Raw genomic sequence first — 72,089 nt, forward strand, 5'->3', positions numbered from 1 at the left:
TCAAAATGAAATCATAATATTATGTAAAGTTTAAAAATAAAATAAAATTGATGAACAAAAAAAAAAAATTGAGATTCCAAAAAATAAATAAATAAATAAAGCACGGTCACTAATCTTTGAGTCTAATTATTCACCTCATATGACCTATTAACAATAAAAATAATCTCTATCCCACAAATCAGGTGCCTGAACATGATTTAAGATCACTTTGTGGAACCTACAGAGATAGCCCACTGAGGGACAGAAAACCATTAGATAAAGAGAGAAAATTGAACAAGCAAACATTTACTTTTCCCTTTAAATGTTAGAAACTATAAGGTTACTACATTGTACTCCCAATTCAAAACCCACCTGAATTATCTAATACTACAAATATAAAGGGATAAATAGGTTTCTCCAAATAAACAAATTTACATAAATATTTATAGATAGACCTAGTCCTGTATTGATTATTATAGATAAAGACTCTTTAAATCACCTTAAAACTTTAAATAAAATTTCATCCTACAACATGTGAGCCAAAAAAGAGGGAAACTGATATCAAGTGAAGATCTGCAGTGACTAAAAATGAAATCTCGCAGTCACTCACAACAAGGACTCTAGCTTTACATTTTTGAGAGCATGTAAAAATGTTTAGATTTCAGGATTGATGTATATTGTATTACATCTTAAGTTCAGATCTGATGTGCTTGATGCCTGCATCTGTGAACCTCAAGAACGCTTTTTTGTATGTTCACATGGTGCTCAGAGTATTTTACTATTAATTCAACTTACTACTAAATGATTAATTCACATTAATTCAATTTGAAATGTGTTCAACAGTGAATATTGTCTAAAACTTTTATCCATATATTTGAAAGTGTTTAGAAGCAAACCATGTCAAACTACTGTCCTGATGTCAACTTTGCAAAGTTGTCTCTGAAAATAACTCTGATTCCACTCATAGAAGAATTTAAAACAGTCTACTTAACATACAGAGATGATGTTAATCTGGAATGTGAAGGTGTTTTTGTTTTCTGTCACAACTGCTAAGAATTTTGATGATTGTATTTAGATTTTTTTGCCAACTAATAAATACTGCACAAAGCAATCTGTTTTCATTGTATGTGGATTTGGAAGCCTTTTGTTTCTCTTAGATTCCAAGATGGGTGAAATTTTAGGTCTAAATGAAGATTTTCATTGTGGTCAGCTCTGCCACTAATTACCTAGTGATTTGGGTCCAGAGCTCTATTTCTCTGAACATCAGTTTTTTCATCCTTCAAATAAAGTAGCTCATTTACTCAGGTTAACTTAATCTTTATTTAATCATATTTATTAATGTGCTAGTTGTTCAGTCGTGTTCAACTCTATGTGGCTCAGTCAGTTCAGTTCAGTCGCTCAGTCATGTCAGACTCTTCGCGACCCCATGAATCGCAGCACGCCAGGCCTCCCTGTCCATCACCAACTCCCGGAGTTCACTCAGACTCACGACCATAGAGTCAGTGATGCCATCCAGCCATCTCATCCTCTGTCATCCCCTTCTCCTCCTGCCCCCAATCCCTCCCAGCATCAGAGTCTTTTCCAATGAGTCAACTCTTTGCATGAGGTGGAAAAAGTACTGGAGTTTCACTTTTAGCATCATTCCTTCCAAAGAAATCTCAGGGCTGATCTCCTTAAGAATGGACTGGTTGGATCTCCTAGCAGTCCAAGGGACTCTCAAGAGTCTTCTCCAACACCACAGTTCAAAAGCATCAATTCTTTGGCTCTCAGCTTTCTTTGCAGTCCAACTCTCGCATCCATACATGACCACTGGAAAAATCATAGCCTTGACTAGACGGACCTTTGTCGGCAAAGTAATGTCTCTGCTTTTCAACATGCTATCTAGGTTGGTCATAAATTTTCTTCCAAGGAGTAAGCGTAGCCTGCTAGGTATGACCTAAATCAAATCCCTTATGATTATACAGTGGAAGTGAAAAATAGATTTAAAGAACTAGATCTGATAGACAGAGTGCCTGATGAACTATGGACGGAGGTTCGTGACATTTACAGGAGACAGGGATCAAGACCATCCCCATGGAAAAGAAATGCAAAAAAGCAAAATGGCTGTCTGAGGAGGCCTTACAAATAGCTGTGAAAAGAAGAGAAGTGAAAAGTAAAGGAGAAAAGGAAAGATATAAGCATCTGAATGCAGAGTTCCAAAGAATAGCAAGGAGAGATAAGAAAGCCTTCTTCAGGGATCAATGCAAAAAAATAGAGGAAAACACAGAATGGGAAAGACTAGAGGTCTCTTCAAGAAAATTAGAGATATTAAGGGAAAATTTCATGCAAAGATGGGCTTGATAAAGGACAGAAATGGTATGGACCTAACAGAAGCAGAAGATATTCAGAAGAGGTGGCAAGAATACACAGAAGAACTATGCAAAAAAGAGCTTCACGACCCAGATAATCATGAGGGTGTGATCACTCACCTAGAGCCAGACATCCTTGAATGTGAAGTCAACTGGGCCTTAGAAAGCATCACTACGAACAAAGCTAGTGGAGGTGATGGAATTCCAGTTGAGCTATTCCAAATCCTGAAAGATGATGCTGTGAAAGTGCTGCACTCCATATGCCAGCAAATTTGGAAAACTCAGCAGTGGCCACAGGACTGGAAAAGGTCAGTTTTCATTCCAATCCCAAAGAAAGGCAATGCCTAAGAATGCTCAAACTACCACACAATTACTCGTATCTCACACACTAGTAAAGTAATGCTCAAAATTCTCCAAGCCAGGCTTCAGCAGTATGTGAACTGTGAACTTCCAGATGTTCAAGCTGGTTTTAGAAAAGGCAGAGGAACTAGAGATCAAATTGCCAACATCTGCTGGATCATGGAAAAAGCAAGAGAGTTCCAGAAAAACATCTATTTCTGCTTTCTTGACTATGCCAAAGCCTTTGACTGTGTGGATCACAATAAACTGTGGAAAATTCTTCAAGAGATGGGAATACCAGACCACCTGACCTGCCTCTTGAGAAACCTATATGCAGGTCAGGAAGTAAGAGATAGAACTGGACATGGAACAACAGACTGGTTCCAAATAGGAAAAGGAGAACATCAAGGCTGTATATTGTCACCCTGCTTATTTAACTTCTATGCAGAGTACATCATGAGAAATGCTGGGCTGGAAGAAGCACAAGCTGGAATCAAGATTGCCAGGAGAAATATCAATAACCTCAGATATGCAGATGACACCACCCTTATGGCAGAAAGTGAAGAGGAACTCAAAAGCCTCTTGATGAAAGTGAAAGAGGAGAGTGAAAAAGTTGGCTTAAAGCTCAACATTCAGAAAACGAAGATCATGGCATCTGTTCCCATCACTTCATGGGAAATAGATGGGGAAACAGTGGAAACAGTGTCAGACTTTATTTTTGGGGGCTCCAAAATCACTGCAGATGGTGACTGCAGCCATGAAATTAAAAGACGCTTACTCCTTGGAAGGAAAGTTATGACCAACCTAGATAGCATATTCAAAAGCAGAGACATTGCTTTGCCAACAAAGGTCCATCTAGTCAAGGCTATGGTTTTTCCAGTGGTCATGTATGGATGCGAGAGTTGGACTGTGAAGAAGGCTGAGTGCCAAAGAATTGATGCTTTTGAAATGTGGTGTTGGAGAAGACTCTTGAGAGTCCCTTGGACTGCAAGGAGATCCAACCAGTCCATTCTGAAGGAGATTAGTCCTGGGTGTTCATTGGAAGGACTGATGCTGAAGCTGAAACTCCAATATTTTGGCTACCTCATGCAAAGAGTTGACTCATTGGAAAAGACCCTGATGCTGGGAGGGATTGGGGGTGGGAGGAGAAGGGGACAACAGAGGATGAGATGGCTGGATGGCATCACCAACTCAATGGACATGAGTTTGAGTGAACTCCAGGCGTTGGTGACAGACAGGGAGGCCTGGCATGCTGTGATTCGTGGGATCACAAAGAGTCGGACATGACTGAGCAAGTGAACTGAACTGAACTGAACTGATATATATATAATTATCACATTGTACACCTCAAATACCTTACAATTTTATTTGACAACTATACCTCAATAAAACAAACAAAAAAAAATGAGCAAGGAAATCCTGTATGTTTCACATGAAGAGATTCAAGATATATCATTAAATTTAAAAAAAGCAAGTTGCAGAATAATATATATAGTACAGTTTATTTCATATAAGAGAGAGGAAAAAATAAATATATAAATTTTCTTTTATGGAAACTAGGCCTCAGTGTTTACACTTTTGTGAATAGTTTTGTATTTTGAACCATGCAAATGTTATTATTTGTTTTAAAATAAATTTTCATTGGAAAAACTGAAAGTAAATAATAAAATAAACATATTAATCATATGGTATGTTATATAACATATTTTAATAGTTCTCTATTTCCTGTATAAAAATTTATCACAAACATAGTGGCTAAAGTCATGCAAATTTGTTCTTTAGGTTAGAAGTCAGACATGGGTCTCACTGGGCTAAAGTCAAGGTGTTGGCAGGACTGAGGTCCTTTCTGGAGGCCCCAGGGAAGAATCATTTCCTCGCCCCATCTGTCCTCACGAGGCCCCCTTTCTCCATCTTCAAAGCCAGCAATGGTGCACTTTCTATCCTTGCCTTTTTACCACTCGTAACTCTCTCTGATTCTTTCCTGTCTTCCTCTTCCATCTTCCTTTTTTACAGTTTTATTCTCATTTTAAGGACCTTTGTGATTACATTGGACCTACCAGGTAACCGAGGATAATATCCCTATTTGAAAATAACCTAAATTGTCTGCAACTTTAATTCCGTTTCTGCTATTTAACATAGCACTTATGGGTTCCAGAGTTCAGAATAAGAACCATTGTTCTGCCTACCTGCCATGTTTGTCAAAGGGGGTGAGTGTATACAAAAAAAGAGCAAGGAGAACTGAATAAATACTAGAGAGAGATGTTGCAATTTTAAATAGAGTGTGAAGACAAGCCTCATTGAGAAAAATGACATTTGAACAAAGACAGGAAGGAAGGTTTCCAGAAATAGAGTCACAGATGTAGAAAATAAACTTATGATTACCAAGGAGGAAAGGCAGGGAGAGAGGGATAAATTGGGAGACTTGGGCTGACACATACATACTACTATATATAAAATAGATGACCAGTAAGAACTTACTGTACAGCACAGGGAACTGCACTCAATACTGTGTACTCAATGCTCCCATAATGGCCCATATGGGAAAAGAATCTAAAAAAGAGTGGATACATGGATATGTGTAACTGATTCACTTTGTTGTACAGCAGAAAGTAACATAACATTATAAGTCAACTATACTCCAAGAAAAATTAATTAAAACAAAAAGAAACATCTACAAGGAGGAAACATCTACCACAGTGGTCTCCTTGTTGTTCTCTAACTTCAGAGTGTATGCACAACTGTTCTCTTTGCCTGGAACTCCCCTACCCAGTAGTTGAATCCTTCCCTTCCTTCATATTTTATGCAAAGACAATGAAAAAGAAATTATGGCATATTTTAGTGTTCAAGCTTAGAAGTGACATACATTTCTTCTGCTTGTGTTCCACTGACCAGAACTATACACAAGGCCCCTAGATACATGTATGATGAGAAACTACATGTAGTTGTGTTTCCAAAAATGAAAATTGAATTCCCTGGAGATTAAGGAGTTAGGATTCAGCATTTTCACTGCAGGGGCCCAGGTTCAATCCCTGGTCTGGGACCCTAAGATTCCATAAGTCATGTGGCAAAAAAATAAAGAATATTAAAATTAAAAAATAAAAATGAGTTTGATAACCTTCTAGCCTATGTCTTTCATGCCTTTTCTGTACAATAGGACAGCACATGGGACAATTCTGTGTTCTTTCAAAAGCTTTCGTAAATATTTGCCAGAGTCCCTGATTGTCTGGAAGGTAAACTAAATTTCATGGGTACAAAGCTACCATAAACAATTGAGTATTTAGTACTAATGGCAATGAAAATACAATGACTCAAAACATTTACAAAGCTTAATCCCAGGATACAAAATTTACTGCAGAATGTGACTCAAAGAAAAATAGTGCTTCCCAGTAATGAATAGACTTATGAAAAGATCTGTTGCCAAACATCACAACCACCATTTCTCTATGTGAAAAAAATTTATCAATCAAGAAGTAACTTTCCCTTTCAACCAAAGTTTCTCCTGTCTCCAATAAATACCGAAGGCTATGAAAAGTAGTATATCCGTGAAAAAGCTCTCTCACTTGATTCAGCTGCCATCCTGAGAGAGCTGTAAGACAGTAATTGGCTACCATAAAATTTCAAATATTTTGACCCATCACTGAGAAGCATCTGGCTAGGTTATGAGCATCAAGTAGGTACTGAGAACTCTGGATTTGTATCTTTTGAGTTCTACTTATACCCAGATCATTTGCATACAAATCCTGAAGCATTATAGTGTGTCATTTATTTTTTTAAAAAAAAGTGGAAGCTTTACCCTCAAGAAAAAGATTTGAAACAGAAACCTAGTTTTCAATTTTTGTAAAGAGCATTGACAATAAAGTGCTTTTTCTTTGCAGGGATACAAAGAATTCTGAGAAGGAGACCTGAAAACTGAAGGGGTTAAGGAAGGACCTAGTCCCTTAGCAGGGTTACATGAACAGGAAAGCCTCAGTCGATGGAAAGAATCTGAGGCTGCCCTAAGACAGGACAGTGATAAACATACCTCTGTTACACCTCCGTGATAAGCATATTTCCTTCTGTTTTCACCATAGACAATCTTACACTTGACTCCTATTTTAGACATGGAGCGTCTCACCACAGAAAACTTGCCTTAGATATTTCTGCATCCCCAACTGTGCCTAGCACAGAGACTGGCATAGAGGAGTCACATAACAAAAGTCTCTAAAATAATCTAAGAAACTGAGTATTTGGGACTTGAGCTATCTGCAGTGATCATAATCATATAAGGACCATACAAATTTACATCACTTACACCTCTCAAAATGTTTCCACATTACTAGATCCTTGACTTCCGTGCTAAGACCATGAGAAAGGTGTCATTTTTCCCTCCTACAAATAAGGAAACATTTTGATTCTCATGTGACTCCCACCCTGGGGAATAGATTGTCCTCCAGTGCTTCCATGAGAAACCACACTCTACCGACTCAAGTAACAGATCCTCTCAGAATGTCCACTTGAGTTAGAAGGACCTGCTACAGCTACAGCACAGGGAACTACAGTCATTATCTTGTAATGACCTATAATGGAAAAGAATCTGAAAGACTATACATTGCATAATTGTGTCACTTTGCTACACACCTGAAACTAACACAACATTGCGAATTAACTATACTTTAATAAAAAGATGGTTAAAAATTATGCTTCAATACAAAACGGCTATAAAAAATATTGTATATGACTATGACTCCACCAGCCTCGGGTCTTGGAACCATAGTCTGTGTCATGGTAAAGATGCATATCATAAGTTTGTTTTTGATATCTGTGAATCTCTTTCAGTTTTGTAAATTCATTTGTATCATTTTGGGAAGATCATATACACACTGCTAGATTCAAAATGAATAACCAACAAGGACCTACTGTATAGCACATGGAACTCTATTCAATGCTATGTGCCAGCCTGGATGAGAGGAGGATTTGAGAATGAATACGTGTATGTGTATGGCTGAGTTCCTTCACTGTTGACCTGAAACTATCACAACATTGTTAATCAGTTATCAGTCAGTTCAGTTCAGTCGCTCAGTTGTGTCCGACTCTTTGTGACCCCACGAATGGCAGCACACCAGGCCTCCCTGTCTATCACCAACTCCCAGAGTTCACTCAAATTCATGTCCATTGAGTTGGTGATGCCATCCAGCCATCTCATCCTCTGTCATCCCCTTCTCCTCCTGCCCCAATCCCTCCCAGCATCAGGGTCTTTTCCAATGAGTCAACTCTTTGCATGAGGTGGCCAAAGTACTGGAGTTTCAGCTTCAGCATCAGTCCTTCCAAAGAAATCCCAGGGCTGATCTGCTTTTGGATGGACTGGTTGGATCTCCTTGCAGGCCAAGGGACTCTCAAGAGTCTTCTCCAACACCACAGTTCAAAAGCATCAATTCTTTGGCACTCAGCTTTCTTCACAGTCCATCCATGACCACTTCTCACATCCATACACGACCACTGGAAAAACCATAGCCTTGACTAGACAGACCTTTGTTGACAAAGTAATATCTCTGCTTTTCAATATACTATCTAGGTTGGTCATAACTTTCCTTCCAAGGAGTAAGCGTCTTTTAATTTCATGGCTGCAATCACCATCTGCAGTGATTTTTTTTTCTTTTTCTTTTTCTTTTCTTTTCTTTTTTTTTTTTTAACTTTACAATATTGTATTGGTTTTGCCATATGGAGCCCAAAAAAATAAAGTCTGACACTGTTTCCCCTGTTTCCCCATCTATTTTGCCATGAAGTGATGGGACCAGATGCCATGATCTTTGTTTTCTGAATGTTGAGCTTTAAGCCAACTTTTTCACTCTCCTCTTTCACTTTCATCAAGAGGCTCTTTAGTTCTTCTTCAGTTTCTGCATAAGGGTGGTGTCATCTGCATATCTGATCAGCTATACCTCAATACAAAATTAAAAGTTTAAAGTTTGAAACAAAAGCCTCATCTCAAAGGAATACTTTCAATGAGCCTAATCTTTTCTACATGAAAAAGCACTAAAATCATTAACTCGTGATGTCTGTTTTTTGTGGTTAGCAGTGATCATTTGATGTTTGACTACATTTTCTTCTCAACAAAACCTCCTATACATCCTGGCTTCTCCCTTACTTCTTTGGAACTGTTCCTCAAAGACGAGGCTGTCTTTTGTACTATAATCTTCAGTAAGGTTACCTAATAAATCATAACTCTCAACTTTTAGGTTGTTTTTTTCTTTCCAGTTCAATATCTCCTTAAAAATTACTTTTTTTATTGAAACATGTTTTCCCTTTCACATCTACTTTTCTTATGTATTTCTTTGCTCATGTGTTCATTACACATGGTCTTTAATTTCCAATTTTCTTCTGAATTCCAAGAGCTCTTTTTTCAAACTTTGGTTCTGTCCTATGATTTTTTCTGAGTTTTCTATTGATTAATGTAATTCTTTCATAGCTTCTTTTTTCCTCCAAATTTTAAATTTGTTTTGATGTATGGGAACAAATATTCCATTTATTTTGGGGCATGAATTTCTGACATGGCTTCCTTACCCATAGGATCATTATTCTGATCATTGCTGTTTTTTTCTCTATTAAAATTATTTTGAGTGGGTTCTGCCATAATTGTTTTTTATAACTAACTTTGGGGCAGGATAGACTCTCTTGTTCTATAAAGAAGAATGTAAAAAATTATTCATTTCCCATTGGTTCTAGGATTTCCCTGTCTACTGTTATCATGAAATGTTAACAAATTATGGCCTTAAAATTTTTGAACTCTACCTTCTTTGCTCTCCTCCCCTCTTTTCATCAGAACATTCACTGCTTGTCTCCTTCCTGCTTAATTTTGATACTACTCCCAACAATTTCTCTTAAGCATAGGGCTTCTTTGTTCTAGAAGAGAGCTTTGGTTGGTTAATTTACAGAATTCACAAGCCTAGATTTCTCTATTTAAAATAGTTGGAACTTTTCCTAATCCTCTTGGCCTTATCAGAAGATTGGAGACTTTTTATGTCATCAAGATGAAGAGGTCAATTATTTTGTTTTAGTTCCTTCCTTCCTTAAACTCTAAAAATGTTATTTTTTATGAAACTGGATAACATTTATTAATATGTTAGTGCAATATACTAGTGACAGCTTAACTAAAACACTAAAACATGAGCCCCTTGCAGATATGGAAAGCTGACTTCTCAGGTGGTTGTTTGGTAGAAAAAGAAAGCTTTCCAAAATCAAATGATACAACATAACTTTATGAATTTATGGCAACACACCCACCACGAGGACTAGATGTTGAGATGTCTGGTGCAAAGGACATGATGTCACTAACCCATTCAGTATTATAAATGGTGGAGATGTTTTTCAGGTTCAATACAAATCAACACAAATTGTTCATGAATCTACAAAGAGGTCTTTTCAGACTTGAAAACCAGAAAAAAAAAAAAAGCTTATATTCAAATTATTGAATCAAATACTTAAGCAAAGAGGGCAAAGAAAATAAAACTATTATTATTTTATTTCAAAGAAGATTCAGACTGTGGGTTAGCAGTTCTTTGCTAGTGGCACTTTGGCATAATATAAACATTCCAGAGAACTATGAACAACCTGACATTTTTGTTACACTATATCATATAGAACTGGATGCAGTTTGATTCCAGTAAGAGAGGAGACACGGCATAGTGTCAAACTGGCATCAAAACAAGATGACATTTTTTCTTGAATATTAATATCCTTGCTTCTTGTAGAAAGAGAGTGGTCAGGTATATAGAAATTTTACCCAAACAACAACACTGAGGAGTGACAAGTGAATGGTCCAATGTATGGATATAATTCAATTTTGTTAAGTGTGCTACCAAAAATTCTAGCATTTGGAAAACTAAGAGAATATAAACAAGGTTCAGAATTATCACCATGGATTTGCAAAGATGGTCTGTATAAAATAAAACAGATGAAGATTTCAATTGATGGGACTTACCAAGAAGCTAGCAGTCAGAACCCAAAGCCCCAAAATCAGGGATAGTGTTTTCATCCTTTTCTGCTATGCCCTGAAAATGACCAGATGGTCACCCTCTTAGCCACATTTATGGGTACATTGACTAGGCTCAAGTTATTTAATTGAATAACGTGTTGTTTACATTTTTATGTGTAATATTCAAGACACAAGGCCTTCTGAATAGTGATGATAAGAAAATGTTCAGGAATATTACATAGAGAAATGAACTATTTTTTAAAACAGAAAGTAACAAAGCCACTGTACAAATAGTTACTGGCATTATTTCTTTGAAAAGCATAATAAGAATTTTAGTAAATTTGTGGTTAGAAATGTTTTATTTCTTAAATAATGCACTTAAATCACAATCTTTCCTAGGAACTTATACATGAATAGAAGAAAATCATTACCCCCCTTTTTAGGGTAGTATAAGAACTTTTTAAAAAATTTGTTTAGTTTTTCTTAAAAATTTTTTTTAGTCCAAAAGAACTTTACTAATTAAGAATTTTAAAGCATTTTTATATTCTCCATACCTCCCATAACTCAGAAGAGAATATCCGTGAAATCCCCTCATCAACAAATCAAACTCCTCACACAAGAATCTATTCCATTGCTTCTATATATTTTTTGTAAAATAATTAGATTGTCTTTCGAGGTTGATATAGGAAAAGAGGAAACTTGAAAAAGACACAGCTCATTAAAAATCATTTTTTGAATTGTGATTTTCAACAGTTTTTAAGTACATATTAAATTCATATCGGGTCTCTGCTAAGTACGATCACAGATGACTCTGTTTATATGATATAAACAAGAGAAAATATATCATCATAAAAAATACAAAGTGGACAATTCTAGGTTCACTTTGGTCACGATAAGTTTCTTTTCTATGTCTGTGAATCTATTTCTGTCTTGTAAATAAATTCATTTGCATCATTTTTTTTTTAGATTCCACATGTAAGTGACATCATATGATATTTGTCTCTCTCTGACTTACTTCGCTTAATACAATAATCACTAGATTCATCCATGTTGCTGCAAATGGTATTATTTCGTTCTTTTCATGGCTCAGTAACACTCAGTTGTGTACATATACCACATTTTCTTTATCTGTTCATCTGTTGATGGGCTTTAGGTTGCTTTCAAGTCTTGGCTGTTGTAAATAGTGCTACTAAGAACATTGGAATGCATGTATCTTTTCAAAATATAATTTTCTATGAAAACTCTATTTTTAGTTTTTTTAAGAACCGCCATACTATTTTCCATTGTGGCTGTACCAATTCACATTCCCACCAATGTGTAGGAGGGCTCCTTTTTCTTCACACCCTTTCTAGCATTTACTATTTGTGGACTTTTTAATGCTGGCTATTCTGACCAATGTGAAATGATATCTCATTGCAGGTTTAATTGTCATTTCTCTATTAACAATATTGATCATCTTTTCATGTGCCTCAGCCTACACTGTATTTTTAATTGGATTTTCAATTGGTAGTCAACATTTAAACAGTATAAACATCATTATATTTCATTCATAATAATATCTAAACATTCAGATTTCTGGCTTCATGATAAGATCTGACAACACTGGAGCAGCATTCCTACAGGACAGCCTTTAGTTGGCTATCAATAGTATCTCATCTCCTTAAACAAACTGTACCCTCTCTCACCTGCCACAATCACCACCTAGCTCATCATATGAACATGCAATCCATATTCACCTATATCCATGTTCTTAACAATATCACCAACAGTAGAGAGGAGCACAGATCCTCTCCTATCTCTTTTGCTGATCCAATTATACTAACCCCCTTAGAACTGAACAGAGCTAATATTCACAGGTGAAAATTTCTTTACTATCTATTAATACAATGATTAAACCCAGTGATTTTGTTAAAATAAATTTTTTGGGGGGAGGTCATTCAGCAAATTTCCTGATTCTCAGACAAAATTGGTAACTTTAAGATTGCTTTCAGTAAAATACATACACATACACACAATTTTTGAAAGTACTTCTTAAAAAGATTAGGTGAAATGGAATGGGATAGAGGAAGTGAGGTATAATGAAAGGGAACCATAGGTCAAAACTATTGATACAATGAGGTCCCACCTAGGGTACACTAAATCAAAGATGGCAGAGGAATAGGACAGGGAGACCAATTTCTCCCCCACAAATTCATCAAAAGATCATTTGAATGCTGAGCAACTTCCACAAAACAACTTCTGAATGCTGGTGGAGGACACTAGGCACCCAGAAAGGCATCTTATTCTCTTCAAAAGGAGGTAGGGTGAAATATAAAAGACAAAAGAGAGACAAAGAGTTAGGGACGAAGACTCATCCCAGGGAGGGAGTCGTGAAGGAGCAGAAGTTTCCAAACACCAGGAAACCCTCTCGCCAGCAGGTCTGTGGGAGTTTTGGAATCTCAGAGGGCAACATAACTGGGAGGGAAAAAAGAAAAAACCCACAGAATATGCGCCTAACCGCAACTCCCAGCAGAGAGGTAGCCCAGACACTCTCATCAGCCACTGGGAGCAGGGCGGGGGGGGGGGGGGCGGGGGGGGGGGGGGGTCGGGGAGGGGGTGGCAGTGCAGGGCAGCTGAGGAGGGAGGCAGGGTTGCCTGCTTAGGGTAAGGACAAGGCCTAAATGCCCTGAGGACAATCTGAGGGAACTAACATGAGATAGCAACCCAAACAGTGAGATAGCCAGAGAGAGAAAAAAAAGAGACAGAGAGAGAACTTTCCAATGAAAAACTCTAACCTACCTGGCCCACTCACAGAACAAAGGATTAAGCAAATGCCAAATGGCAACCCACTCCAGTACTCTTGCCTGGAAAATCCTATGGACAGAGGAGCCTAGTAGGCTGCAGTCCATGGGTCGCTAAGAGTCGGACACGACTGAGCGACTTCACTTTTACTTTTCACTTTCATGCATTGGAGAAGGAAATGGCAACCCACTCCAGTGTTCTTGCCTGGAGAATCCCAGGGATGGGGGAGCCTGGTGGGCTGCCGTCCATGGGGTCGCACAGAGTCGGACACGACTGAAGTGACTTAGCATCAAAGGAGAGCTAGCCAGCTGCCGACTGGCCCCTCCCCCCAACAGAGGCAGAGAGGCAGGCGGAAGACAGCCAGAGCCGGAAGGCAAGGGGCAATTTTGGCCCCAGAGATGGCATCCTCCACCAAACTGTGAGCAGGCTTCCAGTTGTTAACCAAGTCTTGCTGGGATCCTGAATGGTCGACATCTACCAGGAGGGTCACAGCCAGAGATCAGCTCCCTAGAGGAGACACACGGCACACCAGAGATGGTGCTCTCATGGCGCACCTGGAAACCAAAGAGCTGGGACCAGGGAGGAGATTAACACGCACAGCCCACCTGGGACAGTGCGCTGGAAAAGCACCTGGTTGCCTGAGCTGCTTGGACTTGGGAAGGGCACAAAATGCACACCCAACTGAGTCTGTGCCTTTGTATAGTACCCAAGAACCTGAACCTGAGCAGCTTAGACCTAGAAAGTGCACGAAATCCAGGGCCCGCTTTGGACAGTTCCCCTGCAGAGCAACCTGGAGCCTGAGCAGTGTAGACCAGGAAAGCATATGCGCCCTGAGCTGGGGCAAACCCAATGTGGTCCATACACTGCGAGCACTCCCAACACATGCCAGTGATATTTATTTTCAGTGTTCATCCTTCCCCACAGCACAACTGAACAAATGAGCCTAAAGAAGTGTGACCACCTTCGCCCCCTTGTGTCAAGGCAGAAATTAGACACTGAGGAGATCTGCAAACAGAGGAAGCCAAAATAAACAAAGAAGACGGAATGGCTCTGGAAGCGACAGGTACAACAGATTAAAACCCTGTAGTTATCATTGACGAAGCATTGGACAGGCCCTACAGAACTTGAGAAGAAGTATAAGCTGGAAAAAGGAACCATCTGAAACTGAACTGACCCCACACTGCCCTCAATAGCTCAGGAGAAAATCCTAGATATATTTTTACTATTATAATTTTTTAATTATTTTTATTTTTAAGTTCTTTATTACTCCTTTAATTTTCACTTTTATAACCTACTATTGCCCAAAAAAAGACCCTATTTTTAAAGCAAATTTCACATATATATATTTTTATAATTTTTGTGATTGATTTTGTTTTGTAGTTTTAATACCATATTTTTGAGAGTCTAACCTCTAGTACATCAAGGCTGTATATTGTCACCGTGCTTATTTAACTTATATGCAGAGTACATCATGAGAAATGCTGGACTGGAATAAGCACAAGCTGGAATCAAGATTGCCAGGAGAAATATCAATAACCTCAGATACGCAGATGACACCACCCTTATGGCAGAAAGTGAAGAGGAACTCAAAAGCCTCTTGATGAAAGTGAAAGAGGAGAGTGAAAAAGTTGGCTTAAAGCTCAACATTCAGAAAACGAAGATCATGGCATCCGGTCCCATCACTTCATGGGAAATAGATGGGGAAACAGTGGAAACAGTGTTAGACTTTATCTTTTTGGGCTCCAAAATCACTGCAGATGGTGACTCAGCCATGAAATTAAAAGACGCTTACTCCTTGGAAGAAAAATTATGACCAACCTAGATAGCATGTTGAAAAGCAGAGACATTACTTTGCCAACAAAGATCCGTCTAGTCAAGGCTATGGTTTTTCCAGTGGTCATGTATGGATGCGAGAGTTGGACTGTGAAGAAAGCAGAGCGCCAAAGAATTGATGCTTTTGACCTGTAGTGTTGGAGAAGACTCTTGAGAGTCCCTTGGACTGCAAGGAGATCCAACCAGTCCATTTTGAAGGAGATCAGCCCTGGGTGTTCTTTGGAAGGAATGATGCTAAAGCTGAAACTCCAGTACTTTGGCCACCTCATGCAAAGAGTTGACTCATTGGAAAAGATTCTGATGCTGGGAGGGATTGGGGGCAGGAGTAAAACGGGATGACAGAGGATGAGATGGCTGGATGGCATCACTGACTCGATGGACATGAGTTTGAGTGAACTCCGGGAGCTGGTGATGAACAGGGAGGCCTGGCGTGCTGCGATTCATGGGGTTGCAAAGAGTTGGACGACTGAACGACTGAACTGAACTGAGACCTTGTATCTCATTATACACTTATTGTAATACATTAGCATGTTAAATAACTCACCCACAGGTGCCATGACAGTTCTAAGGCCAACCATAAAAGGGCAGTAAGTGGGCAATGGCCCAATTCCAAGCTTCACAACTTCTCTAAAACAGCTGGAATAATCCTCCTACTCATTAGCCTATGAAATTACCCAACCTATAAAATCTAACCACCCCATATTTCCGGGCTGCTCTCACTGTTGAGGTGGATCACATTCTGTCTATGGACTGTGTATCTCTCTAAATAAATCCACTACTTACCTATCACTTTGTCTCTCACTGAATTCTTTCTGTGAAGGTGAGACATAAAGAACCTGAGCTTAATTAAGTCCTGAGACCAGGTGTGTGATTTCAATTAAAAGACAGTGGGTTTGAGTCCCATGTTATGGGTTCAAGTCCCAGTATAAGTTTCCACTGTGTTTGAATCCCATCCGAGTTGTGCACTCTCACTGTCACCATCCAAATAGCTCCTTTATCACATAAGAGATTGTCACTCTATACGAAACTACTGGAGTTCCAATACAACTGTTACATTCACAGCTACAACTCTCTTCACCACATCTTCTGCCATTTCTGTGCACAATGCCACTTCTTCCACCAACACCTCATCTGTAACTGATGTAAAAGGGATCATAGCACTCAGGATGACCATCAAGTCAGAGTACAAAACCACAAAACTTCCCTACAGTAGCACTCACCCTGATGCTGAGAACATATTTGACACTACAGACTCTCCCTGTTACTATGATGAACAATTTTATACCATTAATCCTGAAACTACAGAACTCACCTACACTGCTCTGCAACCTGCCTCTACCACCATCTCCTACCACAATTTTCTGAACTGTATTGCTCTTTTTCACTCCACAATTATACCTTTCCTCTCTAAAATAATTCCCATAACATTTAAAAAGATACCAAAGAAGAGGCAAGTGAGATTATAAAGTATTTTATGATTTCATTGGAAGAGGACTCTCTAATTATCCATTCTAAACCATCACGCACCTTTTCCATCTCTGAAAGACTCTAGTGTTAAATGAGAGAAACAGATAAGTTAGATAAATAAAAGCACCTCTAGAGTCACCCCTGAGGCCCAAAGCTCAGTGTTGAGATTGGGAAGGAGGAAGAAATGAGTGGGTTTTTCAGAGACTTCATTGAAAATTGTAATTAAATTTTCTCTGGTAGAAAAGAATAAGAAGATACATGGTGAAGTGCTTAAATGTGAAAGCATGGGAGTTAGACAGATTGGGACTGAGTCATTACTGCCATATATGGCAAAATAACCTTGCGCAGCCTCTCCAGCCTTCAAGTTCCTCATTAAAATGGTAATCACTTCATCTTATAGAACAGTTATGAAGTTTAAAAGAAATGATGTATCGGACATGTAGTGGCTACTAAATAAAGGCTGTTGTCAGTAAATCATCTAGAGTGATTCCTTTACTGTCCTCCTACCCACGAATTAGAAAGCTCTCTGATTTTTCTTTGTTTCACATCAGCTTAGTACTTGACGGGCAGCATCTCTACAGTGGAACACGTTGTTGTTGTTTTAGGCTTCCCTAGACCTATTCATGGCATCCAGTCCCATCACTTCATGGCAAATAGATGGGGAAACAGTGGAAACAGTGTCAGACTTTATTTTGAGGGGCTCCAAAATCACTGCAGATGGTGACTGCAGCCATGAAATTAAAAGATGCTTACTCCTAGGAAGGAAAGTTATGACCAACCTAGACAGCATATTAAAAAGCAGAGACATTACTTTGTCAACGAATGTCCATCTAGTCAAGGCTACGGTTTTTCCAGTGGTCATGTATGGATGTGAGAGTTGGACTATAAAGAGGGCTGAGTGCAGAAGAATTGATGCTTTTGAACTGTGGTCTTGGAGAAGACTCTTGAGAGTCCCTTGGGCTGCAGGGAGATCCAACCAGTCCATCCTAAGGGAAATGGGTCCTGGATGTTCACTGGAAGGACTGATGTCAAAGCTGAAACTCCAGTATTTTGGCCACCTGATGCAAAAAGCTGACTTATTTGAACAGACCCTGATGTTGGGAAAGATTGAAGGTGGGAGGAGAAGGGGACGACAGAGGATGAGATGGTTGGATGGCATCACCGACTCAATGGACGTGAGTACTCCGGGAGTTGGTGATGGACAGGGATGCCCGGTGTGCTACGGTTCATGGGGTCACAAAGAGTCAGACACAACTGAGTGACTGAACTGAACAGAACCTTTCTCCCAGTCACTTTTCCAGTCACTGAACATTTTACTTCCTTGCTCACTGACATTTTCTCATCATCACTTGCCTATCATTACTTGTTGTGACTCCAACAATTACACAGGAGATTCATGCAAGACTCTGGCCTCTCATTTCTTTCACTGGATGTCCAATGATCCTTTCCTCCACACCAGATCTCCACTCTTTCCCGTGGTCAGGCCCTAGTAACCAATTATTGGGCCTCTGCCAAATTTCCAAGTTTAAGCTTTCTATCCTGTTAACTACCATCTTCTAGCTTTCTAGCTCTAGTTCTTCCAACTCCAGTTCTTTGCTATATCTGGCCTCTAATTAAATCACCTCCACCACCTCCCTCTTGCCCTCCCTTCCCTTATTACTCTTTTACCAAACTTATATCCCATGACCCATTAATATTACTATATATTTTCATACACTCTGAACTCCTTCTGTTATGTATACACATTTTTTCATAAAAACCCAATCTTTGCACCAACATATGATGAACTTCAATGTAACTGCATACACTCTTCTCTTTCAATTAATAAAATTCTGGGTACATATTCATTATAACCAGTTTGATGAAAAGCTAGCATAATTGAAACATGTAAAATATCATGTATGAAACGAGTTGCCAGTCCAGGTTTGATGCACGATACTGGATGCTTGGGGCTAGTGCACTGGGACGACCCAGAGGGATGGTATGGGGAGGGAGGAGGGAGGAGGGTTCAGGATGGGGAACACATGTATGCCTGCGGCGGATTCATTTTGATATTTGGCAAAACTAATACAATTATGTAAAGTTTAAAAATATAATAAAATTTTTAAAAAAAGCTAGCATAAAAGACCTGAAAATTAAAATCTATCAGATTATTCTAGTGTGTCTATAACTCAAAGCTAGTGTTTGCACCAGGGTTATTGCTTAATTTCCTTGAAGGCAACAGGTTCACAAATGTTGCTGTCCCATGGATATCAATCAAAAATAAGTAGATTTTTTAAAGGAGAATGAGGTGAAGAAAATAGAGCTTGGGATTAATAATTCTGCCTTCTGAGTACATTCTATACTTAGGATGCAAAGAGATTAAAATATTAACCAAACAAGATCAAAAGTGAAGCAAAATTCAGAAGGAGAATCAAAGCACAAAACATAGTTGAGAACAAGAGAAATATCAGAGGAAATGAGCAAATCTGAAGTCAAAATTAAGGATGGAGAGGAGGGAAAAAAGAAACCTACAACTTTGAGTTAACCAAATACATGGTATTTCCCTGACTGATACAAATGCTTACACATGGGAGAGTTTACAAAAATACTTTTAGTATTGACGGTATATCCAAAAGAAAGTGTTCACAGGAAGTTGGAGAGCTGAAGGTGGGAAAAGAGTGAAGATTTTAGAAATGAAAATGGAGATTTGATATGTAAAGTTCACCAAACCATGAGGATAAATTAACTTCTTGAACATTATTTACAGAGCAAAAAAGAAATTATATCTTTTTTCAAGTACTATCTCATAGTACTTGTTATTTCTCCACCAGTACTTGTCATTATTATAAACTTTCTTAATAGAATACAAATGTAGTTTTAAATTTTCTTGTTATCTTTATTTGTTCATGTCGTCTCCTCCACCTGTCTATGATTGCCAAGAGGACAGGAAACATGATTGCTTTGCTCTCTAGAAATACCCCCAGTGACTATATGAAGAGCCTGAATCAGATCAGAATTTCAACAAACTTCTGTGGATGGATGGAAGGGTCGGTGGATGACTTGATACACTGATAGGTAAATGAGCAAAATGAGCTCTGGGGGCAACCATTTCAAAAAAAAAAAAAAAAAAAACGCATTTAGGTTTAAATTTTGCAATGAAAAATCAGCTATCAAGCAAATAATACCTAATCCTGCCATCCCTTCCTCTCACGAGAATACACTGAAATAGGATGCCCTGGGGCCCAACTAGGAAACAATGATGTGCACAGTGACTCCTTTACTCCCCTACTCTCAGAGTCACCATCCTCTTTGATTATTTCCACAAATACTACATTTCCCTGCCAGAAGCCCAAACTCTCTCCTTCTCCAGCTGCTCTATCCTCTCCACAGTTATATCCTCAACCCAGATACCTGGAACCCTCTCCGGTTTGGATACAGTTCCAAAGTAACAGGCCCACCAGAAATAAGTAAGACAAAAAGCCCAAAGCCTCATATTAACGATCTTCCTATGCGACCTTAGATCAATGGATTTCATAGCATCACAGCATTCCAGGATAAAAGAACATTAATATACATATTTAAGATGACCCAGATTTGTTGTTAACTCTAATAGCCTATGTGATATTCGAATCCACTTTACAATTAAGACACTGTTGTAAAAGCAAGAAGGAAATGATGCACATAAAGGTTTAAATCAAGAACACTTTGTCTTTGACCTTCACCACCTTATCCCAAAGAAATCTGCCACAGGCAAATAAAACTTCTATCTCCTTCCTGACATTAAAGCAGACTAGTGTCAGTTGAAAGGTTAACAGACTGAAAAGATTGAAAATCATAAATGAGCCATTTACTATAAAGTATGGGGTGCTTGTCTAACCTTTTACTAACAATCTCACAAACTAAAAATGCTAGCATTGTTTAGTCACTCCACTAGCCCTGCTTTACTGAAGATAAGGATTGGTCTTGCTTTACACATCATGGAAACCAGTATCTGTATATATCTTTTTAGCTTTCAATTTCCATTACAATTTGGAAGGTTTTCTCTATCATATAGTTAAGATATTCTCTATCATATAGTTAAGATACACTAGTGAGTGAAGTCACTCAGTCATGTCCGACTCTTGCGATCCCATGGACTATAACTTACGAGGTTCCTCCATCCATGGGATTTTACAGGCAAGAGTACTGGAGTGGGTTTCCATTTCCTTCTCCAGCAGATCTTCCTGACCCAGGGATAGAACCTGGGTCTCCTGCATAGTAGTCTGACGCTTTACCATCTGAGCCACCAGGGAAGTCCAAGATACACTAAGGGGACATCAAATTACTGTGTCATCCTATCAGATTAGTCACCATAAACCTTACTTGCCTAGGGATTGCCAGCACACCTTCTTAAACTTCTTAATTAAGCTATTTAAAATATGTCTTTAAGTAGAAAAGTTCAAAAATTTTTAAAGGAGCTGTTAAATTAAAAAACTCCTATTTCTAGTAAGGAAGCTTTCCTTCAATCCCCAGTGCTTTAACTGGGTGGAAGAAGTGTGTTAGAAATGAAATCCATTTAATGAACATGTATGGTGGACCCTGGCCTCAGCTGTGTACCCCTCCCCACTGAAAGTCCATGTAAACCTGGGGAACAACATGATAGGATTTCACAAAACAATAGACTCTCTAACAGAGCTTTAAACACTTTGAGTAGATCATGATTATCATTAAGTGACTGTTTAAACAAACCACAATTAAAATAAGTTGCTTGTACTTTTGATGGTTACTTCTTTCTAGTACTTGTCTTTACATTTTAACCAGCCCAACATCTTTCAAACCACTTTGAAATATGTAACAGAAAATTAAGGTCTTTTTGATCCTATAGGTTGAAATTGCCACTAGTTGTTTAATTGCTCTGGACAAATTACTTAATTTCCCTGATCTGGAATTTTAATGGTAGGAAAAGCGGATAAAATGAATGTTTCTATCCTTGAACTGGGGCTTCTCACATGGCTCTAGTGGTAAACAACCCACCTGCCAGTTCAGGAGACCTAAGAGATGTGGGTTCAGTCTCTGGGTTGGAGAGATCCCCTGGAGGAGGGCATAGCAATGCACTCCAGTATTCGTGTCTGGAGAATCCCAACAACAGAGGAGCCTGGCGGGCTACAGCCAATAGGGTTGCAAATAGTCGGACACGACTGAAGCAACTCAGTGCACGCACACACATCCTTGAACCACAATCCAAGAAGCTCTAGGTTCTCTTATATTTTTTGTCTATCCTGTGCATGAAGCAAGTTTCTATGTGCTATGAATTGTCAGTATGTATATTGGATGGTAATAAGGAAAATGGTGGGGAAAATGATGATGATTAAAATCAGGAAATAGCTATAAATATTACCATTTTTACCATTTCACTCTTTTGCTGGGTAAGCTCCTTATTCAATGGACTTTTTATCTACAACTTCTGTATACATCTGGACATTAATCCTTGTTTTGGTTCAATAGCAAGCAACTTGAAAAATATACCTGGCCCAGGTTGTAGAGATATGAGGAGGAGGATGAATGAATGGATGAGAAGTTCCCTTATTACTGGGGACCTATGTATCATGTTTTAGCAGTCATACTGAGTACTATATAATGCAGAGTATGATGGTCTGTACTTGGTCTGGGTAAGATGGACCCCAACAGTTATCTATGCTGGCTACATGGAGGATGAGTTTAATATTATGAATATGGGCATAAATCCAGATCGAGAGAGATAGGATTAAGCTTCCAAAGGTTGATATGATTCTCCAATATACAATCTTCTGAACATTTTGCTCCAGTTATGAGGCTCCATATGGTATAAATACATGTAAAAGAGTTGTGAGCTTAAAATTTTTTTAATGTGATTCATTAAAAATATGAGACTTTCAAGCTTTCAAAGTAAAAAGTGATCTATAGTTGAAAATATCTAAAACCAAGAATCCTAAGATGTGTCTGAGTGTTAGTTGCCCAGTCCTTTCCAACTCTTTGCAACCCCATGGAAGCCCATCAGGCTTCTTTGTCCATGGAATTCCCCAAGCAAGAATACTGGAGTGGGTTGCCATTCGTTCTCCAGAGGATCTTCCTGACCCAGGGATCAAACCTAGGTCTCCTGCATTGCAGGCAGATTCTTCATAGTTGGAACCACCTGAGTAACCCATTCTCATAATTTTTAAGCAAGTTGTCTAGTTTAGGCTTTTAGGGATATGGCTGTCCACTACTGGGACTAAAAATAGTAGAATAATGCATTTAAAATAATAAAGTAAATTTCTAATCAAGGGATTCTAGAAATTTTAATTTGGAGTCAGAAATATTACAGAATATTGGTTTTTAAATGACCAAAGTATATCTTTAAAAGCTATTACTCTTCAGCATCATTTCTATTTATAAGTATGTTGTCCTTTCACTTTTTTAAATGAATTTTAATTCTGACTATTGACAGGAAGGGGACAGGTGTTCGTGTCTTTAGCAAAACTGTTCACATAAATCTCACAGCCTGGCCTTAACAGCTGCACCCTCTGGTGGCAGCTTTCCTCAAGTGCAGGTTCTGGTGTCAGTGTCGGGTTTTGTTTGCTTGCTTGTTTGCTCACTGACTTTGTTTACTTGTTTCTGTAGGGGATGACTAGGTCTATTTAAAAGGTATAGTCTAAAAATCTGGACGTTAAAAAGTGACAGTAAACGGCACACTGCATCATGTTTTAAGTAACTGTAATGCAGGATGTTAGTCATGTATGGATCTGAGAGTTGGACTATGAAGAAAGCTGAGTGCTGAAGAATTGATGCTTTTGAACCGTGGTGTTGGGAGAAGACTCTTGAGAGTCCTTTGGACTGCAAGGAGATCCAACCAGTCCATCCTAAAGGAAATCAGTCCTGGATGTTCACTGGAAGGACTGATTTTGAAGCTGAAACTCCAATACTTTGGCCACCTGATGCGAAGAACTGACTCATTTGAAAAGACCCCAATGCTGGGAAAGATTGAGGGCAGGAGGAGAAGGGGACGATAGAGGATGAGATGGTTGGGTGGCATCACCGACTCAATGGACATGAGTTTGAGTGAACTCCGGGAGTTGGTGATGGACAGGGAGGCCTGGTGTGCTGCGGTTCATGGGGTCGCAAAGAGTCGGACACGACTGAGCGACTGAACAGAACTGAACTGAATGCAGGATGTAATTTAATCTCAATCTTTAATTTGTTAACTATATTACTTATACTCAGCAGCATATACAAAGAATATAAGAATGTGGATATACTTATAAAAAGTGTGGAAATCGTCAGCAAGAGGTTTCAACAAAGACACATTATCCGGACTTGGTTTCTGAAGATCAACTACTTTATAAGCAAGGTTCTCTTCTCTAACGTGAAACCAGTGGGTTGCAGAACACTGTCTTCCAAAACGAGCAATCTGCCTAGAAGCCACCTAGAGGTATATGGTCCTTTACCTCACTGCACTGAGCAAGGACAGCAAGAAGCATTCTCACATAGTTCCCCTGAACAAACACCACAGCTCTGTCAGATAAAATAGTCCTCAAAGAACACTTGGATATTTTACTGGGTTCCTTCTTGTTTTCTCCACTCTATGTCAGTGTTGGGCATATTTTAGGAACAGTATTCATTAATGATCTATTAACTTTATTTCTCCACTGAGTTGCAAATGTAGAAGGGGAAAGATACATTACTTTTAGGACTGGCTGCAGTTTGAGTCTTAGAGGAAGTAGCATTCCTTTTAGAGATAAAACTGTTCCTCCTTTTAACTGTTTTTTAATTTGCAAAGATAGAATTGAGGGCTACAAGAGTGGAATGTGGGCTTTCCAGGTGGCTTGGTGGTAAAGAATCTGCCTACAGAAGCCGCAGGACATGGGTTCGATCCCTGGGTTGGAAAGATCCCCTGAAGGAGTAAATGGCAACCCATTCCAGTATTCTTGCTCCCATGGACAGAGGTGTCTAGTGGGCTACAGTCCATGGGGTCACAGAGTCAGACATGACTGAACATACACACAGCTGGATGTAAGCAAAGAGAGAACAAAATAGCTCTGAATATTAATATGTCAGAAGAATGGGAATATTCTGCTAGTAACCTGAAAGTGACAGAGGGTAAGATCTTAGAACCAGATTATCTAAACTGCTCCCTGTAACTCTTCTAATCGGTGGATGTTCTCTAGTGAACATCTGTGTGTGTGTTTGTTACTGAGTTGTGTCTGACTCTTTGCTACCCCCATGGATTATAGCCACCAGACTCCTCTGTCCATGGGATTCTCCAGACAAGAATATGGGAGTGGGTTTCCATTTCCTTCTGCATAGGATCTTCCCAACCCAAGGATCAAACCCTGTCTTTTAGGTCTCCTGCACTGGCAAAGTTCTTTACTGCTAGTGCCACCTAGGAAGTGAATATCTGAGCCTCAGGCAACAAGAGCATCCTCAGAAAAATTGATCCCCAGTGATACTAACAGTCCATATCCCACACGTGCTTAGAAAATACACACCTCTTATCAAGAAGAGAACCAGCAGTGATGGTGAATGGAGAGAGAGAAGCCCCTCACCTTTTATGACGAGGTCATCTGTTATTGCTTAAAGCCAGAAGCAAAGGGACTCAACAAACACGTCCTTCCCACCATCACCAATCTGCTGTCAATTTAAATCTTGGCTCTCAGATTCCAAATGAAAACAAATATAAGTATCTACTACCCAGCATACTGCTAGATGTTCATAGCCACACAAACCTTCAATTCTATAAGGCGAGGACAAAAACTCCTATTTTATAAATGAAGATTTAAAGATTAGCAATATTATTTAATTTGCCTAAGGATACCCAGCCAGACTTAAAGCCTAAGAATACCCAGGCTTCCCTGGTGGTTCAGTCAGTAAAGAATACGCCTGCAATGTGGGAGACCTGCGTTCGATCCCTGGGTTGGGAAGATCCCCTGGAGGAGAGCATGGCAACTCACTCCAGTATTCTTGCCTGGAGAATCCCCATGGACAGAGGAGCCTGGCAGGCTGCCGTCCATGCAGTCGCAAAGAGTCGGACACAACTGAGTGACTAAGCACACACCCAGCCAGTAAATAACAAAGACAGGAGGAGAACAAGATGGCAGTGGAGCAGGTGGACGTGGAGTACATCTCTCTCCATGGATACATCAGAAATACACCTTCACACACAGAAGTGTATGCAGAATACCAGCTGAGAGTGGACAGGAGTACCTGACCAGTGGAAAAGAATATATAGAACCATGCAAAACTCAGTAGGACAAAAGAACTAGGGGGAAAACAGGAGAGTTAGTAGGACTGGACCTGCGGGGGGAACTGAAGCAGGGGTCCGATCCCACATTGGGACAATTGTCTGAGTTAGAGGAGAAACATTTAAGGCTGAGAGTGAAACAGCTGATCTGAGGCAGCCTAAATGGAATGAGAATCAGACAGTCCTTATTGCAGCCATATATACCCTGGACAGGGACACAGGTCCCCCGGAAGGCACAGCAGATGGGAGCTGAAGTTTAGGGATTGTGGAGCAATCCCATGGCAAAGGCTGCTGTTGACTATGAGGAGATGGATTGAGGGGATGTGAGGGAGGATATAGTGGTGGGAAAAGCCTGTGGTGGAAAGTTGGGCAGCCATGGAAGCAAGGCAATACTGCTGAGTCACACGTAGGGGGTGGAGCCATCACCATAGCCTCTCTTTCCCCACACGTCAGCATGGGCAGCTAAACAGTAGATGTTTGATGTCTGGCCCATCAAACACCTGACTCACTGAACTACAGAGTAGGACTCCACCCAGGGTGCTCCTTTAAGTGCCTGATGTGTTGATCTACAGAGTAGGACCCCAGCCAGGGGGGCCCCCTCTATGTGCCTGACACATTGAAAAACAGAGAAGGACCCTAGGCAAGGGAGCCCTCTAAGTGCCTGAATAGGCAAAGCTACAGAGAAAGGCTAACCAAAGAGGCCTTCTGATCGCCACCTACAAGAGGCCCAAAAAAAGACTCTAATAGGGCCATAATTCCTGTAGTGGAGGCAGTCCATGTCTCTGTACACTTTGTGCCACCAGGGTCCCTGCAAACCAAGCAGCTGTGCCACCTTCACACTCAACTCTCACTGGGGCAGACCTGCCACAGGCAAAAAAAAATCTTGTGTGTATGCGCACAGGGTTGCTTTGGTCATGTCCAACTCTTTGCAACCCTGTAAACTATGGCCTGCCAGGCTTCTCTGCCAGGGCGGTTCTCCAGGCAAAAGTACTGGAGTGTATTGGTCAATGCTGGTTGCCATACCCTTCTAGAGCACTGTATTTCCTGCTGCCCCAGCCACCAACTCCCCTGAGTACCTGGTGCTGCCAGAACTCCTGCAACCCAAGCAGCCGCACCACCTGCACATCTGGCCCTCACAAGGGCAAACCCAAGTTCTCCAAGGCAGCCTAAGGAGCAAACACCAGTGGACGATCCACATGCAGAGGTAGAAATAAAACCACAGTTGAAACCTAGTGGCAGTGTGGCTAAGGAAGAAGACACAAAATCTTCCCACCAGCTGTACAAATTGCAGATTAAATCCACATGATCAAGCAGGCAGACTCTGTGTCTATGGACTATATAAAAGCACATTCAGAGCTCCCACAAAAGAAAATGCACTAGTTCTGATAGCAGGGGACATTGGAGGCAAGAACACACAGGAATAGGACCAGATTAGAATCTGAGCTGCCCCCACAACAGATCCAGAGATCAGCACAGTGCTGGGTGGTATCCTAGGGAAAGATCAACCCCTGAGCCTTTGGAGTAGGAGCACTGACTCCAAGACCCTAGACTACCAGAGAACTAGCTCCAGGAAGTATCATATATTGAGAACTCACACAAAGGAAACCATTTGAATACTAGCACAGCATCACCCAACCACCAGGAGCAACCTATGCAGGACAATTCGTGTAAACAACAAACAAAACAAAAATACAAACCCAATCATCAGCAGACAGGATTACCATCTCATTTAGCCTTGCTGATCAGAGGAAAAACAAACAAACAAACAAAAACTCAGGACAAATCTCACCCTATACAAAGCTTACACAAACAACTGGACCAACCTTAGGATGGCAGAAACCAAAAGGAAGAAAGAATTCAACCTTGAAGCCTGGAAAAAGGAGACTTCAAACACAATAAGTTAGAAAAGAAAAGTAAGAATGAAAAGCAGAGAAATACTACACAAATGAAGGAACAAATTAGAAACACAGAAGTCCAAATAAATGAAGAGGAAATAGGCAAACTACCTGAAAAAAATTTCAGAATAATGATAGTAAAGATGATCAAAAACCTTGAAAACAAAATGGAGAAAATGCAAGAATCAATTAACAAAGACCTAGAAGAATTAAAGAATAAACCTACAGAGACAAACAACACAATTACTGAAATTTAAATTATTCTGGAAGGAATCAATAGCAGAATATCTGAAGCAGAAGAACAAACCAGTGAGCTGGAAGGTAGAATGGTGGAAATAACTTCTGAAGAGCACAATAAAGTAAAAAGAATTAAAAGAACTGAGGATAGTCTCAGACACCTCTGGGACAATATCAAATGCACCAATTTAAATTATAGGGGTCCCAGAAGAAAAAGAAAAAAGAAAGGAAATGAGAAAATTTTTGAAACTGATTATAGTTGAAAATTTCCCCAACATGGAAAAGGAAATAATCAATCAAGTTCAAGAGACACAAAGAGTCCCATACAGGATAAATCCAAGGAGAAACATGCCAAGACACATGTTAATCAAACTGACAAAGACTAAACACAAAGAAAGAATATTAAAAGCACCAAGGGAGAAGCAACAAGTAACATACAAGGGAAACCCCATATTCTTCGCAGCTGATCTTTCAGCAGAAACTCTGCAAGATAGAAGGAAATGATAGGATATATTTAAAATACTGAATGCGAAAAATCTACAACCAAGATTACTGTACCAGGCAAGGATCTCATTCAAAATTGATGGAGAAATAAAAAGCTTTTCAGACAAGCAAAAGTTAAGAGAATTCAGCACCACCAAACCAGCTTTACAACAAATGTTAAAGGGATTTATATAGCCAAGAAATACAAAAGAAGGAAAAAGATCTACAAAATCAATCCCAAACAATTAAGAAAATGTCAATAGGAACATCAGTTGAGTTCAGTAGCTCAGTCATGTCCAACTTTTTGCAACCCCATGGACTGCAGCATGCCAGGATTCCCTGTCCATCACCAACTCCCAGAGCCTACTCAAACTCATGTCCATTGAGTCAGTTATGCCATCCAACCATTTCATTCTCTGTTGTCCCCTTCTCCTCACATCTTCAATCTTTCCCAGCATCAGGGTCTCTTCAAATGACTCAGTACTTCTCATCAGGTGGCCAAAGTACTGGAGTTTCAGCTTCACCATCAGTCCTTGTAATGAATAGTCAGGATTGATCTCCTTTAGGATGGACTGGTTGGATCTCCTTGCAGTCCAAGGGAATCTCAAGAGTCTTCTCCAACACCATAGTTGAAAAGCATCAATTTTTCGGTGCTCAGCTTTTTTTATAGTCCAACTCTCACACCCATACATGACTACTGGAAAAAACCATAACTTTAAGTAGATGGACTTTTGCTGGCAAAGTAATGTCTCTGCTTTTTAATATGCTGTCTAGGATGGTCATCACTTTTCTTCCAAGGAGTAAGTGTCTTTTAATTTCATGGCTGCAATCACCATCTGCAGTGATTTTGGAGCCCAGAAAATTAAAGTCCGACACTGTTTCCATTGTTTCCCCATCTATTTGCCATGAAATGATGGGACTGGATGCCACGATCTTAGTTTTCTGAATGTTGAGCTTTAAGCCAACTTTTTCACTCTCCTCTTTCACTTTCATCAAGAGGCTTTTGAGTTCTTCTTCACTTTCTGCCATAAGGGTGGTGTCATTTGCATATCTGAGATTATTGATATTTCTCCTAGCAATCTTGATTCCAGTTTGTGCTTCATCCAGCCCAGCGTTTCTCATGATGTACTCTTCATAGAAGTTAAATAAGCAGGGTGACAATATACAGCCTTGATGTACTCTTTTTCCTATTTGGAACCAGTCTGTTGTTCCATGTCCAGTTCTAACTGTTGCTTTCTGACCTGCATACAGGTTTCTTAAGAGGCAGGTCAGGTGGTCTGGTATTCCCATCTCTTTAAGAATTTTCCACAATTTGTTGGGATCCACACAGTCCAAGGCTTTGACATAGCCAAGAAAGCATAAGTAGATGTTTTTCTGGAACTGTCTTCCTTTTTCCATGATCCAATGGATGTTGGCAATTTGATCTCTGGTTCCTCTGCCTTTTCTAAATCCAGCTTGAATATCTGGAAGTTCATGGATCATGTACTGGTGAAGCCTAGCTTAGAGAATTTTAAGCATTGCTTTGCTAGTGTGAGAATTGAGTGCAATTGTGTGGGAGTTTGAGCATTCTTTGGCATTGCCTTACTTTGGGATTGGAATGAAAACTGACCTTTTCCAGCCCTGTGGACACTGCTGAGTTTTCCAAATTATCTGGCATATTGAGGGCAGCACTTTCACAGCATCATCTTTTAGGATTTGAAATAGCTCAACTGGAATTCTGTCACCTCCACTAGCTTTGTTCATAGAGATACTTCTTAAGGCCCACTTGACTTCACATTCCAGGGTGTCTGGCTCTAGGTGAGTGATCACAGCATCGTTGTTATCTGAGTCATGAAGATCTTTTTTATATAGTGCTTCTGTGTATTCTTGCCACCTCTTCTTAATAACTTCTGCTTCTGTTGGGTCCATACCATTTCTATCCTTTACTGTGCCCAACTTTGCATGAAATGTTCCCTTGGTATCTCTAATTTTCTTGAAGAGATCTCTAGTCTTTCCTATTCTACTGTTTTCCTCTATTTTGTGCAATGATCACTGAGGAAGACTTTCTTATCTCTCCTTGATATTCTTTGAAACTCTGCATTCAAATGTATATATCTTTCCTTTTCTCCTTTGCCTTTAGTTTCTCTTCTTTTCACAGCTATTTTTAAGGCCTCCAATTACTCTAAAATGTAAATGGATTAAATTCTTCAACCAAAAGACACAGACTGGCTGAATGGATACAAAAAGAAAGTGAAAGTGAAATCACTCAGTCGTGTCCAACTCTTAGCGACCCCATGGACTGCAGCCTACCAGGCTCCTCCGCCCATGGAATTTTCCAGGCAAGAGTACTGGAGTGGGGTGCCATTGCCTTCTCCAAGAAGAGGACTACACCAGCTCAAACTACCTGGATGCCCAAATTCACCTCAAGACTGCAGTGAATATAATACAGGAAACGTTTCAGATCTCTCTAGTTCTCTACCTGGTAGTTCCATGGCTTGTTACTGAGCATCTCAATACACTGGAAACCAGAAGTTTCACACTTTCCTGTAAATGTAGTTCCTTTTGGAAAAAGTTTCATGTATATACTCTGACCCAGGTCAATCAAGACCAAGCTGGCAGATAAGTCATCATCTTTGTTGTCTTGTTCCAAAAATCTGTTTCTGAGTATGAAATTGTCTGGCTTGATGTCTCCGTGGATGATTTCGCAGTCATGGACTTGCTGGATCATGCAGAGCATTCTGATAGCAAAAGCAAGGACTAGTGCCTAAGGCATCACTTTTTCAGGGATATTTTTATAGAGATTAATGGCATTTAATAATGTGCCATAACTGTAGAGGTCTCCTACTAACACGCTGCCATTCTGGAACAGGTGGGCCGAATAAAATTTGATAAACATGTGTCGCATACTTGGCTTCAGTCTTTCCGTCAGCTGGGTCCCAATGTAGAATTCCCAGAGGTTGGGAGGCTTCTGGACTTTCAAAGCAAATTTCTCCTTATTTTTGCTGTTGTTCACATCTCCATGGGTAACTTCATAGACTTGGGCGAAAGCCCCTTCTCCAATAAAGTGATCAATGTAGACCAGCAAAGAACCTAATTGGAATTCAGTCTTGGGCTTGATGTCTGGAAGCTTACATGCCCATTCATATGTATTTGGATAGGAGCTCACTGGTTTAGAAAGCCCAGACAAAAGTTTGAGAATCAACTCCTCATTCCAGGGGTTCTCAACAGTGAAGTTTGGAGCATCGACATTCCCAAGCAAGCCAGCCTGAATCAGTTCAGCCCGGAGCCCAGCGCTGGCTTCTCCCGGATCCTCTGCAGTGGCAAAGTCGGGGTCTGTGACTTTACAGGCCTTGAGACCCTGCTCTGCCTCGCTTGTCAGCACAGCTGCAGCAGGCTGGCCCAGACGAAGCAAAGATGGCCCAAAGGGCCATCTGCGGGGCACACTGGGTCTGGGCTTGTCTCTTCAACTAGACTGAACTTTCTCTCTTTCAAGGGTTCCACCTTGTTTCTTTCACAAGAATCCAAAGTCACATGGGTGTGCTGGTTTGCTACCATATTTTCTTGTACCCACTGGAAGATAAAGAAAATATGCACCCACTGGATACAAAAAGAAGACCCATATATATGCTGTCTACAGGAGACCCACTTCAGGCCTAAAGACACATACAGATGTAAGTGGATAGAAAAATATATCCCATACAAATGGGAAGCAAAAGAAATCTGGAGTAACAATCCTCATATTAGATAAAATAGACCTTAAATAAAGAAGATTACAAGAGGTAAGGAAGGATACTACATAATGATCAGGGATCAACCCAAGAGGAAGACATAGCAACTGTAAATATCTACGTACCCAACATAGAAGCACCTCAATACATAAGACAAACACTAACAGACATAAAAGGAGAAACTAACAGTAACACAATAGTAGTAGGAGACTTAAACAACCCACTCACACCAATGGACAGATCATCAAAACAGAAAATTAATAAGGAAACACAAGTCTTAAATAACACATTAGATAAGATGGATCTCATTGATATCTACAGGACATTCCATCCAGTTGCAGAAGAATACACCTTCTTCTCAAGTGCACATGGAACATTCTCCAGGATAGACCACATCTTGGGTCACAAATCACACCTCAGTAAATTTAAGAAAATTGAAAATTGTATCAAGCATCCTCTCTGAACACAGCACTATGAGACTAGATATCAATTATAAGAAAAAAAAAACTGTAAGAAATACAAACACATGGAGATTAAACAATAGGTTTCTAAGTAACCAATAGGTTACTGAAGAAATCAAAAGGGAAATCAAAAAATTTCTAGAAACAAATAACAATGAAAACACGACAATGCAAAACCTATGGGATGCAGCAAAAGCAGTTCTAAGAGGGAAGTTTATAGCAATACAGTCCTACCTCAAGAAACAAAGACAGTATTCAGATGCAAACAAGTCTGATTTTAACATGCCACTGCTCTCTCCACTATTACAAATTGCATCCTTCATTTGTTTAATAAATATTTATCAAGTGTTTATTATGTACCCGGCTGCAAGGTCTCTATAGAAAAGACAATGTCCTCACTTTCGTGAAATTCACTTTCTAGACAGGAGAACACACAACGTGCAAGTGAATAGTACATAAGCAAGGTCACTGATGTGGCAGTTAGAACTGTGAAGAAAGCATGCAGTGTGATGTGATGAAAAGTGATGGAAAGCACTTCCTTGGCACTAGAGCATTCCAGAAAAGTTCTCTCTGAAAATAAAACATTTAAGTCAAGTCTTGAAGATGGAAAAGAAACCACTGAGGCAAACATCTAGGGACCAAGGATTTCAGATGGATGGAGAAGCAAAAACAAAGCCTCTGACATGTTTGAGGAGAATAGGAAGGAATCCGAAGTGCAGGAACACAGTGCAGGAACTGGTACCAGATGAGATGAACAGAAACCAATTATTTTAAGGTTTTTTCAAATTTAAAATGTAACAAGTTTCTTAAAAGATTTTGTAGACCATGGTAATAAGTTTGTATTTTACTCAAGACTCAATGAAAAGTCAGTAAGGATGCTAAATAGACCAGGACATTATCTGAATAACATAGAAAATGATCTAGAAAATGAGCTGAAGGAGAATCAGCATGGAAGCAGGGGATTAATGAAAAAGCTATCACAGCCATCGATGTCATGGTACCCCGGACCAGGAAGCAGAGGGTAAGAGGCAAGAGATTAGTTTGGAGTTTACTGCAGCAATTCATGCTAGAGATCATCCTGTCTTAGACTAGGTCAGTGGTTCTTCACTGGGTATAAAATTGCATCCATCAGGAGACGTGGAGCACATCTGGAGACTTTTTTTTTTTTTTTGTCAAAACTGAAGAGACAATACTGACATCTAGTGGGCAGAGACCAAGGATGCTGCTAGACATGGCTACAATACAGAAGATTGTCTCACTGAAAAAAATAGACATCTGGTCCATAATGTCAATGGTACCAAGACTAAAAGACCCACAAAATTGGGGGGAAATAACAAAATTGGAGAAATGGAAGTTTGAGATATATTTTAGTAAGTATAGACAGGATGCACCAAAAAGGGTTAAATAAAGTATAAAATCTCAATGTTTGATCTGTATAACTGGGAGGGCAAAGGTGCCAATTACCAAGATAATGAAGACCTGAGGAAAAATGAGATTTAGAGGAGTTTAATCAAGTATTCAGTTTGAAGTACACTGTCTTCAAGATGACTATTATTCAGAGTGAGACCCCAAGTAGTTTAATAGATATAGAGGTTGAACTCTATAGGAAAACTCTGGACAAAAATATAAATATGAGAGTTATAAGCATTTGAAATTTTACTTAAAGACATGGAATTGAATGAGATCATATAGGGAGATAGGTGGGAAAGGAGCTGAAAAGGGAAGGGAAGAGAATGAATAAGAAGGCAAGGGAAGAAAGCTCAGGTTTACACCTGAGGCACTCTCACTTTTCTAAAGACAGTTCAGAAAACTAGAAGGAGCAATCAGGGAGGTAACAGCAAAACCAGGAGAGTGGTACCATGGAAGCTAGGAGGGGAAAGAAAAATATTTCAAGAAGGAGGCCATGGTTTATGGTACAAATGCCACCAAAAGACTGATTAGAATGGAAACCAAATAGTATCCCTTAGCTCTGGCATCTTGGAGATCATTGTTGTTCAGTTGCTAAGTCATGTCTGACTCTTTTGCAACCCCAAGGACTGTAGCCCTCTATCCATGGGATGTCCCAAGCAAGAATACTGAAATGAGCTGCCATTTCCTCCTCCAGGGGATCTTCCTGACCCAGGGATGGAACTCAAGTCTCTTGCATTGGCAAGTGGATTCTTTACCACTGGGCCACCAGAGCGTTTTTAATGGAGTTGTGGGAATGGAAGCTGCTGTGAAATGAGGGAGGTGAAAAAACAGAGAGAGAAAATGCAAACAATTTCTATTCTAAGAATTGGAGTCAAAAATAAGGCAGACGGTAGAGTCAAGAGAGTTTTGTATTTCTTAATGTGGAGGTTGCTGATAGAAATGATCCAAGGAAAATGAGATGGGAAGGGAACTGAAAAGGTGAAGTTCTTAAGAAAGTAGAAAAGAATGGGATCCAGAACAAAAGTAGAAAGTAAGTGAAAGTGTTAGTCGCTGAATCGTCTGACTCTTTGCAACCCCGTGGGCTGTAGCTCGTCAGGCTCCTCTGTCCATAGGATTCTCCAGACAATTTCCTTATGGAAAAGTTGCCATTTCCTTCTCCACGGGTTCTTCCTGACCCAGAGATCAAACCCAGGTCTCCTGCATTGCAGGTGGATTCTTTGCCATCTGAGCAGAGGAGTTGTCCATCAGTAGGAGTAAGGATACTTCTGCCACTGTATGCTATGCTAAGTCACTTCAGTCGTGTCCGACTCTGTGCGACCCCATAGACGGCAGCCCAACAGGCTCCCCCGTCCCTGGGATTCTCTAGGCAAGAACACTGGAGTGGGTTGCCATTTCCTTCTCCAATGCATGAAAGTGAAAAGTGAAAGTGAAGTCGCTCAGTCGTGTCCAACCCTCAGCGACCCCATGAACTGCAGCCCTCCAGGCTCCTCCATCCATGGGATTTTCCAGGCAAGAGTACTGGAGTGGGGTGCCATTGCCTTCTCTGTCTGCCACTGTAGTATGAAAGATAAGCCCACATGCAGGTAGGTTGAGAAGATAAGATCTTGAGTTTCCCTATAATGGCTTTTATTTTCTCCATGTTGTTTCAGTTAAAGAAGGAGAAGTGAATGGCTGGAAAGAGTAGGGAGGAGGAAGAGATTTGAAGAGGGATAATCCCAAGTGAGGATCCTTGGTTAGATCCATCCTTGCCCTAAAGTTTTGACTATCCTCAGCACCATGGCTAAGTGTCCATAATAATAAAGACTTCTTACTGAAAACACATCTATCTGAACCCACACCACTTAACCAAGTCGTTGAGGATTATTGGAAATGATCTCACAGCAGAACAACTGGAATTACTAGACACGCTTGCCCCAGACCACCAGTCTCTAGTCAGCATGTTCACTCACACTTCAAAGTATTGTCAAAGCCAAGTCCATGTGCTGGATGGACAGTGAATCCAAAGAAGCAAAAACTTCAAAGTCTGGAGCAAAGAAAGGTTAGTAGTCAAGGGGGCACCAACCCAGAAGATGGGAGATGTTGACTGTCTCAAAAGCACCCTGTTTCCTGGCCAGGTTGTAAGGTTTATAAAGGCAAAAATGATAAAGGGGAGTGGGCAGGACTCTTCATGATTTTAGCTTCCTGATAAGACGCAGATGCAGACTTCCTAGAACTGCTTTTTTTGCTTGATGTGTCACTGTGGTGATTGTGATTGAACTATGTGTTTCTGTAAAGCAAACTATTAAATCATCGTCTTGTGATCCCTTAACTTCTTTCCAGGAGAGAGAAAAAGGCGATGGTTGTGGCATTTTATAATTGACTTAGAGCCTTGGTGATGGTTCGGGAGTTTCAGTTCTTAATTGGCCCTCCCTGTGTCATCAATTTTAAGTCGGTTTGGGGCCAGCCGGTTGAAGCCACAGGACATTATCTCAACAGTGTCGGGTCATAAATCAAGGCATTGGTTTAAGCTACCAGTCATGGAAGAGATTACGTTGGGCTTGTTTTTCCCTTGTTTTTGCATTCTCTCACTTTCCCAGGTAGTAACTTTGAATCTGCTCTTTGGAACTCAGGGAAGGTCTAGAAGATTAAAGCCTTTTTCTGTAAACAAGAAATGGGAGACACAGAAAGGCTTCTGACCCTGGGGGAACTCCACAGGGCCCAGTTCAGTTTTAAAAGGATTATGTTATATATTCTTCAGCCTAAAATCTCAGTCTCTCGCTCTTCTCCCTCAGCTCTTAGTAAATGAACTTACCTAATATTTAACAATTCCCTCAATGTATTGCCACTACATCTACAAATCTGCCTGCAATTGTTTCCATCTTGCTGCTGCTGCTAAGTCGCTTCAGTCATGTCTGACTCTGTGCGACCCCAGAGACAGCAGCCCACCAGGCTCTGCCATCCCTGGGATTCTCCAGGCAAGAACACTGCAGTGGGTTATCATTTCCTTCTCCAATGCATAAAAGTGAAAAGTGAAAGGGAAGTCGCTCAGTCGTGTCCGACTCTTAGCAATCCCATGGACCGCAGCCCACCAGACTTCTCCATCCATGGGATTTTCCAGGCAAGAGTACTGGAGTGGGGTGCCATTGCCTTCTCCGGTTTCCATCTTACTTGTCTTTATTCCTGTTACAGTGGCCCAGCCAAAGATCAAACCCTCTATTTGTGCTCTAGATACAAAACACCCTGCCTTCCCAGCGCCTTTACTCCTTTATTTCTTCACCAAGTCACAGCTAAAGTCTTCAAAAGGCCGAGTTATCTACAGATATCCTATCATCTGGTGTTCACATCTTTACCTTTCACTCACCTCTCAATGTCCTCTGATTCAGCTTTCATCCCAGGATTCCAATTCCTCAGTTCACCAATGACTTCACTGCTGTTGTTCAGTCGCTCAGTCATGTTCGACTCTTTGTGAACCCCTGGACTGTAGCCCACCAGGCTCCTCTGTTCATGGGATTTCCCAGGCAAGAATACTGGAGTGGGTTGCCACTGCCTTCTCTAGGGGATCTTCTGCACCCAGGGACTAAACCTACATCTCCTGCACTGGCAGGTGGATTCTTTACCACTGAGGCACCAAAGAAGCCCTCACCAATGATTTACTTGCTGCTAATTTAAATGGACTTATTTCAGTAGCTATTACACTTTATCTCTTATCAACTCCCCACACTTTGATCACTTTGTCATTCTTCAAAAATTCTCTTACTTTGCCCTGTCTAAAACTGTCCCCTCCAAGTTTTACTCCTGTGGTGCTGCTGCTTTGCAATCTCTTGTACAGACTTCTCCACCTCCATCCAAACTTCAAGATGTTGGCCTTGGGTATATTTGGTGTTGTCTATTCTCATTTTCGGAGAAGGCAATGGCACCGCACTCTAGTACTCTTGCCTGGAAAATCCCATGGATGGAGGAGCCTGGTAGGCTAGGAGTTGGACACGACTGAGCGACTTCAGTTTCACTTTCACTTTTATGCACTGGAGAAGGAAATGATAACCCACTCCAGTGTTCTTGTCTGGAGAATCCCAGAGATGGGGGAGCCTGGTGGGCTGCTGTCTCTGGGTTCGCACAGAGTCGGACACGACTGAAGCGACTTAGCAGCAGCAGCAGCAGCATTCTCATTTTACATCATAGATAACAAATTGGCAACCTTCCAGCTCATCACCACTGTATGAAAAATAGTAAATATCTAACAGCTATGTGCTTGAATAATTAGTTATAAGACCAGAACTCAGTTGGGTTTAGGGGAAGGGGAAGAGGACACAATGTAAAACTAGCCACTAAAGTGAGCCCCAAGACAAGAAATTCCTCCCCACCCCACATCAACAGTTTCTCCTAATAGTTAACATAAATTACCTAGACTAATTGATAACAATTGTCCAACAATAGACACTTAAGGATATCCTTGACATCTGGTGATTTTAAAATACGATCAGGAGGTTGTCTGGAGTATTTAGCCTGGGGTCTACAATCGAGAAAATCATACAGCTTAACTATACAGCCAAATAAAAGCTATATTAGAACGCCCAGTAAAATGAGTGTCAAATAAAGACACTACCACTAATTTACTCTCTTACTTCTCTTCTAAGATACAGTGATAGTTTTTTTTGTTTACCTCTCTGATGCGAAGAGCTGACTCATTTGAAAGACCCTGATGCTGGGAAAGATTGAGGGCAGGAGGAGAAGGGGACGACAGAGGATGAGATGGTTGGATGGCATCACCGACTCAATGGACATGAGTTTGAATAAACTCCAGGAGTTGGTGATGGACAGGGAGGCCTGGCGTGCTGCAGTTCATGGGATCACAGAGTCGGACATGACTGAGCAACTGAACTGAACTGAACTGATCAATCTCGTAAGTCAGCAAAGGAAAAGTAGAACCAAGAAAAGAGCAGGCCAGCTTCATCTCAATAAAACTCTGATAAAATTCAACTTGTTCTAAAACCACCTGATGAGTTAAAAAAAAGAGTCCCAATTTAAAACTCATCCAGAAATAACTGGTCAGCCAAGAGTTGGCTCTAAACAAATTCACTGAAGACCAGCTAATCAACAAAGTTTACCATTCACAAACTCAACCCCAAATGTTTATTTGAGTTTATATGAAATCAACTTATCAGAAAAGAGCTTCCTCATCCAAAGCTCATCAAAAGGCAGCTTTTTAGCCAGGACCTGGTTCTACACAAATTCACCCAAGACAAGCTGATCTGCAGAGAATTCTTTTGTCCAAAGAAGTTGTTCAGCAAGGAGCTACCCCAAACAGACTCACTCAAAACAAGTCAATACTCATCCAAAACAGCTGCCTCTAAACAAACTCTCCAAAAACTATAAAAAAACATCAAAAAAGTGTTTCCCTTTCCACAGCTGGTTGGAAAACAGTGATCAGCTAAGACCTGTATGTACAAAAAACACTATTCAAGAATAACTAATAAGCAAAGAACCAACCCATCTAAAATGCACCCCAAAACAGCTGTTTAATTAGGTGTTGTCTTACCATACAGTTATCCAAGAGGGGTTTGTTAGGCAAAGAATTGTCCTGACCAAAGCACTTCCTAAAAATGCTCTTCAGTCAGGCACTTGCTCTCCAAAAATTTATATAAAACTCTATAGTCAATCAAACTCTGAACTCTCAAAGCATTTTCTAAAATCTGGTATTCATGAAACACTTTAAAACCTTAACCTAGCTGAAAGCCACCTCAAAACTGACTATACCAAAAAAAAAAAAAAAAAAAAGCTGATCACACCAAATTTTATCCAAGTGCACAAATCAACAAAAGACCTGGACAAACTCAGTCTCATCAAAATGAAATATCTCCTCACCTGCTCCTCTATCAAAACCCATATCCAGATCTAACATTTTCATTTTCAAGCTCTCACCCTCAAACACAAACCTGTACTACCCACAGAAAAGGATATATGCTCAAAAACCTTCTGTAGAGCCACTTTTCTATGGAGTGCTTTGATGAATGAATGCCAGAAGGACAGCCAGTGAATTAAGTGTGTCTAAAATTCTACTTCCCAGGTAGCACTAGTGGTAAAGAACATCTCCTGCCATTGCAGGAGATGCAAGAGAAGTGAGCTTGATCCCTGGGTTGGGAAGATCCCCTGGAGTAAGAAAAGGCAACCCACTCCAGTATTCTTGCCTAGAAAATTCCATGGGCAGAGGAGCCTGGTGGGCTACAATCCATGAGTGAGCGACTAAACACAAAAAATTCTATTAGATAGGAAAAAAACTATATAGGTTTATTACTAATCTCATGAAGTTTTTTTAGATTGGGTATTGGGAAAATATGTCCAGAATTCTTGGCAGAGTGGTTTGGCCATTGGTTACAGGTGATAAAGTTGACAAGAAAATCTTAACTTCTTTTTGGAAGTAAACTAATTACCACTTTGAACAGACATAATCTAAGGCATCTCTTTTTCTCTTAACTTCCACCCTGTTGCTCTGCCAAAAATAATCGAAATTCTACCACAGTAGAGTGGATGCTTCCCAGGTGGCTCAGTGGTGAAGAACCACCACCCTCCACCCCGGTCAACATAGGAGACGCAGATTTGATTCCTGGATTGGGAGGATCCCCTGGAGAAGGAAATGGCAACCCACTCCAGTTTTCTTGCCTAGGAAATCCCATGGACAGATGGGAGCTGGGTGGGCTACAGTCCATGGGGTCACAAAGAGTTGGACACAACTGAGCGACGGAACACAACAAAAGAGTGGTTGTGCACAGCGGGGCTCTCAGGAGAGATCCATGAAACCCCTGAAGTTGGTGGATACACATTGTGTTCATGGGCATATGTGCATTTTTCCTGAGGAGACAGTGTCCATAAATCAAAGAAACATAAACTAAAGCCAATAAGAAATACCAAGAAATGTCTAGACCTACAGGGCTAGGTGTTGCCTGTAGTTCACAAAATACTGTAATGAATCCTGATAGCCGAAGCCATTTAAGAAAAATAAATTACCTCTCTGTTTTTGCTGATGTCTCTCAGTTTTCAAAAGATTTAGGAATTTTCCCCTTTTATATTACCTATTTCTTGACTCCCACCTCCATAATTATATTATTGCAAGTATCAGCTTTCAAAGTTAAAATTCCTTGTCTAAGAAAGTACTTTGCTTTCTTTATTTCCCACATTTATTTTGGTCAAAACCTATGGACTGCTCAGTTTACCTCTCTGTTTTTACTGATGTCTCTCAGTTTTCGAAAGATTTAGTAATTTTCTCCTTTTATATTACATATTTCTTGACTCCCACCTCCATAATTATATTATTGCAAGTTATCAGCTTTCGAAGTTAAAATTCTTTATCTAAGAAAGTACTCCACTTTCTTTACTGCCCATGTTTATTTTGGCCAAAAACTATGAACTGCTCAGTTTCCAAGCTAGGGTATGTCCCATTATAGCCTGGGGTTGGAGACATGTCTACATCAGGCATTTGATGCACTGTCAGTTCCCTGAATCACCTGATGTCCAGACAGTCACACAGTGATTCAACTGAATCGGCTAACCACTGGCACCAAACTCTAGGCTGGCAACAGAACCCAAGTCTCCTCACCTAAACCCAGGAACAACAGTGGCATAAAATTCAACTCTACTTCTTCCAAAAAGAAAACAAAATTAAAGAAGTCCCTTCCCCTACACATTTGTTGAAAATAATGCTCAGGAAAAAGGATTCCCCAGTGTCATAGCCTCCCTCCCACTCAGTGAGGCTCAAATATTTAATGTCCCCCCCACAAAAGGTACGGAGAAGGCAATGGCACCCCACTCCAGTACTCTTGCTTGGAAAATCCCATGGACGGAGGAGCCTGTTAGGCTGCAGTCCATGGGATTGCTAAGAGTCGGACACGACTGAGCAACTTCACTTTCACTTTTCCCTTGCATGCATTGGAGAAGGAAATGGCAACCCACTCCAGTGTTCTTGCCTGGAGAATCCCAGGGACGGGGGAGACAGGTGGGCTGCCGTCTATGGGGTCGCACAGAGTCGGACACGACTGAAGTGACTTAGCATAGCATAGCACAAAAGGCAAGCTCCTTAAGGGCAGGGATTTTTGCCCCTGTTTTATTCCCAGAAACTGAAACAATTTGAGCAGAACATAGAGTGAATGTATGCTAGTTGACGGGTTAGAAGAACAAACTGACAGAATAAAAGAATGAATAAACGTGCCTATGAAAGCCTGTAAGAACATACTGTTTCTTCCCTTGTACATCCCTCCGCCCTTATGTGTCAGTGCCCCTCTTAATATTACCCCATTTACCATGCTCTTCACTGTCCCATCAATCATATCTATTCTTCAAATCCGCTTAAAGCCCCGTCTCTTCTCTGAACTCCACCTCACTCCAGCGCCCTACAGTATGAAAGTGAAAGTGAAAGTGAAGTCGCTGAGTCGTGTCCGACTCTTTGCGACCCCACGGACTGTAACCTACCAGGCTCTTCTGTCAAAGGGATTTTCCAGGCAGTAGTACTGGAGTAGATTGCCATTTCCGTCTCCAGGGGAATCTTCCCAACCCAGGGATCGAACCCAGGTCTCCCGCATTGTAGACAGACGCTTTACCGCCTGAGCCACCAGGGAAGTCCAATCAGACAGTATATACCTCTGCAATTTATCCATCAACATGCAGTGACCCATGTGGTGCTCTGCAAAGACATTAACATAGAAGACACTGAAGAATCACAAGACATGGCTCAGGAACTTTCCATCTAGTTCAAGAGAAACATACAATCAGGAAATAATGAAAGAGCTCTGTCTGATTGAGATGAAGGAGATAATGTCGATGGAGAGCCAAAAGAAGTAATATTAAGAGAAACAGAAAAACAAAAATACTACAGGTGATTAAAATTAGGTATCTCTCCAACCCTGTCTTTCACCACTGCCCTCACCTCATTTTGTTCCTGTGATAAGGAGCAATAACATTTGTCCTCCATCTATAAAAACTTGTTCTGCCTGGATGCTCTCCTTGCATTCACAATGAATGAATCCTTTTTATTCTCCAAAAACAGCTCAGAAGTCACCTCCTCTAGTAAGCCCTCTCTGCCCTCCTGCCCCCAACAAAATTAACCAAGCTCCCCTCCATACCTGTGAATACTCCTAGGAGTACACTTAACTGCTTCTCAGGTGATGCAGTGGTAAAGAATCCATCTGCCAATGCCCAGAGACCCAAGAAAAGCAAGTTTGATCCCTAGGTCGGGAAGATCCCTTGGAGTAAGAAATGACAACCCATTCTAGTATTCATACTTGAAAAAGTCCATGGACAGAGAAACCTGGCGGGCTACAGTCCATGGGGTCACAAAAAGTCTCAGATGCAAGTGAGCACACACACATACATTATTACACTTACCAAGGGTATACTGGTTAACCTTTGTGTGTCCCCTATTCTTACCTGACTGTAATGAAAGTTGACTGTGCAATGAATAGTTATAGAAAAGCTTTGGGAAACAACTCATTGTCTCAGACATTCTATAGTTTGTGAGCATGTGTGCTAAGTCGCTTCGGTCATATCCAACTCTGGGACCCGATGGTGTGAGGCCTGCCAGGCTCCTCTGTCCATGGGATTCTGCAGGCAAGAATATTGGAGTGGGTCGTTTTCATACCCTCCTCCAAGGGATCCTCCCAACCCAGCGATCGAACCCACATCTCTTACGTCTCCTGCACTGGCAAGCACTTTACCACTGTGCTTTACCACTTTGCCACTAGTGCCACCTGGGGAGCCCATTCTATACCCTAAAACTAGCCAACTCTAAGCTGGCCTTCCAAGTGAAACCCTAGCATGACACAGATTTACCTTTGATTTAGACTAAGAATTTGCATACCTCCCTCCTTACACATAAGGCTAAAGAAAACTCCCAGTAAAGCCCAGGGCCCTGAAAGCCTATGGTGAGCACTTCATTGTTCTGTTTGTGAAAGAAACCTCAGTGGACCCCTGCATTTTGCTTAGATTACTGTAGCTTTTCCCCCATTTGAAATAAAATACACCATTCAATGCTTCTGGAGGCAATCTGGCCATTTCCCCCATTATTGAAATTTTAAACATACATATCCTTTAGTACAGTACTTTTAAGAAAAATATTTACAAAAAAATACTCCCACTTGTGTGAAAAAACTTTATAAGGATGTTCACTGTGCCACTTTTATAATTACAAACTAAAATGAAAATGGATTAACTGTGCACCAAAAGGAAATGGAATATAATGCAGCCATTCAATAAATGAAATAAATCTATACCTATTGACAAATAGGTTGCTGATTATTTATAAAGTAAAACAAAGTAAATTGCAGAGAAATATACATAATAGTTCTCATTTTTTAACATAGGCAGCTATATTTTGATGTTTGATTTATGTGCCCATGTACACATGATAAAACAGGTACTCTGGGAAGTCATTTGGGAAGGAGATGGAAGTGAAGAAAGATTGTAACTTTTTATTGTCTGCACTTTTTTAATTATACAAGGCATGTCTTCCTTGAATACCCTCTATTCAAATGGCAGACATTGGGTAATATGATGTCTGCAGCTAATAACGCACCTAATGAAGTGTTGGGAAATGAAAGAAACCAAATGACTTCACTGGCAGCTAAGTCCTGATTGGCCCCTCAGTTGCCAGCCTCCTGGAGTCAAATTTAAATTCCTCCTACACACTCATAGCTCACCTAAGGGTAAAAATTTTCAGCATACAGACTAGAGAAATCACCTCACCTGTACATTTTCCATAGTGAAGAGAAAGGTAACAGAACTGACCACGTTTCAAAGAGACCACTCATTTTTTTCACGTACCACTTTGTCTCAAAAAAGAAAAAAACAGAGTGAAAGAATAACATTACTTTGTTGATTCAGGTAACAATTTGAACATGAAGGCTGCGATTCTACTGTTTTGTCTTCTAGGATCAACTCTGTCATTACCGGTAAGTACACCCTGTTTATTTTATGCACCACCCAGCCTTAACTGCATCTCTAACGGTAGACCTCTCTCTCCCTCTCTGCCAAAACTTCTCTGTTTGTGACCAATTCCCTTAGTTTCCTGTTTTTATTTCCCAAGCTGAAAGATGATAAGCTAATGAAGTATTAGTGTATATTCCAACGTACTTACATTGTATCCACTTTATCATGGTAGAATATTCTTTGATTATTTTTGACAGAGCAATAGGGCAGAAATTAAGAGAAAAAGGGATGCGGTGGGTTATGTCTGCTCAAAGTGGCTAATTATTTTACTTCCAAAAAGAAGTTAAGATTTTCTTGCCAACTAATTATTTTTTCATGATTAAAGATGTAAACTACATTTTCTGAGTTTTCTAATTGGAAACACAAAACATCTAAATTATAAAAACTCTAAAAAGTCTACCAAATTGTGCAATAACAAGAGGATATTAGAAGGCAGATAATATTTTTTACTTAGAACATTTCATCACAAAATAAGTTCACATATAACAGGTTTAACAAAAAGAGAACCTAGTATTCAAACGTGTATTCCAACTATCCTCCAATATTTTATAGACATAATATGAGTGGTTTGGATCGCTACGTAAATTTCCTTTTGTTTGCGATGCTTCAGTGTGGACAATGAGAAAAAAAATTAAGGATATTTACTATGAATTAGCAGAACAAAAATAACATTCTCAATTAGGCTTCAAGCTCACTTAATACTTGCTTACTCATCCATGCAATCAACAAATATTTATTGAAAACTCTCTATATACCAAATAATGTGCTAGTTGTTAAAAATAGAATGGTGAGAGAAAAAAAAAGACATAATCCTTCATAAGGACTATTTTTAATGATAAATTATAAATTGTAACCATGATTAGTTCTATGAAGGAGATGAACAGGGTGATCTTCATGGAGGGGATGGAACAAACATAAAAAACCAACCTCCTTCTTATTTCATTCCACACATTTATCATTCTTTAAAGAAGTCTCCTGCAAAAATTTAATCTTTAAACAAGGTAAATTAGGAAGTTAATTTTTTTAATGTGGATTTTTGCACTTCACTGAATAAATTTGCCAAAAGGTTGTTCTAAGTTGGGTATCTCTTGTGAATTTAAATTACTATATAATTTGTGAAAACTCAAGACAAAACTTTCTAGAAGCATAGCTATCATTCAAGGTGGACCAAGGAGTAGTGTACAGATTCATGCAGACTGGGAGAGCAGCAAGAATCAGTGGTGTAGGAAGTGTGAGAAGTAACATTAAAATGTCTATTAGGTATCATAGTAGGATTTATCTAATAAAAACTCGGGACACAGGGGCAAGGTTTTTTTTTCAATTACTTGTAAATGAATTTGTTGAATTATCATAAAGGTATATGAAAGAATAGATTTGAAAATATGAACACTTAATGTAGCCTAGCAATTGTTTCAATAGATCAAAAGTTTGGGAATATGGGCGTACATTGGAGCTGGGACACTTGGATGTTTGGGAGAGTGGTCAGGGTAAGCCTCAAAAGGAAGGTGAACTCAAGCAGGTGAGGGAGTGAGCCAATGTCTGGGGAAAGAGTGTTCCAGGCAGAGGGAACAGGTGGCAGTGAGGTTCTGAGGTAGCATGGGCCTCGGGTGTCCCAGAGACAGCAAAGAGCCTAAGTAGCAGTAATGGAGTGAATGAGAGGAAATGAGGTCGAGTGGGCGTTCAGAGAGGTGCTGGGGGGCCAGGGTTTGAGGGCCTTTTGGGCCATTGTAGTGTCCCTGACTTTTACTCTGAGTGAAAACAGAGGTTAAGGCAGCGGTTGAACAAAGACATGAACAGACAAGACTGCAGTTTTCAAAGGATCCCTCTGAATACCATGCTGACAATGAATCATAGGAGATGAAAACACCTTTGCAGAATTTGTACTTACATAATCTTAAGGCTTAAAGGGACTCCTAAGGGCAGATAGTGCCAATCCTCTCTCTTATGACTGAGGGAAAAGACCAAAGTGAAGTCAAGAGGCGTTGTCAGCTCCAGGATTTACCCAAGTGACCCAAGAGTCAGTGCAGTGCTGGGGGAGCCACAGGACACTATCCTTGGGGACATAGCCAGGAGCAAAGGCCAACTAGAGTCAGCCTGGACAGGAAGCTTCCACCTGAATGCAGCTGGAAGGCTAAGAGAAGCAAATAGAAGGACTCATTTCTTCAAGGACTAAAAGTCCTTGCAGGAATTCCTAGTACAGGCTCTACAACTCATAAAATCACTGTGGGCAGGTCATAGTGCTTCTCGGTTTCATGGATAAACTAGAATAATACAACTAGGTCATATGGACTCAAAAAGACTTTTACCCCTAAAATTCAGTTATTCTTAATACACTAAGAAAATACTCTGACCAAGCAGGGGACTGAATTTCTATTACACGAGTGACTTTTCAGGTTCAAGGCTGACAGCTTCATGAAAATGCAGTAGAAATCGAGGCAACTTATCTTCAAGCATTAGGAAAAAGCAAATGTGTACAGAGCTGAGGTGTGGACTATATATTTTATGTCCCAGAGGAGGAAAAGAAATGACTACCACCAGAAAACCACGTGCCCTACTCACCCTCTGTCCCTCCCCACAGCACCCTTCCTGGTCTGGCACTTTCCCTTTCTACAGCTGCCTCTCCTGTCATGCACAAAATGTTCCAGGGAGTTAAAACTGTTTCAAAACACACAGGGGCTAAAGGCAGATTTTTGCATTTTGGGTAAACTTATTACCTCCTGGAAATAAATGGATACAAGACCTCAAACCATTTTAAAGTTGAAATTATACCTCTACAATATTTATTAAATTTTTTTTTCCTTGCTCCTACCCCTAGGTGGGGGTGAAATATTCTATAAGCAGTTTAAATTTAGTTGTCCTTTAAGATTCAACCTTGGCATGACTTTCAGTCAGGAATGGGTAAAGCTAGAAGTTATATTGTTTCTGTCTTAAAACAGGTCATCCAGGAGAAGAGAATTTTTAAAGTCTCCTTGTTCATTCTCTTTCTAAACCTTAGTCTTCTTTCAGTTTTTTACAGATCACCTGACATAAGTTTCTTTACTCTGAGGTCTGCTCTCTCAAGCCTGAGCTGGAGGAATGCTCCCTACTGGATAACTTCATCCTACCAAATAGTTTAATAATTCTTTGTCTTGTTCCCAGTCAATGTGGGGGAGGGAGAGCTGGTCATGACAGGTCCAGTGTGTGTATATAAGGTCTCTTCACTTGGTATTCTGCTAGCTTTCTTTAAGTTCAGACTCAAGGCAAACTCAAAAAGACTTGTGAACACACATGAAAAATGGTAGATGCTGCTTCGTCAAATATTTGTTATCACAGATGCAGCTCAACCCTGCTTTGGTGCTTCCTCCTACCAAGCTTGTTCCAGATCAGGCAACACTGCTAAACCCACAGCAGCCAAGTCAGGTAAGAGTCCTACAATGCTGAACATCTGGAGACCAGCAAAGCGAACATGCTAAGGCTGGTGGATTTAAAGTCAAGATTCACCCAAAGTTTCATGACTGAGCAAGAGAGAGAAAAGCCTTATTTGGGGGGAAATAAAAACAAGAAACATACTTTTTTAATTAATATTTCTTATTTCATTCTTATTATTTCAACACATATTCATTCCTATTCCTTTTGTCTGAGTAATAATTTGGTTCAGCAGCCAAATCTAGTCAATTCTGAAAAGCAATAGCTACACCTATTGAAAAAGCTTGGTCATCTATGCCTTTGAAGAACTGAGAATTAAGCAAATACGGTACTTGCCAGAACCTACAGGGATTAAGAGGTAATCCATAAAAACAGTTGCAGATTTCCTAGTGGTTTTAACTATTATTGTTGATGAACTGATGTGTTACTGTAAAATCTGTCATTGAAGCATATTTAAATACTTTTGAAAACTGAATGGTCTCCTAGCTACCCTCCCCCTTCTTCCCATCCTCCCTCTGTTCAAAAAGACCTCTCCTTACCTACATCTAGACTTTGTGAAAATGGTACAGTAACACTAGCATAAAGTTTTCATTTTGGTCTATGGACATTACACAATACTCAAGTCACTAGCCAACCTTCTGCCTTAAGGAACTTGAAGCTTAGAGGACTTTCCTTAAAAAAGAATACAAAATTAGATATGAAAAATTAGTTACTAAAGTGAAAAATTCACGGTGAGATAAGAAATGAGTAAATTACACACTTTTAAGCTGATAAATACCTTCAACCTGACACATTGCTTGGGTACCTCCAAGGGCCATGGAAGGGGCAATGCTGGTGAGAGGCCCTGAAGCTTTAGCTTCATGGTAAATCCACCTGCGATAGAAGTAATGGTACTTGAGGATATAAACCACTGATGGCATTGTAAAACCAGACAACTTTTTGTCTCACATATTAATTTCAATGCCCTGCAGGTCTTCTCTTCTTTAAGTCTAATTCCTTTGACACATATGCTCACACTGGGGTCAGACTTGCAACTGGTAAGTACCTTTTATATCATTTTAATGTCCATTTTTAAATAAAAATAATACCTCATGTTGAGTGTATATATGGGGGGTGGGTATCCACAGATGTACACATACATACATTTCACTGTAGATAAACGGAAAGAGAGGTGACAGAGAAAAGTCAAAGAGAGCTGAATACGATTCAATACAACATTAAAATTGTTCTTATCTTTAAGATTATCTCTAAAGGAATTAATCTAATTCTCAAGTCTTTACTTCTTTAGTTCTCACCTCCTCTCTCAGCCCCCCTTCTCATTCCTCCAACATATCTTCCTCACGGGGCTTTCCTGGTGGCTCAGACAGAATCTGCCTGCAATGCAGGAGACCTAGGTTTGATTCCTGAGGAAGATCCTCTGGAGAAGGGAATGGATACCCACTGCAGTATTCTTGTCTGGAGAATCCCATGGACAGAGGTGCCTGGCAGGCCACAGTCCATGGGATCGCAAAGAGTCAGACACAACTGAGCGACTAACACTTTCACTTTTTCACATCTTCCTCACAGCCTATACGACATCCAAACACTATGACTGCTATTATCACCCCAACAACAAGAGCAAATGAGAAGGGATGGGAAAATCTACATTCTTCTCATAGAATGTCTGTATAGTTTAATCTGTCTGGGGAATAAAATAATTAATAAATTTCTTCCCTGCTTAAAGTGGGTTTTTCCCCAGTGGTCAGATTTAAATGTAGTACTAGATCATATTCAAGCTACTTTATTTGGACCCTCACAATTTTCATGGGGATACCTATGAAGCAACTCATTTTCTTCATAAGAAAGCTATCAGGAAAATTCCTGGAACCATTGCTGTCATAGCCAAAAGGGGAAGGCAAGTATGAGATCATCTAAGTAATCCTCAGGAGAATGGGTTAAATGCCAAAGGAAACCTGAGTGTGAGAAAAGTTAGTCCTGGACTTCACGGTTGTACTAGCAGACTAAACAGGTCTCTGAACTTCATTTGTATTCCTAATTCCAAAAGCAATGTCATCTACTATAGATTTGCAAAGTAAATCCTCCCTTTTACATCTAGTAAATACAGTTTCATATCCTGGATGTTCAAATTGAAACAAGACAATCTTCCTCATTGCCCTACAGCTAAATCCTGCTGCAGGGATGCCATCTGGTACACAGACCCTCCCACTGGCCCTGGGGGGACTGAAGGTACAGCAGCAGCTGCAACCACAAGTAAGTTCAAAGCCCTGCTCAGTTTAACACTGGCGTTTCCCCTCAGGTGAAAGCCTAAAGGAGGGGAAAGAATATTTTCAAGGTTCTTGAAAATTTTACCCAGACACTTTGCAGACGGAGGTCCTATTAAACTTATGACCATCTTTGGCAATTTGGTTCTTGCTGAAACTCCATGAAAACACACCCAGAAAACTGAGTGTGCTGCCCCATCGCCTCTCAAGAGTACACTTGTAACAGGTAACAGGAAACGTGAAGAGCTAGGGAAGATTGAGAAGTAAAGAATAAAGCTGGGAATTGAGAGGCATCAGGATTCTTCTCCAGCTTGCTCTGTTTCTATGAAAGACTTTCTGAGTGACCAGAATCATTCCAAAGAAAAGACAAGGGATGGACATAGCTTATTTCCAGAAAATCTAATCTCCTTTTTGTGCCCCTTTTCCATGCCTCCTTTCAAGTTCCTGAGAATCCTCTAGTTCCTTTTCTTCTCCCATAATTATTTGCTTTTAGGAAAAACTCCCCAAAGCCTTCTCACACAAAGATTTAAATGACATACTTAGGACACCACCTCTTTTAGAAATGCTTGCATTTTAACGGCAAAGCCCAAACTTTTCTTCTTGGAATTTCTCTAAATAGTTTAATGACTCTGGAGAAAAATACAGTGATTCTTTATGACTAATTGGTTATCATTAACTTATTCTCCCTAACACATACCCTCAGTCCCTATCATTCCCACATAGTCTGATTTTTTGTAGAAGTTTCTTGATTATTACATACACGCTATATGTTAGTTACAGAGAATTTAGAAAAAAAGATAAGAAAAGGAAAAACTAAAATTCACTCATAAGCCTACCAGTCAGAATTAAACCCTGTCAGCATTCTAGAGTATGACCTTTCAGTCTTTGTTCTATGCATATAAGTATAGTTTTTAAAGAAAATATGTTCTTACTATATTTAATGTTCTATAATCTAACTTTTTCACATAATACATTTTGAAAAGACTTTCCTATATTTTGAATATTCACTTATAATATTGTGAATAGCATAATATTGTTTTCAATGATTGCTTAGTATTCCACCATATTGCAAAAGTTTGTGTTTTTTCCAAAATTTTTACTTCCATAAATAATACCACAGTGAACATCCCTTAACTAAGTCTTTGACCATATTGGTGATTCTTTCCTTAAGACTAGGAATAGAATTTGTGAGTCCAAAGACATTAAAAAAAGTAAGACTTAATACACATTCCCAAAAAGTGAAGCATGACTATATCCTATCTTCCTACCACTATGGACACCCAACTTACAGTAGCAAGCTTGCATTAATTAGTAATTATAATCAAAGCTGAGTTTAATTGACAAAATTATTTTAAGCTGCTCAATTTAAATTCTACATCGTATTCAACCAATGGTTTTCCCTGTACCTTCTTTTGTCCAAGATAACAACACAAAAGACTATACTGCTTAATTTACTCATATTTGTAAAATTCTGTAATGTAACTAACTGTTACATTTCTTTTTTAATACTGATGTATATATTCGTAGATCAGTCAGTACTTATTTCTTACAGATATATTAGAGCCTTCACTCCAAGTGTTTTCTGTTATTTATATCTTAATAATAAGAGTGATCCTCTGAAAAAGACTAGAGAGAGTTGTTTACTGCACAACCTTGGTATAGTCCATCTGCCAACTGCCCCCAGTTTCAGTTTCAATTGCTGCCCTGTTCTAACCTCAAAGTCAGACTTAGTACATCTTCATATTCCCCAAAGAGTATATCCACTGGAGTCCAAGGCAGTAGTGGGCACTGTAGATGGTATTAAAGATTCGGTAGAGACATTTGACATGCATGGCCCCTTCATCCAATAATATAAATCAATCCTCATTCTCTGTGGGGCTTCTTCAAAGTCTCTAGGCTATACCACCACCAAGGGTCCTCATACATGCCTTCTCCTGTGCAGGCGCAACGGCTCTGACCCTGTCTCTCCCTACGCAGAATACCTTATATCCCCTGCCGGAAACCTGGGCACATGTCCACAGCTCTCATTAGCGAAGCAAGTCCAGTGCGGCTAAGAATGAACTCTAGAACCACACAACTTCTGGCCAAATCCTGGCTCTCCACTCACTCCCTATGTGGCTAAGTTACTTTACCCTCTGTGACTCATTTTCTTAATCATTTAAAACAGGAATTAATTAGAACCTTACCACTAGAGCTGTTAGAAGGATTAAGTGAGTAAATCTACATAAAACACTTAGAACAGTACCTATCACATGGTAATCATTCAATACATTTAGCTATTATTTCAAACAAATTCTCTATGAAAAACTAACAACTTCTCTCCTTACTGTTACATTGGTATTACATTAGTTAATTATCTTTCATTATAGTTTTTAGACATCTGTGGTTTCCTCTTTGTATCTTTTTGTTCCTTCTAATTTGCCTTTAAAGAAGAACTTTCCATTTTGTTTTCTCCCAAATCCTTTGTCCCTTTCCTTTGATCCATTTTTTCATTGCCACCCTGAAGACTATTTGTTTATGGTCAGTAGCCAAGGATCTGACTGAGAGTAAGGCTTTTTCCTAAATGTTTGTACTTTTTATCTTTGGGCATTATGGGTATTACTGTACAAACTTCTTGAGAAATAATAAAGGTCTTTTTATAAGACTTTCAAATCTTTTAGGTTGGGTTGTATTAAAAGTCCCATTTTGATTAAGTTTTATGACACTGGATTTCTATAGAAATAAAAATAAACCTTAAAACCCTAATTCTTTCTAACAAACCCTAAAGTTAGATCTTAGAGTGCTAGAGCATACCAACACCTCACCCAGAGCTTTCCAGCTACAAATTCACTCCATTCACATAGTCATCAGTGACCAGTAGAGTGTTTCTCACTTAGCGCTAAGAACTCTGTTAGGACCAGGGATGTTGAACAATATCATCCATAATTTCCTGCTTGTGCCTCTTTTAATAGCAAAATATCCAGGCAACCATTGTGAGACTAACTATATATGCTTTAAGAAATCTTGATTATTTTAAAATATCCAGTACATGTTTCCATGTATCTTCTGAGATGCCATGTAAAAGAAACATACATTTTATCATCATGATTACTTGGAATAATTTTAAGTTTTCAGATACCTTGAGAACAAAATTATTTTCATCCAATTTACTAACTTCTGCCTTTTAAATGTGCCACCTTAAGCTGGTTTCTAAATCTCTCTGGGCCTAATCTTCTTTTCACAAACTGAATCAGTTCCAATTGCCATCCTTCTCATGAGTCAATATCTATGATTTTAGATGACACACTAAATGGAATATCTATTTAATAAATATTGTGTACTTATTTTGAAAGTTTCGATATTTACATCATCTGCCAGAATTTAACTTTTAGTATATTTTTACTAAATTTTTCTCTCTTTTTTTCAGATGTTACCGGTTATTGTAGCACACTTTGGAGCCCAGGTAAGATTATTTTATAATATGATTTTATTTTAGATCATCTTAGTGTGAAATATTTAACTCTGTATCAATTCACCAGATAGTTGCCAAGCTTTCAATTTTCTCTCACTGTATGAACACTACAAATAGGATAATAACAAGAACATTTACTGGGCACTTACTATGTGCCAGGCACTGTCCTAAACACTTTTTATTTATTATGTGCTATTTCATCTAAGCTTCTAATAATCTTCTATAGTCCATGTTTTTATTTCCAATGTGAAGATGAGTAACTAGCGACACTCACAGTTAGTTGTTCAGTTATATCACACAGTAAATGTCACAGATGAAGCAATCAGTCAATCCTTTAAACCACACTGTCAAGAAAAAAAAAAGAATGAATTAATTAATTAACTGATCTAAAAATTGATGGTGTGGGGGATTTTTTAATCTCAAATTTATTTATTAACTATATGTCTTTTCCCTAAAAATGATAAACTTTCCTCTCTCTCTATTTTTCCGTTGTGAAAGGTAATTCTTGAGATCACTGATACAATTACCAAGACCCAAGATCAAATATGAGCATCAGATGGCAGGTTTTACTTCTTCCTTTTTTTAATTGGAGGATAATTGCTTTACAATGCTATGTTGGTTTCTGCTGTACAACAGCATGAATCAGCTATAAGTTTACATACGTCCCCTCCCTCTTGAGTTTTTACTTCTAAAAGCAGAATCAAATATAAAATTCACACTAACTCTTAATTCCACATCAAGGAACACATCCCAAGGAAATAATCTGAAATACAGAAAAGGTTTATTTACAAATACATTCATCAAAATATTTTTATAGTAAAGACGAATACTGTGTGTGTGCTCCGTCACTCAGTCGCTTCCAACTCTTCGCAACACCATGGATTGTAGCCTGCCAGGCTCCTCTATCCATGGAATTTTCTAGGCAAGAATACTGGAGTGGGTTGCCATTTCTTACTCCAGGTGATCTTCCTGACCCAGGAAAAGAACCCACGACTCTTGGGTCTCCTGCTTTGGCAGGCAGACTTTTTACCATTGCACATTTGGGAAGCCCCCAGAGAAGTATATTAGGTGCAACTTAAATTTAAACAGAAGAAAAATTATTATGTAAACTGTACAGCATAAAAGCAAATACTTGTGACCATTCAAAAGTACATTTGCTAAAATTTGTTGGCAACATGGTTAAAGAATTGCTGTGTAGTATTAAAAGAAAAGGTAAGACACAAATTGTGTAAATGATGTGACTTCTATAACATGTAAAAAAGAAATGTTTGAAAAACATCTGGAAGAAAATACATCAACTCTGCATGATGGGATTATTTTTTTTTCTTTATGGCTGTCTGCATTTTCCAAGTTTCCTCTAATGTGTATATATTACCTAATAATAGAAAATAGGTAATTTTTGAAATGCATAAAACCTCCCATCACTCAGATAAAAAATGTTAGCAGTCCAATACCATGTGCTGACTTGAGTTTTGTAATAAAAGTCTCAAAGCCAGTTTAAATTATTGCTGAAAATTAAAATATATATATATATATCTCTCTTTAAAACCATTTTAAGCTTTTAAATTATGATATATATATATTGCCTCAAATATATTAAAATCTGTCTAGTAATATGTGTTATTATTTTCCTTTTAGGGTACTATCCTAAGCTCAGAGGAACTGGTAAGCAAAAAAAAATTAATTCCTAGTATTTCAAGTTCTTTTCACTGCTACCACAATGCTGTTTCCTATCCTCATATAACTTTTGACCTCAGCCCCTAAACCTGGTACATGCTGTCATACACTGAACAATTTTATAGGTCTTCTCATTAGGTTATCTTTTCTCCAGCTAGGGATTCCATCATCCTTCTTCAGCAACTTCTCCACTGATTTGACTTAGCTTTTGTTTTCCACATATTGATGTCAGATTCAGGTCTATCCAGAAAGTCAATGCATATTTTTAAATTTTATTTAAAGTTGATTAAAATCTAGTGTTATAAGTTATTGAAATACATGCAGATTTAGAATCATATACATATTGATCTTTATCTCAGGAAAGATTCTTTTTTTTACTTAAATGTTTAATGCTTGTAGAAAAATATATTTTTATTCTAGCATCTTATGATGATAAATTAAACCTGCTCTAGACATATGAATAACTAAAGGGCTGAACCCAAAAACTCATAGTACTATGTCTAGGCACTTCTACGCATTTCTCCAGTCATTTTCAGAGAAAAATAATTTGAATTAACGGTATCTAAACTTGACACTAAAGTAAAGAGGAAATATCTGGGAAGATAGTTTTTAAATTTTTGTATTATAAGGAAAGTAGAGATTTGCTTAATTGTTCATAAGTAAAATCAAATAATGGGGCTGTTTTGCCAACACTGATACATGAACACCCATTTCTACCAGTTATGGACCTGATCCTATAAAACAAGCACCTTGGTGGATTTTTCTTTTTATGTATATTGACTTTAATACTCACCAGATTACAAATTAGAGATTTTTAACACAAGTTAACAGAAAAAGACACAGAGGCTAGAAAAACTTTAGCAACATAGGTGCCAAGGTCAATAAAACAGTAGATCTAGATTAAAAACCATTTTTCTATCCACTATTCCAGAGGTTTTCAAGTTTTTTTAGTGAAATGCACAGTAACAGTTATATTTTTCATGTTGCTAAAATATACACATTTTATGAAACAATATTTACCCTTATTATAGAGAGTGCACTGGTAATTTATAGTCTATTATTTTTGCCTTGTTTTTTAATGATGTACGTCTTCTTTATTTCAAGTGCATGGATGTCACAATCCCCAGTTTGAAAACTTCTGTACTCTACTCCTGTCTCTCATCCAGCATAAGCCTAATTCTGGTTTCAGTACCTCATAAATCTAAGACAGTGTTTTCCAAACGTCAGTCCTGGACCATCAAACCACGACAATTTGGAGTGCTGGTTAAAATGCATATTTCTGCCTTCCAGGTGGTATTTGTGTATGCTAACAATTGAGAACCATGCTCAAAGAAACAGACCTGTATCTTAATTATAAGTTCTTAACCCTTTTTATTCTATGAAAATGCTATCAGAACTGGGAGGTCCCAGAGAACTTGTTTCTGCCTGAACTCTCTTCAAAACCAGCTGATTTCCAGGTATTTCATCTTAGGAAGAACTTTTCATGGTAATTTTTTCCCAGGGGAAGAACAACAGGTCTAAGTACCAACAACATTCAATACCAGTGTGCAAATCACTGACAGTCCAATAGAAAGGAGATCCATTGAGTAACCTTAAAGAATACACCAGTGGCTGAATTGCCAAAAGAAATGTTCTTGACTGAATATTCCAATGCCCTTGAAAAAAATATATCAAAAGCAAGCATAAAAGTCATGAGATATGAATTGATTAATCTACTTGACTTCATTTTTCCATTGATTTTTAATCTCTTAAATTACTTTTTGAAAAGTCTGGGCAAAGGAGAGACTGTGGTTTAGGTCAATAAGAGAAATATAGCCTGCTGCAATTGTATGGAGTTTCTGTCTTAGTTCTACTTCCAAATACAATTTATATGAACAAGTGATGCATTGTTCCTTTTCCTGTGACTGACTTGATTCTTGCTTTCCCTTTCTGGGAAAAATGGAGCATAGCAAGGATCCTTAGTAATGAAACCAGCATCAGACTTGGCTCAGGCTGCTGCTGCTGCTGCTAAGTCGCTTCAGTCGTGTCTGAGTCTCTGCGACTCCAGAGACGGGAGCCCACCAGGCTTCCCTGTCCCTGGGATTCTCCAGGCAAGAACACTGGAGTGGGTTGCCATTTCCTTCTCCAATGCATGAAAGTGAAAAGTGAAAATGAAGTCTCTCAGTCGTGTCCGACTCTAGCGACGCCATGGACTGCAGCCCACCAGGCTCCTCCATCCATGGGATTTTCCAGACAAACGTACTGGAGTGGGGTGCCATTGCCTTCTCTGTTGGCTCAGGCTAGGGGGCCATTTTCTCTAAGGAATGCCCAATCTTTACTGTTTTTGCTGACTCTACCCTCTTCATCTGCGAATCCTACTCAAACTTGCTGCTCTCAAAGAAGAAAAGGCTAGTTGACCAGCCTTAAAATGTGTTCTTTTGACTTTGTCTTCTATTTTCTTCTCTCATTCCAGCAAGGGACCTCTCAAATCTTAACAGGCCTTATCTTTCATCCCTTGTTCCCTGGAGCCATCCTGCCCACCAGTCAGGCTAATCCAGATGCCCAGAATGGAATCCTTCCTGCAGGACAAGCAGGAGCAAATCCTGCCAGCCAGGGAACCCCAGAGGACCCCTTCTCAACCCCTAGTGGCACAGACGACGACTTTGCAGCAACCACACCTGCTGGCATCCAGAGGGGCAGGCCAACCACGGAGGAAACGCCCACAGGATCACCCAAAGGTGGGTTCTCTAAGCCAGGAAGACACCCCGGGCCATGAACATCATCTGTGGAGTGAGAGAGAAGGGTTCTTTGTCTTGCCTTGACAAATACAGATCCTAATAGTATCAGGGAGCCCCTTTATTCACTCACATTTGATTCCAGCAATAAGGGAATATTTTTCCAGGATTACTATCCCTACTGGGGCTTCCCTGATAGCTCAGTTGATAAAGAATCCACCTGCAATGCAGGAGACCCCAGTTTGATTCCTGGGTCGGGAAGATACACTGGAGAAGGGATAGACTACCCACTCCATTATTCTTGGGCCTCCTATTGAATATACCCCAAAAGAAAACATTTAATTGCTGACATAATATACTTTCCATGTTGGGTCAGGGCTGAAAATATTTGAAACCAGATGGTGCGCTCCCTTTCCCATCCCCCATACACCCCCTCAAACACACACAGGACACAGTTAATCAATCAAGATACTCTTTCCCACTCACTCATCATGGATGAGACCCAGGACCTTCCTAACATAAGGTGGCAAGCTGCTCTTAGTAATAGACTAGAGTTAGCACAATAGATGAACTCATGTGCCATTCTCTTCAGATGAAACTTAAGAAACATTGTAAGAAGTAAGCTCTCCTAGCATTAACAAACAGATAATCATTTAATCTGTGAGGATGTATAGACCCAAATGTTCCAAATATCCAGAGACAAAAGAATGATTTGTTACTGATACTCTCACCCCAAGAAATTTTCATCTCAAGTAAAAATATTTAAGTGTAACATGCTTATACCTACATTTAAAAAGAGGTTTTTTTTCTTCCAGGAATTCAGTAAGCTGTCTCAATTTTTTTCAACTGAACCATCTCAAATGTGGTGACACATGAGAATCTTTTTCATTGGTCATATTACTGAATAGATTAAGACATACTGGACAGTATCAGAAGAAATTAATTCTTAGCTTATTTTAAAATTTTTCTTGAAATTTCAGAAAATATATACTTCCTGGAGAATACTGACTTCTGAAAAAAATACTAATGAAATGCATAAATTTGTCTTTCAAATATAATATTATGCCACCTTGGACCCAGAAGATACGTACATTAAAAATATACTTTTAAACTGACTCTTTGTCTTCTTTGTGGGAGTGAAAACAAGTCTGACCATTTCAGAAACTGCATTACCTCAGGACACTTAGATGATATTCTTGTCTAGACTGTCTTTGGAAGCAGGAAACGCAGCAGTCATGGGAGTGGACACCAAGCCATGTAAAAACAAGTTCTAATCTTCTTAAAATCACCTTATGATTCACTCTTTTCCAGAAGAGCCACAAATTTAATTTTCAATAAGCAAATTAATTGCAAAGCTAAGAAAATTACATGTGCATCTAATATAGGCAGTGGAAGTCAAGAATTATAAGTCATATTGTCTGTCCTCAAGTTGCTTATAATACAGAGCTAGTGATTATGGCATTTAATGTTTAATTTGTTATGTCTGATATTGAGGAATGACACTGATAAAATATCTGCTAAAGAGCTAGAGGAATCATGCTTCTTGACTTCAGATGATATTACAAAGCTACAGTAATAAAAACAGTATGACACTGGCACAAAAACAGATACATAGATCAATAGGATGGATAGAAAGGCCAGAAACAACCCATACACTTATGGCCAATTAATCTAAAACAAAGGAGGCAGGAATATACAATGAAGAAACATCTCTTCAACAAGCGGTACTGGAAAAACTGGACAGCTACATGTAGAAGAATGAAATTAGAACATTCTCTAACACCATATACAAATATAAACTCAAAATGAATTAAAGACCTAAGTGTAGGGCTTCCCTGGTGGTCCAGAGGTTGAGAGTCTGCCTGCCAATGCAGAGGTCACAGGTTCGATCCCTGGTCTGGGAAGACTCCACATGCTGCAGGGCAACTGAGCCTATGCACCACTACTGAGCGTGTGCCCTAGAGCCTGGGAGTCACAGCTACTGAGCCCACATGCTGCATATATGGAAACCCGTGCTCCCTAGAGCCTGTGCTCCCCAGACCCTGTGCTCCCCAACAAGAGAAGCCACCGCAATGAGAAGCCCAAGCACCACAGCTAGAGAGTAGCCCACACACAGCAACGAAGACCCAATGCAGCCAAAATAAATAAGTAAATAAAAATAAATAAAATATTTTTTAAAAAAAGACCTAAGTGTAAAACCAGATACTATAAAACTTTTAGAGAAAACATAGGCAGAACACTCTTTGACATAAATTGCAGGATATCTTTTTTTATCCACCTCCTAGAGTAATGAAAATAAAAACAAAAATAAACAAATGGAACCTAATTAAATTAAAAGTTTTACAAAGTAAAAGAACTCATAAAAAAATGAAAAGACATTCCACAAAAAGAGAGAAAATATTTGCAAACAAAGCAACCAAAAAGGGATTAATCTCCAAAATACACAAACAGCTCATACAGCTAAGTATCAAAAAAAAAAAAAAAAGCTACCCAATCAAAAAACGGGTAGAAGATCTAAGTAGACATTTCTCCAAAGACATACAGATGGTCAAAAAGCACATGAAAAGATTCTCAACATTGCTAATTATTAGAGAAATGCAAATCAAAGTTACAATGAGGTATCACCTCACACCAGTCAGAACTGCCCTCTTCAAAAAGTCTACAAATAATAAAGTGCTAGAAAGGATGTGGAGAAAAGGGAACCCTCCCACATTGTTGGTGGGAATGTAAATTGGTACAGCCACTATGGAGAACAGTATGGAGGTTGCTTAAAAAACTAAAACTAGAACTACCATATCATCTGGCAATCCTATTCCTGGGCATATATCTGGAGAAGACCATAATCCTAAAAGATGCGTGCACCCAATATTCACTGCAGCACTATTTACAATAGCAAGACATGGAAGCAATTCAAATGTCTATAAACAGATAAAAAAGATGTGGTATGTATAAACAATAGAATACTACTCAGCCATAAAAAGAATAAAATAATGCCATTTGCAACAACATGGACAGACCTAGAAATTATCATATTAAGTGAAGTCAGACAGAAAGACAAATATATGATATCACTTACATGTGGAATCTTTTTAAACAATGATACAAATGTTTGACAGAAAACAACAAAATTCCATAAAGCAATTACCCTTCAATTAAAAAATAAAAAAATTTTAAAGATACAAATGGGAAGTGGTCCTAAAATGGCGGAGGAATAGGATGGGGAGACCACTTTCTCCCCCACAAATTCATCAAAAGAACATTTAAACACTGAGTAAAATCCACCAAACAACTTCTGAATGCCAGCAGAGGACACCAGGCACCCAGAAAAGCAGCCCATTGTCTTCTAAAGGAGGTAGGAAAAATATAAAAGACAAAAAAAAGAGACAAAAGAGGTAAGGACGGAGCTCTGTCCCAGGAAGGGAGCGTTAAAAAGAGAGAAGTTTCCAAACACCAGGAAACACTCTCACTGCCAAGTCTGTGCTGAACCTTGGAAGCACCGAGGGCAAACATAATAGGGAGGAAAAATAAGTAAATAATTAAAACCTACAGATTACGAGCCCAACAGTAACTCCCCCAGCGGAGAAGCAGCGCAGACACCTGCACCCACCACTAGCAAGTGGGGGCTGGGCGGAGAGGCGTGGGTTGTATTGCTTAGAGTAAGGATCGGGCCTGAATGCCCCCGAGGGTAATCAGAGCGAGCTAATTTGGGCTAGCACATCAGACTGTGGGATAGCTACCACGTGAAAAGCCCTAAGACACCACCAGGCCCGTGCACAGAACAAAGGGTGGAGCAGAACTAGCTGGCTGCAGACCATCCCCCTCCAGTGACAGGCAGCCAGAGCCAGAAGGGGGCAATCGCAGCCCCAGAGAGACATTATCTACCAAACTGCAAGCAGGCTTCTTTGCTTACTAAGACTTCTTGGGGTTCTGGACAGTCATCCGCCTGAGAAGGTGCACTGGTGTACACCCAGAAAACCGAGCAGCAGGGGCAGAAGAGGCGATAAGTCGCAGTGACCGCGCTCGCCAAACACCTCATCACCTGAGCTGCTCAGAGCAGGGAAGGGCACGAAACGCAGGCCCAATGGAATCTGCGCTTCTGAGGACTACCTGAGTGCCTGAACCTGAGCGGCTTAGACCTGGGAGGTGCAGGCAGCCCAGGGCCAGCCTTGGATGGTTCCCAGCAGAGCAAACTGCCCGCTGTGTGGGCAGGGAGGGTGCACGCGCCATGAGCAGGGCCAGGCCTAGTGTGGCTGAGACACTGCGAGCACACGCCAGTATTATTTGCTTGCAGTGTCCCTCCCTTCCCACAGCACGACTGAACAAGTGAGCCTAAAGAAGTGTCCACCACTGCCCCCTTGTGTCAGGGCGGAAATCAGATACTGAAGAGACCAACAAACAGAAGCTAAAACCGAGGAAACCGCCTTGGAAGTGACAGGTGCAATAGATTAAAACCCTGTAGTTAGTACCGACTACATAGGAAGGGGCCTATAGATCTTGAGAAATATAAGCTGAACCAAGAAACTATCCGAAAATGAACTGACCCCACACTGCCCACAACACCACCAGAGAAAGTCCTAGATATATTTTTACTATTTTTATGATCATTTTTTTTCTTCTTTTTTTCTTTTCTTTTTTTTTAACTTTTTAAAATTTATAAGTCCTCTATTACTCCTTTAATTTTCATTTTTATAATCTACTATTACTTTTCAAAAAAAAAGACTATTTTTTAAAGCAAAGTTCATATATATTTTTTTAATAACTTTTGTGACTTTGCTTTTTTTTCTTTAATATTGTATTTTTGAAAATCCAACCTCTACTCTAAAATTTTAATCTTTGCTCTTTGGTATTTGTTATCAATTTTGGACTTTTAAGAACCCACTCTTCAGTACCTATTTTTACTTGGGAGCGAGATTACTGGCTTGACTGCTCTCTCCCACTTTGGACTCTCCTTTCTCTCCACTAGGTCGCCTCTGTCTCCTCCCTCCCCCTTCTCTACCCAACTCTCTGAATCTCTGTGTATTCCAGGCGGTGGAGGACACTTAGGGACCTGATTACTGGCTGGATCTGTCTCTCTCCTTTTCATTCCCTCCTTTTATCCTCCTGGCCACCTCTGTCTCCTTCCTCCCTCTTCTCTTTTCTGTATAACTCCATGAACATCTCTGAGCGGTCCAGACTATGGAGCGCACATAAGGAAGTGATTACTGGCTAGCTTGCTCTCTCCTCTTTTGATTCCACCTCATCTCATTCGGGTCACCTCTAACTCCCTCCTCCCTCTTCTCTTCTCCATGTAACTCTGTGAACCTCTCTGGGTGTCCCTCACTGTGGAGAAGCTTTTCATCTTTAACCTAGATGTTTTATCAACGGTGCTGTATAGAAGGAGAAGTCTTGAGACTACTGTAAAAATAAGACTAAAAACCAGAAGCAAGAGGCTTAAGTCCAAATCCTGAGAACATCATAGAACACCTGACTCCAGGGAATATTAAGCGATAGGAGCTCATCAAATGCCTCCATACCTACACTGAAACTAAGCACCACCCAAGGGCCGACAAGTTCCAGAGCAAGACATAGCACAGAAATTCTCCAGGAACACAGCCCTGAGCTTCAATATACAGGCTGCCCAAAGTTACTCCAAATCCATTGACATCTCATAACTCATTACTAGACACTTCATTGCACTCCAGAGAGAAGAAATCTAGCTCCACCCACCAGAACACCGACACAAGCTTCCCTAACCAAGAAACCTAGACAAGCCACTGATACAACCCCACCCACAAGCGAGGAAACTCCATAATAAAGAGAACTCCACAAACTGCCAGAATACAGAAAGGCCACCCCAAACTCAGCAATATAAACAAGATGAAGAAACAGAGGAATACCCACCAGGTAAAGGAACAGGATAAATGCCCACCAAACCAAACAAAAGAGGAAGAGATAGGGAATCTACCTGATAAAGAATTCCAAATAATGATAGTGAAAATGATCCAAAATCTTGAAATAAAAATGGAATCACAGATAAATAGCCTGGAGGCAAGGATTGAGAAAATGTAAGAAAGGTTTAACAAGGACCTAGAAGAAATAAAAAAGAGTCAATATATAATGAATAATGCAATAAATGAGATCAAAAACACTCTGGAGGCAACAAATAGTAGAATAATGGAGGCAGAAGATAGGATTAGTGAAATAGAAGACAGAATGGTAGAAATAAATGAATCAGAGAGGAAAGAAGAAAAATAAATTAAAAGAAATGAGGACAATCTCAGAGACCTCCAGGACAATATTAAACACCACAACATTCGAATCATAGGAGTCCCAGAAGAAGACAAAAAGAAAGACCATGAGAAAATACTTGAGGAGATAATAGTTGAAAACTTCCCTAAAATGGGAAAGGAAATAATCACCCAAGTCCAAGAAACCCAGAGAGTCCCAAACAGGATAAACCCAAGGCAAAACACCCAGACACATATTAATCAAATTAACAAAGATCAAACACAAAGAACAAATATTAAAAGCAGCAAGGGAAAAACAACAAATAACACACAAGGGGATTCCCATAAGGATAACAGCTTATCTTTCAATAGAAACTCTTCAGGCCAGGAGGGAATGGCAAGACATACTTAAAGTGATGAAAGAAAATAACCCACAGCTCAGATTACTGTACCCAGCAAGGATCTCATTCAAATATGAAGGAGAAATCAAAAGCTTTACAGACAAGCAAAAGCTGAGAGAACTCAGCACCACCAAACCAGCTCTCCAACAAATACTAAAGGATATTCTCTAGACAGGAGACACAAAAACGGTGTATAAATTCGAACCCAAAACAATAAAGTAAATGGCAACGGGATCATACTTATCAATAATTACCTTAAACATAAATGGATTGAACGCCTCAACCAAAAGACAAAGACTGGCTGAATGGATACAAAAACCAGACCCCTATATTTGTTTTCTACAAGAGACCCACCTCAAAACAGGGGACACATACAGACTGAAAGAGAAGGGCTGGAAAAAGATATTCCATGCAAATAGAGATCAAAAGAAAGCAGGAGTGGCAATACTCATATCAGATAAAATAGACTTTAAAACAAAGGCTGTAAAAAGAGACAAAGAAGTACACTACATAATGATCAAAGGATCAATCCAAGAAGAAGATATAACAATTATAAATATATATGTACCCAACATAGGAGCACCGCAATATGTAAGACAAATGCTAACAAGTATGAAAGGGGATATTAACAATAACACAATAATAGTGGGAGACTTTAATACCCCACTCACACCTATGGATAGGTCAACTAAACAGAAAAGTAACAAGGAAACACAAACTTTAAATGATACAATAGACCAGTTAGACCTAATTGATATCTATAGGACATTTCACCCCAAAACAATGAATTTCACCTTTTTCTCAAACACACATGGAACCTTCTCCAGGATAGATCACATCCTGGGCCATAAATATAGCCTTGGTAAATTCAAAAAAACTGAAATCATTCCAAGCATCTTTTCTGACCACAATGCAGTAAGATTAGATCTCAGTTACAGGAGAAAAAAATATTAAAAATTCCAACATATGGAGGCTGAACAACACACTGCTGAATAACCAACAAATCACAGAAGAAATCAAAAAAGAAATCAAAATATGCATAGAAACTAATGAAAATGAAAACACAACAACCCAAAACCTATGGGACACTTTAAAAGCAGTGCTAAGGGGAAAGTTCATAGCAATACAGGCATACCTCAAGAAACAAGAAAAAAGTCAAATAAATAACCTAACTCTACACCTATAGCAACTAGAAAAGGAAGAAATGAAGAACCCCAGGGTTAGTAGAAGGAAAGAAATCTTAAAAATTAGGGCAGAAATAAATGCAAAAGAAACAAAGGAGACCATAGCAAAAATCTACAAAGCCAAAAGCTGGTTCTTTGAAAGGATAAATAAAATTGACAAACCATTAGCCAGACTCATCAAGAAACAAAGGGAGAAAAATCAAATCAATAAAATTAGACATGAAAATGGAGAGATCACAACAGACAACACACAAATACAAAGGATCATAAGAGACTACTATCAGCAATTGTATGCCAATAAAATGGACAACGTGGAAGAAATGGACAAATTCTTAGAAAAGTACAACTTTCCAAAACTCGATCAGGAAGAAATAGAAAATCTTAACAGACCCATCACAAGCACGGAAATTGAAACTGTAATCAGAAATCTTCTAATCAACAAATAAAAGCCCAGGTCCAGACGGCTTCACAGCTGAATTCTACTAAAAAATTTAGAGAAGAGCTGACACCTATCCTACTCAAACTCTTCCAGAAAATTGCAGAGGAAGGTAAACTTCCAAACTCATTTTATGAGGCCACCATCACCCTAATACCAAAACCTGACAAAGTTGCCACAAAAAAAAAGAAAACTACAGGCCAATATCACTGTTGAACACAGATGCAAAAATCCTTAATAAAATTCTAGCAATCAGAATCCAACAACACATTAAAAAGATCATACACCATGACCAAGTGGGCTTTATCCCAGGGATGCAAGGATTCTTCAATATCCACAAATCAATCAATATAATGCACCACATTAACAAATTGAAAAATAAAAGCCATATGATTATCTCAATAGATGCAGAGAAAGCCTTTGACAAAATTCAACATCCATTTATGATAAAAACTCTCCAGAAAGCAGGAATAGAAGGAACATACCTCAACATAATAAAAGCTATGTATGACAAACCCACAGCAAACATTATCCTCAATGGTGAAAAATTGAAAGCATTTCCCCTAAAGTCAGGAACAAGACAAGGGTGCCCACTTTCACTGCTACTATTCAACATAGTTTTGGAAGTTTTGGCCACAGCAATCAGAGCAGAAAAAGAAATAAAAGGAATCCAAATTGGAAAAGAAGAAGTAAAACTCTCACTGTTTGCAGATGACATGATCCTCTACATAGAAAACCCTAAAGACTTCACCAGAAAATAACTAGAACTAATCAATGAATATAGTAAAGTTGCAGGATATAAAATCAACACACATAAATCCCTTGCATTCCTATACACTAATAATGAGGAAATAGAAAGAGAAATTAAGGAAACAATTCCATTCACCATTGCAACAGAAAGAATAAAATACTTAGGAATATATCTACCTAAAGAAACTAAAGACCTATATATAGAAAACTATAAAACACTGGTGAAAGAAATCAAAGAGGACACTAATAGATGGAGAAATATACCATGTTCATGGATTGGAAGAATCAATATAGTGAAAATGAGTATACTACCCAAAGCAATCTATAGATTCAATGCAATCCCTATCAAGCTACCATTGGTATTTTTCACAGAGCTAGAACAAATAATTTCACAATTTGTATGGAAATACAAAAAAACCTCGAATAGCCAAAGCAATATTGAGTAAGAAAAATGGAACTGGAGGAATCAACCTGCCTGACTTCAGGCTCTACTACAAAGCCACAGTCATCAAGACAGTATGGTACTGGAACAAAGACAGAAATATAGATCAATGGAACAAAATAGAAAGCCCAGAGATAAACCCATGGACCTATGGACACCTTGTCTTTGACAAAGAAGGCAAGAATATACAATGGAGAAAAGACAATCTCTTTAACAAGTGGTGCTGGGAAAACTGGTCAACCACTTGTAAAAGAATGAAACTAGAACACTTTCTAACACCATACACAATAATAAACTCAAAATGGATTAAAGATCTAAACATAAGACCAGAAACTATAAAACTCTTAGACGAGAACATAGGCAAAACACTCTCCAACATACATCACAGCAGGATCCTCTATGACCCACCTCCCAGAATATTGGAAATAAAAGCAAAAATAAACAAATGGGATCGAATTAAAATTAAAAGCTTCTGCACAACAAAAGAAACTGTAAGCAAGGTGAAAAGACAGCCTTCAGAATGGGAGAAAATAATAGCAAATGAAGCAACTGACAAACAACTAATCTCAAAAATATACAAGCAATTATGCTATGCTACGCTATGCTAAGTCACTTCAGTCGTGTCCGACTCTGTGTGACCCCATAGATGGCAGCCCACCAGGCTCCCCCATCCCTGAGATTCTCCAGGCAAGAACACTGGAGTGGGTTGCCATTTCCTTCTCCAATGCATGAAAGTGTAAAGTGAAAGTGAAATTGCTCAGTCGTGTCTGACTCTTAGCGACCCCATGGACTGCAGCCTACCAGGCTCCTCCGTCCATGCGATTTTCCAGGCAAGAGTACTGGAGTGGGGTGCCATTGCCTTCTCCGATACAAGCAACTCCTGCAGCTCAATTCCAGAAAAATAAACGACCTAATCAAAAAATAGGCCAAAGAACTAAATAGACATTTCTCCAAAGAAGACATACAGATGGCTAACAAACACATGAAAAGATGCTCAACATCACTCATTATCAGAGAAATGCAAATCAAAACTACAATGAGGTACCTTCTTATGCCAATCAGAATGGCTGCGATCCAAAAGTCTACAAGCAATAAATGCTAGAGAGGATGTGGAGAAAAGGGAACCCTCTTACACTGTTGGTGGGAATGCAAACTAGTACAGCCACTATGGAGAACAGTGTGGAGATTCCTTAAAAAACTGGAAATAGAACTGCCATACGACCCAGCAATCCCACTGCTGGGCATACACACTGAGGAAACCAGAATTGAAAGAGACATGTGTACCCCATTGTTCATCGCAGCACTATTTATAATAGCCAGGACATGGAAGCAACCTAGATGTCCATCAGCAGATGAATGGATAAGAAAGCTGTGGTACATATACACAATGGAGTATTATGCAGCCATTAAAAAGAATACATTTGAATCAGTTCTAATGAGGTGGATGAAACTGGAGCCTATTATACAGAGTGAAGTAAGCCAGAAAGAAAAACACCAATACAGTATACTAACGCATATATATGGAATTTAGAAAGATGGTAACGACAACTCCATATGTGAGATAGCAAAAGAGACACAGATGTAAAGAACAGTCTTTTGGACTCTGTGGTGGTGGGGGGGTGGGGGGGTGATGATTTGGGAGAATGGCATTAAAACATGTATAATATCATATAAGAAATGAATCACCAGTCCAGGTTCGATACAGGATACAGGAAGCTTGGGGCTGGTGCACTGGGATGATCCAGAAGGATGGTATGGAGGGAGGTGTGAGGGGGGTTCAGGATGGGGAACACGTGTACACCCATGGCAGATGCATGTTGATGTATGGCAAAACCAATACAATATTGTAAAGTAAAAAAATTAATAATAATAAAAATAAAGATACAAATGAACTTATTTACTAGACAGAAATAGACTCACATGAAAAACAAACTTATGGTTACTGAACGGGATACTGGGGGAGGGGGATAAATTAGGAGTTTTGGATTAACATATATACACTACTACATATAAAATAGATAAACAACAAGGACCTACTGTATAGCACAAGGAACTATACTCAAAAGCTTTTAATAACTTATAATGGAAAAGAATATGAAAAAGTATGTATCTTGAGAGTTCCTTGGACTGCAAGGAGATCCAACCAGTCCATTCTGAAGGAGATCAGCCCTGGGATTTCTTTGGAAGGAATGATGCTAAAGCTGAAACCCCAGTACTTTGGCCACCTCATGCGAAGAGTTGACTCATTGGAAAAGACTCTGATGCTGGGAGGGATTTGGGGCAGGAGGAGAGGGAGACGACAGAGGATGAGATGGCTGGATGGCATCACTGACTCAATGGACGTGAGTCTGAGTGAACTCCAGGAGTTGGTGATGGAGAGGGAGGCCTGGCGTGCTGCAATTCATGGGGTCGCAAAGAGTCGGACACAACTGAGCGACTGATCTGATCTGATCTGATCTGATAGATAAAAAATGTATAGATAAATATAAATAGCTGAATCACTTTGCTGTACACATGAAACTAATACAACATTATAAATTAACTATACTTCAATTTTTTAATTAATAAAATAAAAAGCTTTAAAGTACCCACTCTTTAAACTTTTGCTCCACACACCTAAAAGGTAAATTTTAATCAGATTTAAATTTATAACCCAGATTGCTGCTAAGTCACTTCAGTCGTGTCCGACTCTGTGCGACCCCATAGACGGCAGCCCACCAGGCTCCGCCGTCCCTGGGATTCTCCAGGCAAGAACACTGGAGTGGATTGCCATTTCCTTCTCCAATGCATGAAAGTGAAAAGTGAAAGTGAAGTCGCTCAGTCATGTCTGACTCTCAGCGACCCCATGGACTGCAGCCTACCAGGCTCCTCCGTCCATGGGATTTTCCAGTCAAAAGTACTGGAGTCGGGTGCCATTGCCTTCTCCATAACCCAGATTACTGCAGTTCATTCAGAGTGGGATAGAGGGGGAAGGATTAATATGAACCACAGTAAAGCACCCACATAGGAATGCTATGAATAGGCTCAACAAGTTTTCCTTATATTAGAGTCAGCCACATCAGTATGGAATAAACCTAAATATACAACCACAAAATATATTCCATGTTATGTTTTCCAGGTGGTTAAAATTTTACTGGTGGCTAAAGATTTATTAGCCACAACATTTCAGATTTGCAGAGCTGAATAACATATTATGAATTGTTATGGTTTTCAAAGCCAAACGAAAGAAAATTAAGATTCAACTTTCCAAAAGTGAATATTCTATCATTAGTGTCATGTGATACTAATTAAAAGTGTGTATCAAAGATTTCCTAGGTAATTCTCTGTTAAAAAAAATTCCCAAAAAAAAAAAAAATTCCCTCTGTAAAATATTAATATGATGATTAAGGTACATAAAAGTGCTCTGTGAACTCCAAACTACTGTAGAAATTAATTTTGTTTACGTTCAGTATGCTTCAAACCAATTAGAATTACCTGTCCTTTCAGCCCCACATCTTCTCCCTATTCTTCCTCAGTGTACTTTAATTATTAGTGTAGGTATATGATTGCCAGCTAAACCATCAAGATCAGATGTCCTTCTGGGCATGCTACTCTTGGGGAAATCTGAAAACTTCCCAAGGCTATAGGTAAACAGATGGACTTAAGGGCTCAGTTTCCACTTTGACCTCCCACGTGTGGACTTGACTAAAACAGATCTGCCTGAGAACATGTTCTTTTCTTCCTCTCCTTTCATTGTCACTCTTTTCCCACATTGCAGAAGAAAACCCATGTCTCATCTATCACTGATCTCACTGTGGAAAATTGCTCTGTTATAGAAAACCTCCAAGACACAAAACAAAGAATTTCAAATACTGGAGCTGGTGCTAAGAATGACAGTGGCCTTTTACAATTCAGGTAGTTTCCTGTTCTCAGTTTTCAATAAAATTAAAAAAGGACCTATTGGAACATGACTTTGATCATGAAAACGTTTTTGATGGTAGAAATTAAAACTACAAAATTTTAAGTGCTTAGTTATTAATTCATTTTAAAATATTATTAACATGTAAATTACATGTTAATACAAATAACATCCTTTTTAAATTAAAAATAACTTTTTAATTTGATGAG

The 72,089-nt window shown here is 39.4% G+C and overlaps 1 protein-coding gene and 1 pseudogene across 1 annotated transcript; one reads left to right on the top strand and one right to left on the bottom strand.

The window, feature by feature from the left end:
- Positions 1-30,973: 30,973 nt before the first annotated feature.
- On the bottom strand, positions 30,974-32,245 carry LOC129657108 (mitotic checkpoint serine/threonine-protein kinase BUB1-like; annotated as a pseudogene).
- Positions 32,246-36,013: 3,768 nt separating this feature from the next.
- AMTN (amelotin) lies at positions 36,014-59,558 on the top strand. Its single transcript, XM_055587482.1, has 9 exons — positions 36,014-36,143; positions 44,951-45,018; positions 48,368-48,454; positions 49,432-49,497; positions 50,621-50,710; positions 54,128-54,163; positions 55,811-55,837; positions 58,302-58,566; positions 59,379-59,558. Exons 1-9 carry the CDS (start codon positions 36,083-36,085, stop codon positions 59,387-59,389), a joined length of 711 nt encoding a protein of 236 aa, XP_055443457.1. The 5' UTR covers positions 36,014-36,082; the 3' UTR covers positions 59,390-59,558.
- The last annotated feature ends 12,531 nt before the right edge of the window (positions 59,559-72,089 follow it).

This window comes from Bubalus kerabau, chromosome 7 (assembly GCF_029407905.1).
Source record: "Bubalus kerabau isolate K-KA32 ecotype Philippines breed swamp buffalo chromosome 7, PCC_UOA_SB_1v2, whole genome shotgun sequence".
NCBI lineage: Eukaryota > Metazoa > Chordata > Mammalia > Artiodactyla > Bovidae > Bubalus > Bubalus kerabau.

Bases quoted from the DNA above. Each gene is read 5' to 3' on its own strand.
- AMTN (XM_055587482.1), top strand. From the start codon at position 36,083: ATGTGCTGGATGGACAGTGAATCCAAAGAAGCAAAAACTTCAAAGTCT. The intron at 48,455-49,431 runs GTAAGAGTCCTA...AATGCCCTGCAG, and splicing joins ACCCACAGCAGCCAAGTCAG to GTCTTCTCTTCTTTAAGTCT. The intron at 50,711-54,127 runs GTAAGTTCAAAG...TCTTTTTTTCAG, and splicing joins AGCAGCAGCTGCAACCACAA to ATGTTACCGGTTATTGTAGC.